This window comes from Cryptomeria japonica, chromosome 9, assembly GCF_030272615.1.
Source record: "Cryptomeria japonica chromosome 9, Sugi_1.0, whole genome shotgun sequence".
Classification (NCBI taxonomy): Eukaryota; Viridiplantae; Streptophyta; class Pinopsida; order Cupressales; family Cupressaceae; genus Cryptomeria; species Cryptomeria japonica.
Genome location: NC_081413.1, coordinates 446,636,574 through 446,708,662, shown reverse-complemented (window position 1 = coordinate 446,708,662; position 72,089 = coordinate 446,636,574).

Below are 72,089 nucleotides of genomic sequence, written 5' to 3'. Positions count from 1 at the left end.
ATCCAATATGGTATGAAGTTTTGGTAACCAAATGTCATGTACTTCTGGACTAAGACTGTCAGTGCAGCTTAGTATATAATTTTATGATTTTCGGTGAAGTAGTTTTGATTTTGATGATTAGTGATTAATTGGTTAGGTATATGAAGAAGATCATCATGCCAATCCACCCTTTGGTATTGATTTTTATGCCTATTTGAAGGTTTGGTATCTGGTAGAATAGTAGAATAGAGTACTCTTCAATTTTTATGATGTAACGTGTGACTCAATTCTTTATGTTAATCCTGTTCATTGAAAATGTGTTTGGAGTGATATGTGAGACCTATAGGAAGTGTGTGATAATTTTTTTTAGGTTTGGTATATGGTTTGGCAATAAATCTAAGCCAAATTATAGCTACACGTTTCATTTTGTATATTTGGTGAAGCTGACTTGTGGGTGATTAATTTTAGGTGTCCAGATATATAAGACCATTTGGGTTAATGGGTTAGTTGTTGGATATAATTAGTGTGGTGTTTTTTGAGTGATTGAGCATAGTTTCCCGTGCATACTCTTAATTGTGTTGATCTAGTAGAGTACAACATAGTAGTTTATTAGAACAGTGCAATGAATCATTTTGTGCCCAACTGGAACTGATATTTGGCATAGTCAGATGCTATTTTCCAGCTCTCTACTTATTGTAATCATTTTTTAATGTCTTGTAAGGCAGTGAGACTTCCTTTGGGGTTGTAGCCCTATTTTTGTAACTTGAGTAGTGAGCTCTAGGTAGTGTGCCTGAATGCAAGTGCATTCCCCTTATATATTATTGTTTTGCTACTGGCCATAGTGAATAATATTGTGGGTTCAAATCCCACTGTGGTTTTTCCCATTTGGGTTTCCTCGTAAAAATCTTGGTGTTATGGTTGCAAGGTAACTTGTTTTATATTTCTACACTTTGCTTTCTTTGTTGTTAATTTGGTGGTTAAAGAATCAGATTACTAAATTCAAAATTTGGAGAACACTGATTCACCCCCCTCTTAGTGTTCATTGATTCCAATAATCACCACATAGAAAACACACATAGCACACAAATTTTTGACATGGAAAACTTGACTAAGGGAAAAAAAAATAGTGGAAACCTACCCACAATAAGATGATACTCTATAGTAGTATGTGAAAATATTACAATGGGGAATGCACATGCATTCAAGCACACTACCTAGAGACCACTACTCAAAACAAGAAAGGGCTACAACCCTAGGAAGGCTCACTACCTTACAAAGATTGGACAACAATCTGGATTACATGAAATGAAAGAATAGTATGTTCAAATGCCTGAATACAGTTCTGGTTAAGCACACTGTCTACACAAGAACTATACTCTTCTCTTCCACACTTTTGAATGATAGATTCACTTATTCACACATACAATATGCTTTCAGATCATAGGCATAACCACAGACACCCAACTTACATGATTACATCACCTATTTATATAATTCATCAACCTTACCCTTAAGGTCGGCTCAACACATAAGACCTAATTACAAAATTACATCACACAATACATAAATCCATAACTAGACCAATACAATGTAAGAACAGACATAGCATGGAGCCAAATAAAATCCTCAAACACACAAAACCAACAAATAATTTGCCAAGATCATTCACAACATGCTACACCATTGAATATGTCGCATAACACAAATAATAACACCAAACCCATAAAATATTCATTAACAAACACCACAATTAATGCAGACCACTAAAATGCATAGGACATGGTCAAAGAAAATCAACAATTAACATGAATTCCACCATAATCATTGCAACAACTCAGATAATAAGAATCATCATTAACACCATCACCAGAGCTCAAGAACACCAATTGACAAATTGAAAGATATGCTTGTTAAGTTCTAAATCATGAACCATCTGATCAGAGGACACACATGAATGTCCCAAACACTCTTCAAAATATGCAACATGATATCATCATTCTAAAATAATATGAATCAAATACTACAATTCTACAACACGGAACACTAAAAAAACAATCACCATATCAAATCACATAACTCGACCGAATCTTCACATAGTGTCAATAAACTCAAACTAAATCAACTAGAGATAATCATCTCAAAACCCAATAAATTGCATCAACACATTTGCAATAGATCACCCAAAACCAACTCTCTACAACACACCAATTATCTACAACATAGGAATAGGTTGATATCAATGACAACAACATATCCAAAAAATTCTAATATCCAACAATCTCCCCCTTTGGCATTGATGGAAATATTGAATGTGAAAAACAATCAATACGAAGAAAGAAAACAACTCTAGCAATATCCCCTCGAGATCATACATACATATCTCAACTGCAATAGAAAGATAAGACAATTTTTCACATGCATCTCTCCCTGTTTGATAGGAATGCAAAAAACAAATATAAAACATTATTCTCTCATACATCTCTCCCCACAAAAATGCAAAAGACAAATTCACAAATCTTAATAACTAAACAACTCTTAAAAACATACTGACTACTCCCCTGGAGCAACATCCACTCATCAATCTAGATAATAGGATAAGACACTGAAGTCCACTAGATCAATGCAACACAATGCATCTAGTTTATAGCAAGAGGAGAAATCACCCCTAAATTCTCTCTTAGATATACAAATGTATCAATAGGTAAAGGCTTTGTAAATATATCTATAATCTGTTCCTTTGTAGATACATACTCCAATCTAACTTCTTTCTCATTCACCTTCTCCCTCAAGAAATCAAACTTGATAGATATATGCTTTGTCTTAGAATGTATCATTAGATTATTAGAAATATTGATAGCTCTATAATTGTCACAATATATAATGGTAGGCTCATTATAAATAACTCTAATATCCTTCATCATTTGTTTCATCCAAAGTACCTAAGTACAGTTGCTAGCAACAACAATGTATTCAACTTCTGTAGTAGATAAAGAAATAGAATCTTGCTTCTTACTTGTCCAAGCGACCAACTTCTTTACCAAAAATACTTTTCCATCGGTAGTAATCTTTCATTCATCAACATCACCTACCCAATCAACATCAGTATAAGCATTTAAAGTGAGAACATCATCCTTAGGATACCACAGACCATAATCAATTTTTCCCTTCATGTATTTGAATATCCTCTTGATATTAGTAATATGACTTTCCTTAGGATCAGCCTAAAATATACAAACAAGGAATACAACATTCATAATATCAGGCCTAATCTGAGTCAAATAAAGCAATCCACCAATCATAGCTATATATAAGGTTTGGTTAGCCTTCAGAGATTCATCATCTTTTATCATTTTTACATCTAGTCGCCATAGGATTTCCAACAGATTTGGAATCATCTAACCCAAACTTCTTCAACAATTCCTTCACATACTTAGATTGGAATATGAAAATACCTTTATCAGTCTATGTAATTTGCAATCCTAGAAAGAACTTCATCTCACCTATCATAGATATCTCAAACTCTTTTTGCATATCATCAACAAACTTCTTACTCAAATCATCATCTCCTCCAAAAATGATGTCATTAACAAAGAATTCAACAATTAAAATATTATCATTATAAATCTTGAAGTACAACTTACTTTCAATAGTACCTTTACAGAATCCCAACTTCATCAAGTACTTATCCAAACTAGCATACCAAGCTCTAGGGGCTTGTTTAAGTCCATACAATTCTTTCTCCAATCTGCAAACCATGTCTTCCTCATTGGTCAATGAACATGCATTTGTTTGCTCAATGCAGACTTCTTTTTCTTACTTACCATTCAAAAAGGCTAATTTCACATCCATTTGATATACCTTGAATTTCTTATGAGTAGCATATGCAAGAAATAGTCTAACAACTTCAATTCTAGATATCAGAGAAAAAGTCTCCTCAAAATCAATACCTTCCATTTGTGAACATCCATTACATACCAGTCTTGCTTTGTTTCTGATAACTTCTCCAACTTCATTTAGCTTATTCTGAAACACCCATTTAGTACCAATTTCATTCTTGTCCTTAGGTCTCGAAACAAGTTACCATGTTTTGTTATCTAACTTTTCTTCCATAGCTTTTACCCAATTCTCATCTTTACAAGCTTCAACAACATCTTTAGGCTCAATTTTAGGAATTAAACATGTCTCTTTAGAAACAATTCTTCTCCTAGTCATCACACTTTTATTTTTATCACAAATAATATGATTCTTTGAATGATTCAGTCTTACATACCTTGGGGTTTTCTGATTATTCTAATTTTTAGGCTCTTGAACTTCTTCACTGACATTAGCATCTGTTAGATACTTGATTAGTCCCAAAGACACTGAGAGGTGGGGGTGAATCAATATCTAACCAATTGACAAAATATTTAAACTTGTTTGCAACTTTATAACCCAAATTAATATACCAGTAAACAAGTAATAATGCAATAAAGAGAAACAAAAGTATAACCATCAATGCACACCATAACACAGATATTTTTGGCGAGGAAACCCAGTATGGATAAAACCTCAGTGGGACTTGTGACCCACAATATTTACTCACTGCCCAATATGAATAAATATTAGGTATGCAATAGGGGCCTACACATGCAGGAAGGCCAATAACCTAGAGCTCACTTCTCAACAAAAACTATGGAGCCCCACTGACTACAAAATTGGATGATTAAATCCAATGACAATGTATTGCTCAAAATAGCATCTGCACTGCTGGATTTAGTACCACTTTAAGTTCTGTCAGATACCTCTGCCATAAACCTTGCTTTGCTCTTCTCTTCTCTTATTCGCTCATAAAATAATTACATCATAATTCATGTACAATTATTCACTCTCATATACCCTTGCATTCATTACCTAATTACATTTTATTACTTACAAAATGACCTACAAGATCTCATACATATATGAGTCTTTACAATACATCATGTCGGCTAGGAGTGCTGGTAAGATCTTCTATCAGTGTAGATTGGATGTTGGTAGATGATACCTATTGTCGGTGTAACATGTGAACCATATTACCAGTCGGTTGCCATCAATGACAACATCAACTATTCTCATCTGAGTGTATCATACCAACAATCTCCCCCTTTGGCATTGATGACAACACTCATGAGAAAAATCCAAAAGCTAATATCCATAAATGAAGTCCAAAAATAAGAGTGCTCCCCCTGAGAAAATGATCCCTTCTGTACATTTTTCTCCCATACTAATAGTCCCCCTTTGACATCAATGGAAAAGGATGTCAAAAATAATCAAAGAGTTCAAAATTCTACCTTAAATCCTGTAACCAGTTATGTACAATCTAAAAGATATCTGCTAAAATCAGATTAAGACTTTGCATGAATTTAGTGCTATGAGAAATAATGATTTCAGTCTATCAAATCATACCAGTCAGATAATGCATTTGTTGCTCTGGTGATCTTTCTCCTTGAATGGTTTCTTCAGACCACTCAATTTGCTATGTTATAAGGTTGTCCGATTTAGGACCAAGTTTATTTTTCAGCTCTCGGGCCTTCATTCTTATCCTTGCTTTTTTCTTTTCTAATTTCTCAATCTTTTCTTCAAAAACTGTCATTTCTTGATCCAAAACTGAAGTAAGTTCTGAAGAACCTATCATGTTATCTGCTATATCATCAATCTCTTTTTGTGTTTTCCTTATCTCCTAATCATTATCCTCTATTAGGTGGTGAGGTTTGCATACTTTTTTGTACAATTCTTTATATTCTAAAATAGTGAAATTAAGTGGCAGTAATAAAGAATCAATATGCTCTATATAGTCCTTAATAGTTTTATCAAAGAATTCACCTTTCTCCTTATTCACCCTTTCCTTAACAGTCTCTTCATTAATTTTATCTATAGTTAGAATGTTTGAAGCAATGAATTTGGACAATGTATCCAATTTACCTAAAGATCCAAAAATATGATCTATCTTACAATCTGGTGCAATCAATTTTAAAATAGGTAATGTATTATCAATGGCCTTAAATGCTAAGGTGATGCATTCAATGATCTTCTTTATGGAATCTAAAAGTACATCTGTCACATTAGTAGGTCTATAATCCATATTGGAAGTGCTTGGTAGAGTGTGAGGTTCTACAGTTGGTTTCTTCCTTATGTTCGCTCTATTTTTCAATATTGTTTTCATCCTTACTATCTACCTTGCTGACTATCGTTTCAGCTACACTCTATTCATTTCCCTTTTTTGCTACTACTTCTGCTTGTGCTTTTGCCAGTTTTTTAGTATTAAGCTGAGTATCATCAGGGGTGGTAACTATTTTCTTAACTTTAGCTATTTCCTCAATATTCTATTGAGAGTCAACAATGTTGACCGGTGACTCAGAGACCTCAATATTTGTAGCTTCAACTTTCTTTACCTCTATAGATTCCTTATCCGTGACAATGTTAAAATCCTATGTGTGCACATTCATGGTAAAAAGAATCTCTGACTTCGGATTAGTGTCATCTTCTATCATTTCCTCTTCCTTCTCTTTCAGTTGACTATCAGTTTGTGTGGGTGCCTCTACAGTTATTGGTAGGGTGTCTTGTGTCAGTGGAGGAAGGTTATCCTTGACTGTGAGATCAGGTACACTACCAATTTTCCCTTTACCTTTATCTTTATGATATACCTAAGCAAAAAACTTATCTATTTTCTGTCTATCCTTCTGTTCTTTCTTCTCTCTTTCCACAAAAAATATATCCCACTTATCTGTTGTCTCATCTGCTATTTCCTCAACTCTACTTGCCATAAGGCTAACCTGTCGGTGACCACTCACAAAAATTGTTATGTTTGCCTCTGATATTAAATCATCAATTTCTTGCTTGGAATTAACAAGATGCACAACAAGTAGAGCTTATACCTTTAATTTCTTGTCTTACTTCATGATAGACATTCTCTTAGCCTCTAACCTTAAGTATAAATCATTTGGTAGATCATCTACAACCTCAATAAGAACTTTCTTGTATATGTCTAGGTATAAAATAATGAGCCACTTTCCTCTATAGTTTCCTTATCTGAATCCTTGAAAGAATGATAAAGTTTATTCACATTACTAAGTGTAATACCCTAAAATTGGTCATCTAAACCATGGGCCCCTCATCTTGACAACATCACCAAGGTCCTAACCAAAGGAAATTAAATCAATCTTGGGCACATTAATTAATTCTTCAATCATCAAATGTCACATGGCAAGTGAATTACTCAGTATTAATTAAATATTTATTTAATTAATTGAATCATTCCAAGAATATCATTTTGATCAAGTATCCTATTTAATTTATTAAATATCCTAGTATATTTAATTAATTAATAAATTTGCCATTTAATCATGCAAAAAAGGAATTAATTTATTACAAAAGAGGAATTAATCACAAAGCAAGAGTTAAATTGAAAATAGAATAAAAGGATTGAATTGAGAGATTAATCAAACTTGAGATACTATTTCTTCTTCTAAATTGAGAACTTGAAATTAGAAAAGCAATTAAAAGGAATTATTAATCATTCTCTAAAATTGGAACTTAAAGCTTTTGAGAAAAATAAGTTCAGTTGCATTGAAAAGACTCTTTTCTTGAATAAATCAAAGAATTACTTACTTTTATCACAAGTGCATTAAATTAATTAAATCTTATTTCCAATGCAAATTGAAATTCTTATTTGAATGCATTTCAATTAAACTATAATTGGAATCTATCTCAAGGTTAATTGAACCCGATTTCTCAATTATTTTAATTAATTCTAAATTGTGTTTTTTCTTGATCTCTCTTGTGAATTTTTATAAATTCAGCCTTTGACTCTCATTCAAATCACCCCAGAGATACTTGAGAAACACCTCGGTGATTATTACTATACACTTTTTACTTTGGAGTCATTGAAGATATTGTGCTTGTTTTTTGAGATTATTGCATCTTAGTTTAGCTTTTTGCATATTTAGTTTATTCATTATTGCCTGAATCCATATTGCTTGAATTATTCATCCATCTTGCATCCATTTAGCTTAATATCATGCTCATATAGATTAAATTATTTGTCTTGGTGTAGTCTAGTCACTAGTATTGCTTATAAAAATCTGAGAGCAATCTTATACACGTATCTTTTAGAAGGCAATTAGTCACTTTGTTATGGTTTATTATTTATTGATTAATGATTTACTAACCATGCATCTAATGACTTAATTGAAGTGTTGTGCCTGCAGCTATCAAACTCTTTTCACTTTTTCACACACATTTTTTGCACCCACCGTGGGCGGAAGACTACTTTTTTTGGCCTCCAAGACTAACTGTTTATTTTTTTTTTTTTTGGATTTTTGACTTTTGGGATTTTTGTCCGTACAGGTTCTATGAATTGTCGTATGACATTTCCCATACTCCTGAATGAAAAACTATAGGTGTCATATGATCTAGTATGATTTAGCATATGATCTGGTAAGAATTGTCATACGATTCTATAATTTCCTGGTTAAAAAGAAAATTTCATTCTTCTAGTTTTTTGTCCAAATTGATTATACTGACACTGACCCTGGTTGGTTATCTATTTATCTAAGAAATTTTCATAGCCTAATTAGTTTTTTGCCAAACGCTTATCGAAGAATATGCTTGTCGCACAAAGACAATATGACTATTGATTCCTTGTCTTTGTAGGTTGCTTGAGAAGAATTGACCAAACATCGTGTATTATTTAAATTCATTTTTAGGCACCTAACTTGTTATCTGGTTAGAGAAGAAATTTGTATTTCTTGTTTTAAGTAAATTCTGATAGGTAGGAGATTATGCTCTTGTCTACATAGACAATAAAAAATCTAGACCCTTGAGGCATTTTCAAGTTTGAGATTTGTACATCTATAGCGGGCTTGCCCTCCCGAGGAGCTAAGAACTCTTTAAGCCATTACGACCGGTGAGAGGGGAACGACCCAAGTGGGAATGGATAAATGCCAAGTACTCCAACCCACTAAAAAATAAACGTGATTTGATGAAAATCAAGTCAACGGTAGTTCTTAGGAATAGTTCTCCTTTGTACCTTTGGGTATATTAAACCTTGGTTTTCAAGGTTGGGAGACCTCTTGATTGAGTTTATACCTTGATGCGCCAAACAAACCCTTACTAGTTCCAATTCCAATTAGAAGCTACCTAGTTAACCTCTGAAAGGGGGGATAAACTTTGTGCAAGAGAGATAGTAACTCTCCCAAGATACTTTTCATTTCGTGCCCCCATTAGCATTTGGAGTCAGCTAATACAATGTTGAGAATCCATTGCATGAGACTCAGTGGCCATATTCTAATTAGCTATTGGGTGTGTAACTGTGTCTACAAGTAAAGGTTTTCTTCTCTCACCAGTTTCTGTAGGGTTTGCATTATGTGATTGGAGTTATTATTCATATTATGTGTTTTTTGTGTTTTTATCCCTGGAATTGAAACTAAAATTCCAAAACTGGAGAAAATAAGAAACAACTCAGTGATCAAAAACTCTATCCAAAACTAGTCTATCCCAGTCAAAACTCTGTCTAAAAACTAGTCCATCCTAAGTCAAAACTCTATCTATGTCCAAAACTAGTCCATCCTAGTAGAAACTCTGTCCAAAACTAGTCTATCCTAAGTCAAAACTCTGTCCGTGTCCAAAAATAGTCTATCCCAGTCGAAACTCTATCCAAAATTAGTCTATCCTAGTCAAAACTTTGTCCATGTCACAAACTAGTATACCTAATCTGTCAAAAACTCAATCCACCTCTAAACTGCTCATCGTCAGTCAGTGATCAAAACTCAGTCCATCTCAAATTTGGTCATACTCAGTCATTGAAAACTTAGAATTTTGCCTTTGTCCATTAAACAGTTGTATGAGTCTTCTTATTTATCGTCCTGATTCATATTCTATGTCGTACAATTTTCTATCAGTCCTAACAGTCTATCATTTAATATTCAATCATGTGTCGTATGAATCCTGATTGTCTATCGTCCACTTCTGAGAATTGTCATCTAAGCTTTACTCCTGTGTCATACAATAAAACATTACATTGAACAATTTGTCATTCTAGACATACCCATCTATCGTATGGTACTAGGCAGCAACTCGTACGAAACACTATTGTTGTCATCCTGAAAATATTTAATTGTCATCTAGTCCTATGGAACCTGTCGTATGAATCTCTGATTTTGTCAGTCTAGAATAGTCAAACTTGCCTAAAATAGTCTAAAATGAGCATAAAACTGGTTATCATCATCTTGAGCATAAATAGATCAAAATAGTGTACCTCTACCATTTTTGTTGCACAATTTTTGTCAATCATCTTTCAGCTAGTTCAATCAACTACATATCAAACCTAAGTCACTTAGATAAACGTCTTATACAAGATAGATCTTTCCTGAAACTAGATTGAGTCTTAGTCACTTCTCTCAAATCAACATAGATAAATTTCTTATACAAGATAGATCATTCCTGAAACCAGACTAAATCTTAGTTGCTCCTCTCAAATAATACGTTAATTGAACAACTAGCTCTAAATTTGATCTTGACTTTTGCATCACAAACAGCTTTAGGTCACACCAATCAATAAAAATGCCTATTCAAACTAGGAGTTATAGTAAGAAAGATGCCAAAAGCAAAGGGAAACCCTTTTCAAATAAAGATAATCCATTATACAAAGAGGATCCCCTAACTAATAAAATTTCACCATCAGAGATACTAATTTATGATGAACCTTTATCTCCCACTATACCTAGAACAAAATAAAATGACGAAGACAACCTCTGTATTCACGGAATCGATAATGATTCCTTATCAAGTGAAGCTGAAGATTTTGAACCTACAGAAAAAGATATTCATAAATTTCAAAAGGATAAATATTTTCAAAAAATGATGAAGGCTATCATGGCTAGATAAAAAGAAGACTATTTTCTAGAACTTGCAAAACAAGGTGCCAAACTTCCTATTGGATATGATGTTCAGAATCTCGTCACTAAAAAGGAAGAATCACCTATAATAATGGTCCATAGATAATTACAAGCTTTATGAACTGAGATCATAGAACTGAAAAACAAGGATAAATCCCCAAAACAATATTCTCTAGAGACAATATGCCCATTTCCATTTGACAAAAACATATACATGCCTCCATTCGTTTCATGAGTTGAGATTCCAAAATTTGACAAATATGATGGTACCTTAGATCCTCAAGATCATGTCAGAGAATTTTGTGCTACCTGCATGGAGTTCATGCACAATCAAATATATCTCATGCACCTTTTTCCAAGGAGTTTGGGAGGACAAGATATGGAATGGTTCTCAAGTCTACCTAAGGGGATAAAAAATTTTGAAGAACTAATCCAGCTATTTTTACAATAATACTCCTAAAATATTCGACATCCTATTACTATGATTGAACTTTGCAATACCAGACAGAAAATAGGGGATCCTTTTCTCACTTTCCTCCAACGTTGGAGAAAGATGTTCTCTAGGTATTCACAGGTCTATCCTAGATTCTGAGAAAATGGATATATTCATCAACAATTTGATCCCTAAATTGAAATATAGTATCCAAATGCAAGAGAACCCATCATTTAACAAAATGGTAGATAATGCTATCCAAATGGAAGATGTGTTTATAAAGAAAGGAGATATCTCACCTTGGAAAGAAACACAACCAGGATCTAGCTCTAAAGAGAAGAACAAGTATTGGAAGTATGGAAAAGACAACAACAAGAATGTTGTTAATGATGGAGTAGTAGACACTATTAAAAACAAGTCAAAGCCCATGATATTCAAATTGGCTAGTGGCACACAATCACTCAAAGCAGCTGAAACTGCAGCAAAAAATCCTCCAAAGAAAGCAAAAGAGTGGTTCAAAGAGAAACCTTGTCTTTCAAAACCTAGACGCGAATTCACTCCTCTAGAAGAATCATATGAATATGCTTTCAAAACTCTATTGGCAAACAACTTGATAATGTTACCAAATAATTCTAGGCCATATGATCTTGAAGTCAAACCAAAATGGTGGAGAGAAAATGAATACTGTGACTACCATCAGAATAAAGGTCATAACACAAACAACTGCATGAAGCTCAAGCATGAGATTCAAGATCTCATAGATGCTGGTAAAATTGTTGTCAGGAATCAACCAGAAAATGTTGATCATAAAGATTTTAAAGACCCCTTACCTATTTACAAACAAGGTGATTCCTCAAAGACCAAAAGAGGTGCCAAAGTAAATTATACTTATACCAGCAATGACAATGTCATCAACATGATTGAGCCTTCCCAATCTGAATATTGCAATGTGATCATAATCCAAGATAAAAAAAAATGAATCACGATATTCAAAGGCTATGACCCATTCTCAAAAGAAAGTAACTCTACAAGGAGCTAGTTCTTCAACTTCTATTGAAACAACGTCAAACCTACTAGCCTCATCAAACAAACAAAAAGAATCAACATTTGATAAATTAAAAAGGTTGACTTCATCATCATCCTCTTGATATAGCATTGTTGAATAGTTGAAAAAGACAAATGCTCAAATTTCCATCTTCGAATTACTAAATATCTCTTCTACTCACAAAGAAATCTTAGACAACACCTTGCTCACCAGTAATGTTCCAAAATATTTAGATATCGATCAGTTTCAATCTATGGTGGGTCATCTGACTTCACCTCACTATCTAACCTTCTCTGAAGAAGATGACAACTTGCTAAATCATCCACATAACCAACCATTGCACATTGAAGCCATGATCCATAAACACAGGGTTAAACAGGTTTTGATAGATGGAGGCACGGGGTTGAATATCTGTACTTACAATCTTCTTACACAACTAGGATTTTCTGAAAATGTCATTGATCTGGTCAAGAAAATAATAATTAAAGCCTATGATGAAGAGGAAAGGACTTCTAAAGGTCTGGTATCATTACCAATTGGGGTGGGACCTATAGAAAGAGATGTCATTTTCCAGGTACTTGATCTTCTTCTATCATACAATATCTTATTGGGAAGACCATGGATTCATGAAATGAAGGCAGTTACATCTACATACCATCAATGCCTAAAATTTACTTATAACAAAGTTGAGGTCAGTATTCCTACCAATACAAATGTCCCTTGCAATGCATTAACAAAAGGTGTTGATACCTTTGTGCCTCATAATAGGGCAGCCTGTACAAATGAAAGTCTAGAAGCTCTGATGAAAGACTTAGAAAAGAAATTGAAGATTACCAATACTAGCTAGCATGGATGGATACAAGATAGAACTAGTACTTTCATTAGTCTCTCTTCCTCCATCACCAAAATAGTTGGGCAAGCCATCAGAGGCTATGTAAACACAAACTTCAACTCCGAATATCATATATGATGGTCTTTTTGTACAATCTTCTACTTCCCTGGCATATGAAATAGAAGAGGATGTTGTTCGAAAATGGCTTTTAAGGAAGATAGTGAAAACAAAGAAGTACAACATTGTGAGATTTCCTCAAGACAATATGGTCTAGGCTACAAAATGACTCAACACATGGGATATTCAGGTACTGGTCCCCTGTGCAAACATCAAGAGGGTATTATTGAACTGATTCAGCTAAAAACAAAATCAACAAATGATAAGGCTGGATTGGGGTACAATCCAAAAAAGACATTAGACCAAAAACATGCTTCTAAGTCTAAGTGGCAAAAAAGGATACTACCTTCAACATTATAGAAAATAAACACTCAACAAACTCAAGCAGAGTGTGTAAAAGAAAAAGAGGAACCGACAATCAAGAAAGAAGAAACAGTCAACACTCAAGTTCCAATAGTGTTAGCTACAATAATACAAGGAGTTGAAGTCCTAGAGGATATAAGAGACGAAGTAAAAAGAATGAGAGAATTGTTTGCACCACTGAAAGTTCCAATCATATACACTGGTAGGCAGCAAGTAGATGATTCAGAGACTGACTCAAATGAGTATGAATGGGGTCCAGAACACCTCTCAGATACATCTAGTATAGAAACTCCAGAAGAGTCTAGTGGTATCACAGATGATACTCAAGAGCTAATGTGCTTAAAGTTAGAAAAGGAGATACAAAAAATTAGACTAAAAAGACAATCAGACTATGAAGAAGGGTTGGAGGAAGGAAGAATACCAGAAAGTTTTTCATCTATTATATACCCCTGTAAAAAGATAGAACAAATCAGGTATGGGATTACAGAAGAGGAATTGGAAGCTATAGAAGATGAACTAGTCATCAGTCCACATGGAGTTGAATGGAGTAGATGACAGGGAGTCATAGAACCATCAAGATCATGTCAACAGGTGTGTCAGATACAAATGCTAAATTAGCCAAATCTTGAAGGAACTTGCAACATTAAAGATGTTGGTGTTGATACCATACATACATTCACTCAACCACTTGAAGAAGACTCAGATACTTCATCCAATGACTATGAAGACTCTGACAATTGTCCTATTTATGATAATATCTACTCACCATCAAACTCTGAATCCTCTGATATAAATGGTGAGAATCTACCTACTGATCTTGTTATTGTCGAACCTCAATATGAAGTCTACTCTGGCGCAGAGAACAATGCTACAAGTAGGTCTATTGGCTTAGGTCAACTAAATATTAACATGCACTTTAATAATCATGTTCTGACTTTTCCTGGTTTCGAGACATTTACGCAAGGTGTCCTTCTAGAACGCGACTTTTCGATCTGTAGTTTTGATGACAATACTGTGAACTCCCTCAAACCTGTCCACACTCTATCCTTGGTACATCCTAAATTAATTAACTGTAGTCTACAAGACCAACCCATGAATGTACCTACTTTTTCCAATGACTACACACTAGCCTATTACCTAAATGCAGTCGAACCCATGTACTCTTCCACCAGCGAACAGAGTGAAAACATGACTGAAACAAATATCAAGTATCTTAGTCGCAAAAATCAAAAAAATAAAAATAAAAGATCTGATGGCAAAAACCATATTGTGGCGGTGTCAAAATCTAAAAAAGAGAAAATAAAGGACGTACCTAAGGGTGAAAACCTTTCTGAGGTGGATAAAGGTAAGATACTTGATATATTGCCAAGTCATTTTCAGGAAAGGTCTTCTATATTGATCAAGCCAACCTAGCCAGTGAATATTGTGTTAGCATTTGATGAACCGGTATGATGATATGATGATAATGTATGTTGTCATTGATCTCAATAAGTGTAAGTGAACCGGTGTGAAAAGTTGTAGTGAATTGGTGTCTTGGTTTCACTTAGTGTGACTACCGGTTGGTAGTTTCAGCTCTAGGGTTTCCGGTTTGGCGATCCAGCTTGTGCGATGCAACCGGTGACATTCTATGATGAGTTAGCTAAGAGATGAAGATGAGATCAAGATGCCATGTCAGATTTGTGCATGTGAAGATCGACTACATTAAATGTCTACCTCAGGAATGAACATTATTCCTACCGGTATGAGAAGAAAGCATGATGAGTTACTAATTTCTATGTGCAGTGAAGAATGGATGATGCCGAATGACTTATGATCTATTTGAGATTGCTTCACTCTATGGAAAGTGTTTGGATGGTCAGGATTTGACCGACTATAATAGTAAATCTAAAATCTTAGGGTTTAGGGTTTATGCTACCAACCTAATTGTTGTCTATAAGGTCGATGATGTTTGTTATTGTAAGTTGTTGGAAAAAGTCATGTGTGTATCTGAGTGATGAGATACTTTCCAGACTAGTGAGATAAAACTATAGAGTGTGATTACAGAGTAAAGGAACTGAAAAGGATCTATCTTACCATATAGTGTTGTAATCTGATTAGAGCTTTACTTGTTGTCTTCTAACCATTTCAACAGAAGGAAAATCCCTTTGTCGGGTAGCTTTAAAATGCTTACTATAAATCCTCTAACCAAGTGACATAAGTTCATTGAGTTCTTTTAATCTTGTAGCAAGGTAACCTTTAACAGGGTATATAGCCATCCCTTAACCGGGTGATCTTTAATAGGATCAGTTCCTAATAGAACCTTATTGTAAAGTCTTTAATCGGACTAGGCTCCTAATAGAGCGAGCTTCAAAAGAGTTTAAAACAAGCTTGTGGGTATTCATCCCCATTGTGGTTTTTCCGCTTTGGGTTTCCATGTGAAAAATCTACGTGTCATGAGTTGTGCATTTTTCATGTGATGATTAAGTATTCTTTGGTTAAGTGATTATGCATGCAGAGCTAATGGTTATGATACTATTGATACACCACATGCATATGTTTATGGGTGAAGTAGTTATCAAGTATTGAATGTATTTGAAGGGTTCAGTTTTACCGGTTTTATGTTATCTGAAGTCATATTGTGTTTAACCGGTATTGCCATGGTTAAGTTCAGTAATGAAGACAACCGGTTAGCATTGTTTTAACTTGATAAGTTGTGAAGAAGTTTTTGCATGTACTAATTCACCCACCCTCCCTCTCAGTACTAGTTAGGGTATCTGTTGTTCATCATTATTCTTCAATTGGTATTCGAGCAACTTCAAGTCCTTGGTGATATAAGCTTAACAGCTTGAGGTAAAAGATCCTGCCTTAATGATGAAGAGGGAAGGTCCTAAGTTCAATAGAGATAACTTCAAAATATGGAAGGACAAAATGAATATCTATATCAAGATTTTGGGTGCTGAACGCTAGAGCTATGTTGAGAATGTCTATGTAATTCCCACTATCACTTTAATTGATGATCATATAAGAGAGATTCAAAAAAATGGGCAAGTCATGGAAGCCCTTATTAGCAGTTTGTTTGATATTGAGTTCATTGATGTACAAGATAAGGACACTCCTAAAGATGTATGGGACACATTAGAAAATGCTCATGGTGGTGATGAGCATGTAAAGCAAGCTAAGGAAGAGAGCCTTAGAGGAAAATTTGAAGACATGAGGATGGTTGAAGGTGAGACCATTCAACAATATGGCATAAGGATAAAGACTGTTGTTGGAGATATCAAGAGCACTAGTGGAATAATTAATGATGCCACCATTGTCAGTAAAGTCTTGAGATCATTGTTACCAGTCTATGCAATCAGCATTGCTGCTATTCAGGAACTAAGGTCTATTGAGAAAACCAAGGTATCCTTAGACTCTATCATTGCAAAGTTAACTGGATATGAGTTGAATAGCTACGATCCCAGTTTTTAGAAGACTGAGTCAACTTTTAAAGCATCTGTTGCACCAACTAGGAAAGGAAAATAAGTAAGTACCCATTATGAATCCATGCAAAGTAGAGGTATGGATGATGAAGAGATTCTGATGGATTTTGAAGCTCTTCTTGCCAAGAGAATTCCAAAAGGTACTGAAAAATACAGAGGTAAGCTTACTTTAAAAAACTTTTCCTGCAATAAGATAGAACATATAGCCATTAACTGTCTTAACAATGACAATAAGGATAAACCGAAGAGGTTTAGAAAGTATAAAGGAGGAAATAGAAGAAATTGTCTTGTTGCAGTGGATGAAGGTGTTACTGATGAAGAATTTGAGGATGAAGAGAATGAGGACATAGTGTTTGTAGCTGTAAAAGAAGAAGTGTCTGACAAGAAAGCACTTGTCTCTCACATTGACAACTCTAATAAGTGGATAATTGATAGTGGTTATTCTCACCACATGATTGGTGATCGTAGAAAGTTTTTGTCTCTAGATGAATATGATGGAGGTGTTGTCAGATTTGGCAATGATGCACCATGCCTGGTAAAAGGAAAAGGTTCCATCTCATTGAATGGAAGGAGTAGTGTGGATGATGTCTACTGGGTAGAAGGTTTTAAGCATAACCTATTGAGTGTTTCTTAGCTAAATGATAAAGGACTTGTTCTGGATTTCAAAGGTGGAGTCTGCAGTATAATTAGAAAAAGTGGTGAACTTTTTGCCACCAATAAGTAGACCAGAGGTAACTTGTTTTAGTTGAATGCCAAGATAAGTCGCTGTCTGATAGTGAAGTTTGATGACAATTGGATATAGCATAGGATACTTTGTCATATGAACTTTGATAATATTCTAAAGGCTAGTAAGATCAAGGCAGGAAGAGGATTTCCTTTACTGAACATACTAGAGAATTCTTTGTGTAGAGAATGTCAACTTGGGAAGATATCTTCCTCAACTTTCAAAGGTAAGTCTTTTTCAGCAGAAAACTTACTTGATCTTGTGCATACTAATTTGTGTGGTCCTATGAAAACTAGAAGTATTCAGGGAGATAGGTATTTCATGATTCTTATTGATGACTACTCAATAATGATGTGGGTCGCATTCTTGAAAGACAAGTCTGAGGCATTTGGAAAGTTCAAAGCCTTTAGAGAATTAGTAGAGAAGGAAAGTGGTCAAAAGATAAAATTCCTAAGAACTGATCAAGGAGGTGAATTCACTTCTAATAAATTCAACAAGTACTGTGAAGATGGTGGTATCAAGAGGTAGTTGTCTACCCCAAGGACACCACAATAGAATGACATAGCAGAAAGGGATAATAGGACTGTAGTTGAAGCGGCCAAAACAATGCTGATCCAAGGAAAGATTGCTCACACTTTTTGGAGAGAAAGGGTGAGCACTGCAGTCTATACTATGAATCAGGTACTCATCAAGAAAGGTAGAGTTAAAACCCCTTATGAGTATTGGACTGGGAAAACTTCCACTGTGAGTTATTTTAAAGTATTTGGTAGTAAGTGTTACATCAAGAGAGGTGAGCATCAGTGAAAGTTTGATGCTAAATGTGATGAAGGAATATTTTTGGGATATTCCATTAAGAGAAAAGCTCTCAAATGCTACAACAATAGAACATAGAAAATTGTTGAGAGTATCAATCTTAGGGTTGATGAATCCCCTAAGGAACCTATGGCAAGGAAGTGGAAGATGAACTAGGTATAGCCTTCTAGGAACTGGTTAAGAAAGAAACAAGTAAAGATATCAGTGTTCTTGTACTAGTAGAAGCTGCAGTAGGTGAAGAAGAAGAGGAAAAGCTAGCAGAATTAGCTAGAGTCATTCCTAGGTATGTGAAACTACATCATGATCCAAAGAAAATCATAGGAGATAAAGATGCAGAGATACTCACAAGAAGAAAGATGAAAGAAAACTCTTGCATGATTTCTAAATTAGAGCCCAAGACATCCAGAGAAGCAATTACAGATGAAGACTGCATTAAGGAAATGGAAGAGGAGTTAGACTAGATAGAAAAGAATGCAACATGGTCCTTGGTACCCAGACCAAAACATAAGAATGTCATAGGTACCAAATGGGTTTTTAGGAATAAGCTAAATGAAGAAGGCACAGTTGTGAGGAACAAGGCAAGACTTGTATGCAAAGGATATGCTTAGAAAGAGGGAGAAGACTATGGAGAAACCTTTTCTCCTATGGCTAGACTGGAAGGTGTTCGAATGTTACTTGCATTTTTAGCATTCAAGAGATTTAAGGTTTACTAGATGGATGCGAAGTCCACGTTCTTGAATGGAATCCTAGAAGAGGAAGTGTATATTGAGCAACCAAATGGGTTTGCCTTATCAGAAGATATTAACATGGTGTGTAGATTACACAAAGCCCTATATGGATTGAAACAATCACCTAGGGCATGGTATAAATGGTTACACTCTCATCTTGTGAAGATAGGATTTCAAAGAACAAGTGAGGATAGCAACATCTACCTAAAATCTGAAGGTGATCAGATTCTGATCTATGAAGTATTTGTAGATGAAATAATCTTTAGAGGAGATGATAAAATGAGTCATGCTTTTGCAAATGAAATGAAGAAAGAGTTTGAAATGTCTCTGATTCGAGAGATAAATTTCTTCATTGGTTTATAGATTCAACAAATGAAAGAGGGTATCTTTATTACCTAGTCCAAGTATGTCAAAGAGGTATTAAAGACCTTTGGCATGGAGGAGAGAAAATCGGTTGCTACACCTATGGTGACCTATTATAAACTGACTAAGGAAGATGATTCAATGTTGGTGAATGAGAAGGAGTACTGGTCAATGATCAGTAAGATACACTATGTGGTGCACAATAGTCTAGGTATTGCTCATGTAGTGGGCATAGTAGCTCATTTTCAGAAGAGTCCAGGAGAATCTCACTTGGTAGGGGTAAAGAGGACTCTTAGATACCTGAAAGGGACTATTGACTATGGATTGTGTTATCCATACAATGGTGATTTTAATCTCAAAGTGTTTACCAATGTAGATTAAGCAGTTAATGTAGATGACCAGAAGAGCACAATCGTTGGAGCATTCTTTCTTGGTGGAAGATTAGTCTCCTAGACAAGCAAGAAGCAAAGTTGTACTTCTCCGTCTACAACTAAAGTAGAATATGTAGCAAAATTTATGAGATGGACTTAGGCAATCTAGATGAAACATGTATTGGATGGTTTCAAAGTAGCTATATTTGAACCGGTGAGTATATTTTGTGACAATACTAGTGCAATCAATATTTCCAAGAATCCGGTATTGCATGCTACAACTAAGCACATTGAGCTCAAGTATCATTTATTGAGAGAGAAGGTTCAAAACATAGAGGTTGTATTACAAAATGTTTCTAGTAAGGAGTAGCTAGCAGACATATTCACTAAGCCCTTATCGAAGACTACATTTACCTATTTGAGAGGTGTATTAGGGTTTTTTCCCCTTCATGAAGTAAACTAAAGATGTGTACTCCACATCAGTCAGGTATTATAGTATCAAAATTTTCAGGATTGATGTGTTGAAGGATGCTACTCCATAGGGGGAGCAACATAGTGGAGTAGGGAAGATTGTGCCTCCACTTTGGCATTGTTGTCAAAGGGGGAGAAGATATTTTAGATGCACTAGTCTATGATGTTTTAGTTGCAATTCTACATTGAGTATTGCCATCAATGCCAAAGGGGGAGATTGTTGGCATTTGATGAACTAGTATGATGATATTATGATATTGTATGTTTTCATTGATGTCAATAAGTGCAAGTGAACTAGTATGAAGAGTTGTAGTGAACCGGTGTCTGGGTTTCACTAAGTGTGACTACTGGTTGGTAGTTTCAGCTCTAGGGTTTCCGGTTTGGCAATCCAGCTTGTGTGATGTAACCAGTGACATTCTGCGATGAGTTAGCTAAGAGATGAAGATGAGATCAAGATGCCACCTCAGCTTTGTGCACGTGAAGGATTTCCTTCAGGATCTTGCATGTGAAGATCGACTACATTAAATGTTTACCTTGGGAATGAACATTCTTCTTAGCGATATGAGAATAAAGCATGATGAGTTACTGATTTCTATGTGCAGTGAAGAATGGATGATGCAGAATGACTTGCGATCTATTTAAGATTGCTTCACTCTATGGAAAGTGCTTGGATGATCAGGATTTGACCGACTCTAATAGTAAACCTAAAAGCTTAGGGTTTAGGGTTTATGCTACCGACATAATTGTTGTTTATAAGGTCTATGGTGTTTGTTATTGTAAGTTGTTGAAAAAAGTTGTGTGTGTATCTGAGTGATGAGATACTTGCCAGACCAGTGAGAGAAAACTACAGAGTGTGATTGCAGAGTAAAGGAACTGAAAAGGATTTTCCTTAGCATATAGTGCTCTTATCAGATCAGAGTTTTACCTGTTGTCTTCTAACCATTTCAACAGAAGGAAAATCCCTTTTTTGGGTAGCTTTAACAGGCCTACTGTAAATCCTCAAACTAGTTGACTCAAGTTCATGGAGTTCTTTAAATCCTCTAGCAAGGTAACCTTTAATAGGGTTTCAACCTTTAACAGGGTATATAACCATCCCTTAACCAGGTGATCTTTAACAGGATCAGTTCCTAACAGAACCTTATTGTAAAGTCTTTAACCAGACTAGGATCCTACTAGAGCGAGCTTCAAAAGAGTTCAAAACAAGCTTCTGGGTATTCATCCCCACCATGCTTTTTCCCATTTCGGTTTCCACGTGAAAAATTTGTGTGTCATGAGTTGTGCATTTTTCATGTGATGATTAAGTATTCTTTGTTTAAGTGATTATGCATGCAGAGCTAATGGTTATGGTATTGTTGATACACCACATGCATATGTTTATGGGTGAAGTAGTTACCATGTATTGAATGTATTTGAAGGGTTCAGTTTTACTGGTTTTATGTTGTCTAAAGTCTTACTATGTTTAACCGGTATTGCCATGGTTAAGTGTCATAATGAAGATAACCGGTTAGCATTATTTTAACTTGATAACTTGCAGAGAAGTTTTTGCATGTACTGATTCACCCCCCCTCTAAGTACCAGTTAGGGTATCTATTGTTCATCATTATTCATCACATTGGGAGTCAAGAGACACCACACATCATTCATGTAGCTCAATCATTATCAGAGGAAGAATTAAAAGATTTCACTCATCTCTTTTCATAAAAGAAGATCAATTTTGTATGGACATACTTTGATATATGAGACCTGGCTCCTTATCTTATCATGCATCATCTTTCTATCACACCAGGAGTTAAACCATTCAAGAAAAAACTCCATAAGATGCACCCTCACATGGCACTACTAGTCAAAGCTGAGCTAGAAAAACTACTAAAAGCTAGATTTATCAGAGCTATAGACTATGTGGAATGGATTTCAAACATAGTGCATGTGTCAAAGGCAGACAGATCTATTAGGGTTTGCACAGACTTCAGAGATCTCAACAAAGCTTGTCTGAAGGATGAATTTCCATTGCCAAACATTGATATGATAGTTGATATGACTACTGCTTATGAGATGTACTCACTAATGGATGGATTCTCTAGTTATAATCAGATCAAAATAGCTCTTAGAGATCAAGAAAAGAAAACTTTCACCTGTGCATGGGGAACCTTTTGCTGGAATTTCATGGCATTTGGGCTGAAGAACGCAGGAGAAACTTACCAAAGAGTGGTAACTACTATCTTTCATGACATGATGCATAAGAATATGAAAGATTATGTTGATGACACTTTAGTACAGACTATGAAGAGATCCACGCATATTCAAGAGCTAGGCCCTATACTAGATAGAATGGAAAAATTCAAACTCTGGCTAAATCCAAAAAAGTGTGCATTTAGAGTGACATCTAGTAAAGTACTTAGCTACATCATTTCAAAGAAGGGAATCAAGGTTGATCATGAGAAGGTCCAAGCTATAATGGAAATGTCACCTCTAAAGAACATCAGTCAAGTGAGAAGTTTACAGGGACGTCTCCAATTAATCAAACAATTCATTTCTCAGCTAGAAGACAAAGCTCAACCTTTCAAAAAAGTATTGAGGAAAGGAGTAATATACAATTGGGATCGAGAATGTGAACAACATATTCAATAGGTCAAAGAGTACCTATCCAATCCACCAATATTGATTCCACCAATTCAGGGTAAACCATTGATCTTATACATATCGGCTACTGATTCATCATTGGGGGCACTTCTAGCACAATAGGATGAAAATAAAAAAGAAAGAGCTATATATTACATCAGTAGAACATTGGTGTCTTATGAAATGAACTACACTATAATAGAAAAATAATTCATGGCATTAGTCTTTGCATCACAAAAATTGAGATACTACATATTGGCACATTCCATCATGCTAGTAGCTAAGATTGATCCACTTAAGTATCTTCTCAACAAAGAAACACTCCCCAGAAGATTGGCAAAATGGGTCATGGTACTTACAGAGTTTGATATTGAATATGTTGAATGCAAAGACATCAAAGGACAAGTAATTGCACATCAACTCATTGAAGCTCCACTTGAAGACACTCAACCGTTGCATATAGAATTTCGTGATGAATCAATAATGCACCTTACTCAACAATCATGGAAGATGTTCTTTGATGGATCTTTCACCCAAAATGGTTCTGATGCTAGAATACTATTTATTACTCCTCATAAATATTCAATCCCGAAGGCTTACAAGATTCTTTTCCCTTGCACAAACAATATTGCAGAGCATGAAGCTTTGGTAAACGAGATCAAGCTAACTATTGAATGGAAGGTTCTGGAGTTACATATCTATGGAGATGAGAAACTAATGCCTTATAAGGGAATGGTTGATGATCTCAAGAAGTATTTTACTTTTGTATCATTCCAGCAGATTCTTAGATCAATAGACAAAGTGGCAGATGCTATGGCCACCTTGGCGTCTATACCTAAGTTACAGGAATCTAATTTTTTCTTTGAATGCCTAGTGGAAGAGTTACATTACCCTACCTATGATTCTCTTGAGTCCCAGATAGTCTATTCTATTATTGGACATGACTCATCTTGATATAACCATATTTACTCTTATCTGCGTGACCAAACTATCCTAGAAAATTTTACTCGTAATGAGAAAAGGAATCTAACCCGAAACAATTCATACTATGTCATTATTGCTAGCGATTTGTTTAGGTGAGGTTTGGATGGTACATTGCTTACGTGTCTAAACATGCATTATCAAAAGTCCATGAAGGTATTTGTGGATCTCATTTGAATAGTCTTATTTTAGCTTGGAAACTAGTAAGGGATGGTTACTACTGGCCGGACATGGAGAAGGATGCTATAAAGTTTTCTAAAACTTGTTAGAAGTGTCAGCTACATGGAAATATCATATATTCTCTAGCAAAGGATCTCATACCCTTCATCACACATTGGCCTTTTTAGCAATGGGCCTTTGATCTGATTGGTCAGATCTATCCTGCATCATCCAACGGACACAAGTTTATCATAACTGTCACTGAGTACTTCACTAAGTGAGTAGAAGCAGTTCTGCTCATCAAAGCAACTGGTAAACAAGTAGCTCTGTTCATTCTAAACCATATCATTTGCTGGTATGGGATACCTTCATCCATTGTGACTGACAATGGAGGACTATTCAAGAATAAAGATCTAGATGAGCTCTATAAGAAATTCAAAATTAAACAATGCTGGTCATTTGTATATTACCCTCAAGGTAATGGACAAGCTGGGGCATCTAACAAAAACCTATTGACAATCTTACATAGAATAGTAAACAAATCCGGGAAGGATTGGCATCTGTAGCTCATTCCTGCATTATGGGCTTGTAGAACAAGTATCAAAACACCTACAAGGACTACACCTTTCTCTTTGGTATATGGGTCCAAAGCAGTATTACCTATTGAAGTAGAAATACCATCTCTAAGAGTTTATTTGCAAGGTCTTGTTACTGATGAATACTATAAGATATCTAGATTGCAAGAACTTGAATTGCTAGATGAACATTGGCAAGTGGCATTTGATCATTTCAGAGTGTATCAAAAGAGAATGTCCAAAGGATATAAAAAAAAGGTTCGACAATGAGAATTTCAAGTTGGTGACCTATTTTTGAGAGAAAATCCTAAAAATCAACAGCTTTGAGAGAACAAAGGGAAGTTTGAACCCAACTAGTTGGGTCCCTACATCGTTACTACAATATTTGGCTCTGGTGCCTATCATCTCTCAACATCGAAAGAAGAAAAACTTTGTGAACCAATCAACACCATCCATTTGAAGAAATTCTTCACTTAGCATTCTCTGCTCTAGCAACCTGTATAGCTGAAAAAAAGTCCTGAAAAAAAATCATAAAAAGTCCTGAAATTTTTTTTTTTAAAATGCCTTGGTGAAAACCTGGTAAACAGGCACCTTGGTAAAAAAAAAATGAATCTCTGCCAAGTAGGTGAAAACCTAGCAAACAAGCACCTCTTGTACTCAATGCTCCATCTATCAATGCAATGTTGGCATTTCCCACTTTCATGCATCTTTATTATCGCTTGTACATATATTTCAATCACTTTTGTCACATTCTAGTTTGTTAGAACCCTCATGGCTTGAAACTGATTAATGCCCTAGTCTTAGGGTAACCGATTGAACAATTTATGTGTCTTAAGCAATATCAACCAAGTCATCTTTTTGTCAGTGAAACTTGGTCGTCCATTCTGAGTTAGTCACCTATCTCCTAACTACCGAAGAGGTTTATCACTGAGTACACAAGCAAAACAACAAAACTGAAAACAATCACTAAACAGTTTGAGCTATGCATGAAAATTTTTCTTTGTATGTTGTCTTTTATATTGGTTTTTGATTATTATCCCTTTGAGTAACTCAAGGAAGTCTATCTTGACTAAGAGAAGCAAGGATTGGGGGCATTATATTTTATTTGTTTTTTGCTTGTAGGAATGATTCCAATGATCTAGAAACATCTAATAATTTGGGTTTCTATGCTAAGAGCCTTTACATCAAGGTGAAATTGCCACACATACCTCGACTCCGCTTATTTGTATGTTATAAGGAGGTTCACATCATTTTTTTTGTCTGTTTTGAGGGAATTATGTTATCATACAATCTGGTTCCCTGCGTAATTTCTCCAAGGATATGAATGAAAAAAGGGTCATTGCAAACAAGATAATTAATATTGCACATGAAAAGAAAGGAACTCTAATCTACCTGCTATGTGTGTTATGCTCAGTGATGAAACTTGAGCATTTTAAATCTAGTGACTGGGTTTAGGCTGCATTTCATTTTGCATCTCATTTTGCATTTCATTCTGCATTTTGTGAATTTAGAGTGATTTTGATATGGTAATAATCTCTTTATCTTCTAAATGAGAGTTGGATGCATCTTCATTTCTTAGCTAAGAGGTCTCTTTTTCATCATTTCTTCGATCGAGTACTTGTGTATTGAGATGTTAGCTGCATACATAAGCATCTTATATAGATTCATACATTTCATTATCACTCATTTGCATTCATCTTATTGCATATAGAAAAGAAAATATAAAAAATTGCATTACTCATTACTCATTTTCATCATTTATTTGCATATGAAAAGAAACAAAAATAAACATTCATATTCACTTGCATTTACATACATCCATACTAAAAAAAAAGAATATGCATACATATAGAATAGAGCATATAGAAGACATCTCATAATCGATCGACACAAGTACTATGAAGTCGAATTAGATCTTGTATATATATAATAATCAATGTCTCAAGGTACAAATAATGTCAACTGACATGTACAAACTCCCATCAGAGAAAGAATCATAAGGGCTACAAAAAAATGGGTGTCTACAAAAAATCTCAGAGCTACAAAAAGAATTTCTAGCTCTTGGCCTCTCCCTCGTCGCCTAGTGGAGGAGGTGGAGCTTGCTAGCCCAGATCCTGACGAGGTGCCCGAGCTCCCTTAGATGGAGCCATATACTAAGAATAAGGTACAACCTACTGTGCTAGTGGAACTACTATGATGTAAGCCACAATGTAATAGGATGCCTGACTCATCTGATGAATTACCTGCCATCGCAAAGTGTTTGTCTCTACCCTCTTCTCTGCTTTCATCTCTGAGACCTGAAAATCTCTCTTTTCTCTAAGTTGTGCTAGTTGTCAGTCTCACTCTGCCAACCATGTATATGCCACTATCAGTTGTGACTATAAACTTGCTAGGCGTGCTCTCATCAATCACACTGTGTCGAGCCCCTCATCTCTCACGGGCTCTTCATCTCCATCTCCACCTCCAACTCACCCTTTTCCTCTTGTCTCTACCTGACCTGTCTTGGAGTTACTCACTCCTCCTCACCTCCACCCTTAGGTACCCCAGCTCTACTTAGTCTAATGCTAACAACCCCTAGGGATCCACCCTCTCCTCTCTATTGTTTCCTACCACCAGCTGGCACCCTACTTCCACTAGCACCAGGATCATCACCTGCCCACCTTAGAGCCTCAACTCTATGTCCCTGTCTTTGTCCTTGTCCCTGTCCCTGCATAGGGGTATCATCCTCAACCTCCTCTATGCGAGGTGCTTGCTCTGCTGGATCTATAAATCTCAGGAATGGATGTTGCTAAAACCAATCCTTGTATTAGGGCAATACCCCCGCATCTACAACATCATCCATATAGTCCCATCTAAGTCACTGTAACCTAGTCAGCTCCTGCATGCCTAAGGCGTATGATAGCCTTGACCCCCATCCCCACCTCTCCTCATCTGCATAATGCACATATGTAGTAAAATCCTGCAAGATCCCTTGAGGTCTACCATATTGCCTCATCACTCAAGTAACAACAAACCGCTAGACATCTGTATGTGATTAGCCTATGAGAGGTCATGTAATGAAGAGATCTCTACGTACAACTCTCCAATCATCCCAAGGCTCCAGACCCCTATAATGTCTCCATATCATGGTTATCAAGTTTGTCTACCTGTCGTCTCCAATAATTTGTCTTGCCCAAATGGGGTTGAGTAACATAACCTAAATATCTATAAATAATGGGCTACTGTTGATCCCTGCCCTCATCAACAATTGGCATGCAAATTGGGAGATGCTCCCAAGCCCATACTTGTAAAATCAAAACTCCTGCAGCCATACTATTCCCCTCCCGGTAGACGATCTCATGCATCTCATGATACATGTGTGCCAGAATACACGAAACCCATCCTAATCTCTGGGGGTGTTGAATAAGTTTGTCCAACATCTTGCCCCATCCACACAAAAAACCCTGCTATCCCCTGTCCCACATCAGAAAGTAGCTGATAAAACTTGCCAAGATGTAGGCCAGTGGAAAGTCCTCACTGTACCTGGTCATCATCATGTCCCAACTGATAGAACGTGTCAGAATATTAGGATCCCTAAAAACCTGTCTAACAACTAGTAACCCAGGAAGATGCACTGCATCATAATCAACCTTCACTCTAGAAAAAGGGATATAGAGAATCCTATATATGTCCTCGGGAGTGATCATCATCTCCCCAACTAGAAAATGGAACATGTTATTCTTTGAATGAAACCTCTCAACTAATGTCATGAGCATATTGTGATTTATACAGATATCAAGCAACTGTAAAAGGTGAGTCAGTCCGCACAAATCAATATGTGCCCTATCTATATCAAATAACTCGTGAACTAATATCATGGTTGGTGGATATACACATTGAAATAACACATGGGGCAATCGAACCTGCAAAAAAATAAAACAACAGACCATCAGGAAACATTTCAAATTAGCCTATGAGAGAAGCAAAACATCATGCAAATCCAACTTCATCAACTGCAAAATCAAAATTTCAAGTTTGCACCTTTAAAAACGCTCAGTGTTTTTCAAATGACATAACACAGAATAAGCAGAAACTCATATGAGTCAGGAATAGGCTTAATACAACAAAAGAATCTGATACGACATAAGATTAGCTCTAGGATGACAAAATGGGCTATTTTGAAGGTTCTCGTATGACATAAGGATAGTCATAGTACGAAAAACTAGTGGACTTAAATGATAAAACAAACTTAATCAGTTTTTCGTATGAGATAGGATCCTATCTCGCATAACAAAACGAAAGCGTCCAACTTCTACATGCCCAAAAATAAAAAAATTCAATAGAAAATTTCAAAATTGAAATGATTAACAGACTTAAGATTGATCACTTACCACTGGCTCTTAGTTCCAAAGTTGACTATGTCATCTCTAGCCCTGGAATCGATGCTCTTGGATGGGAACAACCATTTTCTTTGCAGAAGGCTTTTTGAATTTTCAAACTTGGGAGGGTTAAAATGATTTGAAAATGACACTTTTACTCCTTATATAGTCAAAACCCTAATTTTTCAACTTGCTTCGATGGACATGAAAATTGTACCCTTAGCTAATTTTCACGTTATGATTCCATTTTTAGGATTGAAATCGAAATACAAGATCATTTTCCTAGTCAATTTCACAATTCTGACCACTTAGAACTTTTTCATAAGATGCTCATTCTCGCTTCAATTTGCACTCATCAATCAATGTTGAATCTCAATTCAATTCTACATATAAGCTTTGCGCTCAATTTCTCATCAATCAAAAGCCGAATTTTCAAAAATCTCTCTAAATCAATTTGTGCTCAAATAATTATCATCACTAAACAATTGCCTAATCATCATGTACCCTCGCTATCTTTCGATTTCGCTCCCGAGGAGGCATACTCATGACCTTATGACCTCACATCTTCAAAGTCGAGGAAATTTTCAAATCTTCATCAAAAGTTGAGCAACAAAAATCTTTTCAACTAAAGAAAATCAAATTCTTATTGCTAAAGGGAATCTCAGCTTCATCACTTCACATCAAGTTGAGATCTCTCGATCATTTGAATCGAATCAATCGCTAGGGGCATATCAGTTTCATCACTTCAAATCAAGTTGATATTGTCTTCATCTTAATCAGTCTCTTAATATTAATTAGTTTCATCGCTTTTCATCAAGATGATTATTCATTTAAACTCAATCAAGGGTTTAAAGAGTATCTTCGATCACACACTCAATCTAAGCAGGTGTTCAGTTTCATCACATCAAATCAAGCTAGACAGTTTATCTTCATTCATCGTATCTTGATCCATCAAGTTCAAGATCGATTTTATCTTCGCTCGCTATCTCTAGTTCCTAGACTAGTAAGATCCACTTCTTGATTAATCAAGTTCAAGTTTGGTATCTTTTCTCTCTATCATTCCTAGTTCAATCAAGTTCAGGATCGGTATCACTTTAATCAACTTTTTTCAGCTTCATCGCTTCAAATCAAGCTAAACACATTGCTCTTCATCTGGTTCGTGATCAAAGTTCAGAAATGGCATCTCCTAGACATCAACTATTCTTTAAACCAATGTGCTGCTCACACATTAATTCAAAGAGCGGCAAATGTAATACCCTAAAATTGGTCATCTAAACCATGGGCCCCTAATCTCGACAACATCACCAAGGTCCTAACCAAAGTGAATTAAATCAATCTTGGGCACATTAATTAATTCTTCAATCATCAAATGTCACATGGCAAGTGAATTACTCAATATTAATTAAATATTTATTTAATTAATTGAATCATTCCAAGAATATCATTTTGATCAATTATCCTATTTAATATATTAAATATACTAGCATATTTAATTAATGAATAAATTTGCAATTTAATCATGCAAAAAAGGAATTAATTTATTACAAAAGAGGAATTAATCACAAAGCAAGAGTTAAATTGAAAATAGAATAAAAGGATTGAATTGAGAGAGAAATCAAACTTGAGATATTATTTCTTCTTCTAAATTGAGAACTTGAAATCAGAAAAGCAATTAAAAGGAATCATTAATCATTCTCTAAAATTGGAACTTAAAGCTTTTGAGAAAAAGAAGTTCAGTTGCATTGAAAAGACTCTTTTCTTGAATAAATCAAAGAATTACCTATTTTTATCACAAGTGCATGGAATTAATGAAATATTATTTCCAATGCAAGTTGAACTTCTTATCTGAATGCATCTTAATTAAACTATAATTGGAATCTATCTCAAGGTTAATTGAACCTGATTTCTCAATTATTTCAATTAACTCCAAATTGTGCTTTTTCTTGATCTCTCTTGTGATTTTCTATATTCAGCCTTCAGGTCTCATTCAAATCACCCTAGAGATACTTGAGAAACACCTTGGAGATTATTATTATACACTTTTTTCTTTGGAGTCATTGAAGATATTGTACTTGCTTTTTGAGATTATTGCATCTTAGTTTAGCTTTTTGCATATTTAGTTTATTCATTATTGCCTGAATCCATATTGCTTGAATCATTATTGCTTTAATTATTCATCCATCTTGCATCCATTTAGCTTAATATCATGCTCATATAGATTAAATCCTTCATCTTGGTGTAGTCTAGTCACTGGTATTGCTTATAAATATCTAAGAGAAATCTTATACTCGCATCTTTTAGAAGGCAATTAGTCGCTTTGTTATGGTTTATTATTTATTGATTATTTATTTACTAACCATGCATCTAATGACTTAAGTGAAGTATTGTGTCTGCAGCTATCAGACTCTTTTCACTTTTTCACACACACACACACTAAGGTTACCTTCTTAGGTGATTTCACTAATCAACTCTTCTTGTGTAAGGGTGTTTGGTGCCTTAGGTTCAGATTTCTTCTTTGGAGTCACTTTCTTTTTCTGACCAATGGGCTCCATTATAGCCTGTTGTTTCTTTCTTTGTGTCCTTGGCTTCATGGGAGATGGAGTAGGTGTTGGTGAGGGTTTTCTTTTCTTTGTGTCCACTCTCTTGAATTCAGCTGCCCTGTCACTATCAAAATCAAAAGAGCCATAGGGGAAATGTGAGCTATCAGTTTCTACTTTGATTGACTTTCTGTCACACTAGCAGCAATACCACCAAGATTCATCAATCCTTCTATAACATCCTTTATCATCTTAGAAGCATCTTTCATAAATTTATCTCTTTTCTTCTTCTGCTTCATCATAGAAACACTACTTTCAATGGTTTCAGCATTACCAAATATTTCCTCTGTTGGTTCCGGTGAAGCATCTAGGAGTATTTTAATAACTCCACTAGTACTAAACCGGTACTGAGAGGGGGGGGTGAATCAGTACAAACACAAATATAGTCCAAAACCGGTTTGATAGCAAATACTCTAGATGACTGACAAACAGGGATACTGGTTAAAACAGAGTGCAACCGGTAACATCTAGTACATCTCAAATAGTCATTAATCGGTCACTCACTAAGCTTTCCTCTTAGCTCAATACTATAGTACCATTATGCTCTCATGCATGAACAGGTAAACTAACATCAGATTTTCATAACAGTGAGTTCAATATGTTTTATAGATAGGCATAAAACATAGAACCATCATATGCTCAATAGGTAAAAACAAAGCATCATAAGAAAAAAGCATTACACATGACACACATATTTTTCACGTGGAAACCCAACTGGCAAAAACCACAGTGGGGATGAATACCCACAAGTTGCTTTTGAACTCTTTTGAAGTCCGCTCTATTAGGAGCCTTGTCCGATTAAAGACATTACAATAGGATCTACTAGGAATCGATCCTGTTAGGGATCACCTAGTTAAGGGATGGCTATAATACCCGGTTAAGGGTTAAACCTAGTTAGGGTTACCTTGTTAGAGGATTTCAAGAACTCAATAGCTAAAGGATCTCCAGAGCTCTATAGCTTCTCAAAACTCATTAACCTCGAGTTACCCTATTAAGGGATTTGAATCAAGCTAGTTAAGACTACCTTGTTAAGGGATTTTGCATCAAGCCAAGTTAAGGCTACCCTGTTAAGGGATTTCACAACTATTGAAGTGTTTAAAGATCAACAGGAATTAGAATGATCTGATAACAACACTCAATGCTAATGCAAATCCGTTTTGGCTCCTCTTCTCCTTCTGCACATTCACTTTGCAGGTATCTCTTCTCTCCTTTGGTCTAGCAAGAATCACGTATCACTTCCCTTGGATACACACTCACAACTTTTACCAACAACCTTAGAAAGAAACACAACATCGACCTTATAGAAAACAGACAAGTCAATAGAAAAAACCCTAAACCCTAAACCTGTTAGGTTAAGCAATTCAAGCGGTTCAATCCTAAACATTGAATCATACTGCATTAAATGTAACAATCTTAAATCAATCTCAAGACATTCTCCATCATCCATTTTCCACCGATTTCATGGCAACTGATAACCCATCATGCGTTATCACCGTTTGATAGACTTCATACATTCTTGAGGTAGATAGGAATAGTCTTCTTCATGCAAGATCCTTCACGCACACAGAGCTTACGTGGCAACACGATTTGTTCTCCATTATACTGCTAACTCATCACACAAAGATCACCGATTGAGTCACACAAGCTTGAGGTACTCCAACCAGAAATCCTGAAGTGGAAACTACCTACCAACGGGTAGTAACACAATGCTTCCATGTGCCGGTTCCCATAACTGCATGCCAGTTCATCTTGAACAAATATGCCACTTCACTTTGGCATACAAACCGGTTCATACATATGTCGGTTCCTCTCTCTTTTCACCTATCTCATGTGCCAGTTCTCACCATGTCACATATTGACATCAATGACAACATACAATATCATTATGTCTTCATGCCGGTTCACATAATGCCAACATATTTTAGCATATGAATCTAAGATGTGTGAATCGACCTCATATTCCATTTTAGTAATCTAGATAGTTCTAGGTCTAACTGCTTCCATCCAAAGTTCATCTCTTTTCACTACAAAGCATATCCATTTATCATATTTATCCACAATGATTTGGGGAATCCTTTCTATTTGTCTCATTTTAGCTTGGAAATTCTTAAAGTAGTCTTTTACCAACTTATCACCATCAGATCCCATAGCGTTAATTGCCTCTTTTATCTATTTTCCAACTGAAGTATCGTAGGCAAAATCCTTATGTCCTATATCGGGGATCTCTTTTGAAAAGTAAATAATTTAACATATTAACAGACTTCCAAATTTAAAGGTTCCTTTCTTATCACCTTTGATCTTATGCAAATTCTCTAACAGATCATCCTTTAACCATTCACAAATATCAATCTCTGCATTGTTCAATATCATCTCATGTGCACTATGAATGCATGAACTTGACATAGAATTCAACCTATTTATATGACCAACTTTATAGCCAATGACCATGCTAGCAAATTTAACATTTTTATCCTTTATATCATTGACCCTAAGTAACCAGTTGTCAAATGTAGCTCCAGTTAAGCTCATAACCTCTTTGTTAGGGATTTTCTTCTTCTTGTCAGGTCTAGAACCGGTGGAGGGTAAACTAGTAACAACCCTAATAGCTTCCTTGGTAATCTTAAATACTGAGTCCAACCAAATAAATTCACCATGAACCCTACTAAGGACTTAGCGGATGGCTTCATCTGAGAATTCTGGCATATGGAGGATATCAATGAAACCTAAATCCTCGACTACCTTGTGTTCCGGTTTCACTACCCCATTCTTGGTAGTGATTACATTCATGTACATGTTCATCAAATCTTCGGACCCTAAACTTTCTATGTAACAATGTATGTATTCCATAGGGTCTTCAGCAAATGTGACTCCCTTCGGGATTCTAGAAAATGCACCAATAGAGTCATCCAGTTTTGCTATCTTAGGAATGATCTTGAAAATTGATCTAGGTCATTTTATGTTCTCCACAATGGTAGGTTTTTCTATGAATTTAGGAACAGAAGATGAAGATGCCATTGTGAAAGATAAATACCTTTTAACTAAGAAATCCTTGAATTCTCTAAAAAGACCTTCTGCTTTGCCTTTAGAATGCCTTTTCTCAATTTCACTCTATTCGAATGATTGGATGTTTGGTGAATTGAAATGAGAAGTTATCAAACCTTTATAACCAAAAATTAACTTACAACTATAATAAATGCTTCGCCGATGAAGTGAAAATTCCACATATCCACCGCTAAAGAATAAATATAACTTCTTACCACCAACCGAGGGTAAATGCATGATTTTCAATTTGTTGCCTTACCCCTAAGGATTATTCCTTAATTAGATGAAGAATATCCTGCCGGTGCAAGATTACCCTGTTCTACTGGTGTAGAGACAGATTCATCAATTCTCTAATCTATCTTCTTAATCCATTGTTTAGAAAATTCTTGCTTGATTTCAGTCACCTTTTCTTTTCCTTTGTTATTGGATCCTTTATTGTTCACCAGTACAATCTTACTTCTACAAAATTTTGCAATATGCCAAATCTTGTTACATGCATAACAAGTTACATTGTTTCTTTGAATAACGTTTCCATAACCTTGACCAGTTTGAGTTATGCATTGATTAGATAAATGTCCAAATCTACCACAAATATAGCATTTCACATTCATTCTGCAATAGTATAACTTATGACCATTTTTATTGCATTTGGAACATTGACCAGTGGGTAAGTTTGTATTCTGATTATTCCTAAATCTGCACTGATTTTCTCTATGACCAAATTTGTTGCAATTTAAACATTTCCCATTAAATTAATAAGCATTAGGTTGCCTTACCGTTTTGTTGTAATCATGATTGTTTGCAGTCCTAGAACTTTCTCCATGTTTAAATCCAAGTCCAATTGTTTCTCCATCAGGTTTCTAACTTTTCAGCATATCAAGGTTATCTGAACTTTTCTTGAATTTGTCTTTGTATTCATTTGTAGTGACCAACTCACTTTCCAAAGTGCTAACTTGTCTCAAAAGTTCCTCTTTGTCATGTTGCATGTGAATCAAATCAGTTTTGAGCATATAATTTTCATAACTAAGCCTTTGAGATTCATCTAATCTTTCATTAAGTCTTGTGGCCAAATCTTCCTCATTCCTCTTTCTATCTTCAATATCCTTGCATAGTCTCATGGTTAAATATTGCATCTCATTATTCATGTTACTGTTCTCTTATCTCAATTTCTCTGTAATATCTCTGAGAGTTTCTTTTTCTTCATCATCTTGATTTTGCAATTGCAAATGTAATTCTTTTCTCTTATTCTTTTCTATAACCACGTTATCTTGAAGTGCTTTGATAAATTCCTGAGCAGTTCTAAGTTCATCTTCCAGTTTGATATTCTTGAATTTTTCTACATCAAAATCTTCAAGAGCTCCTTTCAACTATTGTCTCAAACTTTCCATTGGTACCAGTTTCAGAATCTTCCTCAAGTTGTTAAGCTTCTGCAAATAGAGGACTAGGCTCTGCTACCAAATATTAGATACTTGATCAGTCCCAAAGACACTGATAGGGGGAGGTGAATAAGTGTCTAACCAGTTAACAAAAGATTTAAACTTGTTTGCAACTTTATAACCCAAATTAATATACCCGTAAACAAGTAATAATGCAATATAGAGAAACAAAATTATAGCCATCAATGCACACCATAACACAAATGTTTTTGGCGAGGAAACCCAGTAGGGAAAACACCTCGGTGGGACTTGTGACCCACAATATTTACTCAATGGCCAATATGAATAAATATTACTTATACAATAGGGGCCTGCACATGCAAGAAGGCCAACAATGTAGAGCTCACTACTCAACAACAAAAATGGAGTCCCACTGACTACAAAATTGGATGATTAAATCCAATGACAATGTATTGCTGAAAATAGCATCTGCAATGTTGGAAGTTCTATCATATACCTCTGCCATAAACATTGCTTCACTTTGCTTTGCTCTTATTTGCTCATAAAATAATTACATCATGATGCATATATAGTTATTCCCTCTCATATACAGCTTGCATTCATTACTTAATTACATTTTCTTACTTACAAAATGACCTACAAGATCTCCTACATATATGAGTCTTTACAATACATCATGTCGGCTATACAATATAATATTACATTACAAAACAATATAATTTCCATGTCGGCTAGGAATGCTAGTAAGACCTTCTGTCAATGTAGATTGGATGCTGGTGTGAATAACTTTTGTTGTGCCTATCGGTGCCGATAGATGATGCCTGTTGCCGGTGTAACCTATGAACCATGTTTCTAGTCAGTTGCCATCAATGACAACAACAAATATTCTCATCTGAGTGTATAATGCCAACAACATCTTGTTACCTATAAAAAACTTTAACTTTGAAAAGACACTCTCCTCTGATTTTCTCTTTAGCACTTATCGTGGTCTTTCCAAATTCCTTAACTTCTGTCATGGAGTTCTTAGCTTTTAGAACTGCCTGATAGTCTAACCAAGTTGGACAAGCTTGCATAATGTTGGCACCTTCAGGAAATTAGACTTATGGTCACTTTCTAAAGGAGTTTGATAGTTGTGAAGTTGTGCGACCTCGCGACTCTCCAATATCATGGGTGTTTGTGACTAATTCCCAGCTGTCTCAATAATTTAAAGGACACTATTGATTCTAAGTAAGGACATTTGGTGGAATAGTTTCAAATGGTTGTGGTACTTTGTGCTGGCAACATGAGTGATTATAGAGATTGTTCACAAATGCACACTCCAATGAGAAATTGTAGGTGATTGAAGGTATTGTATTGATGGCAACCTTACAATCCTATGGAACGGACACCGACAGACACTGACATAGGCATAGACACTGGCACCGACACCGACAAAGATGTTTACTGGCACCCTGGCCGACAAGATTTTGTTTATTGTATTTTGTATTTAATTATAAAATATTTTTGTAAGCCGACAAGTCGAACTACAATAAGGCTCATATATAAGTATGAGATCTTGTAGAACATATGAAATAGGAAATATGTAGAGATAGAGATTATGTGTGAATATTAAGGCAGATTGTGGAATAAGGTTTATGATTATTGCAAGAACTTAAACTGGTACTGAACCTGGCATAGCGGATGCTGATCTGAAGTAGTACATGACATTGGATTTATATAATCCACTTTTGTAAGTCAGTGAGACTTCCCTTTTTGTATTTAAGGAGTGAGCTTTAGGCAGTTGGCCTTCCTGCATGTGCAGGCCCCTATTGTATCAGTAATATTCACTTATTGGCCAGTGAGCGAATATTGTGGGTCAGAAATCCCACCGAGGTTTTTCCCACATTGGGTTTCCTCATTAAAAATATTGTGTTATGGTGTGCTTTCTATGTTGTGTTTATTGATTTTATTTATTGCATTAATTCTAGTTTACTAGTATACTGTTTTGGAATGCAATTCATTTAATAACTTTAAAAAATCTATTAACCGGTTAGATACTGATTTACCCCCCCCATCTCAGTATCTTTGGGAATCCTAACAATTGGTATCAAAGCTTGATCCTCTATTTTCAAAAGCCTAACAACTTGAGGAAGATTCTGACACCGGTAGAGATGGAAAATTTGAGAAAGCAATTGGAAACAACTCTTTCAGACTATGATGCAAAAAAGTTGAAGAATATGAAACTTAAAGATGATCTGATGGCTGCACAGGAAATGATTCAAGGACTTTAGGAGAATCTCACTATTGCTAAGAACAAAAGAAGAGAACTTCATGAGAAGATATAGAGTGATGATGATGAAAAAGAAACTTAATGATCTTGTAAGCAAGTTGAAGCAGGATAACATGGCCTTGAAGAATGAAATGCAAGATATGACTATGAGGTTTTGTAAAGACATTGAAGACTGAAAGAAGAATGAAGATGACTTGGCTAGGAGAATTAATGATGCTGGAAATGAAAATCTAAGACTCAGTCATGAAAATGATATGTTGAAGACATATATAATTCACTTGGAGCATGATAAAACTGAACTCATGAGACAGAAAAATTTCTTGGAAAATGAGTTGGCTACTATAAATGAACACAAGGAGAAATTCAAGAAAAGTTCAGAAGAACTTGATGACATGTTGAAAAATTAGAAACCTAATGGAGATACTAATGGCTTTGGATCTGTAGTTGGTGAAAGCTCTAGTACTGCAAACAATCATGATCACAGTAAACTGGTAAGACAACCTAATGCCTACAAATTCAATGGAAAATTCTTTAACTGTAACAAGTATGGTCATAGAGAAAATCAGTGTAGATCTAGAAACTATCAAAACTCCAATACACCCACCGGTCAATGTTCTAAATGCAACAAAGATGGTCACAACTCAGAAAATTGCAGAATGAATGTAAGATGTTATGTTTGTGGAAGATTTGGACACTTATCTAATCAATGCAGAACACATACTGGCATAGGATATGGAAAAGCTATTCAGAAAAATAATGTGACTTGTTATACTTGTAACAAGATTGGACATATTGCAAAAAAATTTAGAAGGCATCACCGACAAATAACAAAGGACCCAGTTTGAAGGGTAAAGAAAAGGTTGAAGAAGTAAAGCAAGAATTTTCTAAACAATGGATCAGAAAGTCAGATATGAATGTTAATGAAGCTATTCCTTCACCAATATAACAAAGTATCACTCCACGGAGAGGAGATTCTTCATCTAATTGAAAAGAAACCTTTTGGGGGTATGGAAACAAATTGAAAAACATTCTAATTTACCCTCGGTTGATGATGAAAAGTTGAAATACTTATTTACTGGCAGATGTGTTAAGTTTGACTTAACCAACAGGCGTTAAATGTGAGGAAATGACATTATAAAGAAAATGTTTTGGGTCTCTTTTCATTCACCAAGCATTCAAACTTCCTTAGAGCGCAAAAATCCCAAGCGAAGGCATCCACAGTGAGAAGTAAAGAAAATCATTCAAACACTCATACCTAAAGGCAGATTAAGGTATTTATAACAATGGCTTCCTCCTTTGCACCTGAATTCATTGCAAACCCTACTATAATTGAAGTTGTTAAGTGCCCTAGACCCATATTTAAGATTATTCTCAAAATTACGAAGAAAGATGATACCCTGGGAACTTTTTCAAAAATACCCAAAGGAGTTGCTTATGTTGAGGATCCTAGAATCTAAATACATTTTCATATAGAAGAACTAGGAGATGATGAAATTAAGAACATGTACAGGACTATTATATGTGATGTAAATGGAAATGTTAAACTAGAACATAAGATAGTTGAAACCCTAGGTTTTGTGGAAATTCTCAGTATTCCTGATTTTCCAAAGGATGTTATAAGGATTGTGTTAAGCAAAGTTCATGGAGAGTTCTTTTGGTTGGATTAAACTCACAAGATAACCAAAGAAGTAGTTAGGGAACTAACAGGCTTACCTTCCATTGGTAGTAGGCCTGACAAGACTAAAAAGGTTCCAAATGACACTATAATGACCCTAACCAGTGCAACCTTTGACAAGAGATACCTAAGAGTAAATGATGTAAAGGATACCAATGTAAGGTTCATTAGCATGATTCTTGGATACAAAGTTACACATGCCAGTAGATTATGTTGTTCTCAAATTCTGATTCCCTATTTATCCCCTATAAGAAATTAATAACTCTATCTGTGAACAAAGAGATCAAGGAAAAAGAACCTTAGAGCAACATATGACAAGGTTTTTTTACAAACCTTCTACACTTTGAACTTATCCAAAGTTCAGGTGGGTATACCTCTTGTGAATGAATTCACACTTTTAAAATAGATCCACAGTAAATCAGTCCAAAACCAATGAATCCTATCGCCTTAACACAAACTGAAATAATGAGGTAAAGTTTATGCTCATGTTCAGGATTGATCTACAAGAAATGTAGAAAGATAGCTACAACTGATACCAGTGCCTTGTCCAGGCCACAGAGTCATCTAAGTTAAATAAGGATTTCACAATTAAACATCTCCATACATCTAATCACCTCGAATTCTATCAAGCCCATACATGCCTGACATATATAAGAATTTTTCCTTATTGGACTAGACAATGTTCATCAAATTCAAAGCCTCCGACAAAGTAACTTACTGATAGAGGTATTTCTTGCATATTTAATTTCCCTCTTGAAGAGAAAAGCTAAGAAACACATCTATTAAAGACTGCATTACAATCCATGTTCAAATGAATAACCCTAGATTACCCAAGTTGAAACCAGTAAATTATTGAAAGAAAACTAGAAGACAACACAAATTCTAAGCTTGAAAGTTCATGGCCTGTATATTGATATTAAATTTTGAAAAGGATTACAAAACTCAGAATATTTTTTGTAAAACTAGAAAATCCTAGATATATTTCTGCAGAGTTTCTTTACAAATTCTTGCGATCCTCTTTTTACTAGTCCTTGTATCCATTTTTAATAGCATGGATACATACAAGCTTCAGACCTTTTCAAAAGGTTTGTTACAACAAACTTCTTGTTTGAAAAAGAAGTATAAAATATTTTCCACTTTCTAATGGCCCCTTTTCAGTGGTTGTCATTCTACGGCTTCTTCTTGAACCTCTGCATCTAGTATAGTATATTTTATCATCCACTCTTGGTACACTTCATCAGTAGGCCATGAGTGATTAAAAACTTTCCCTTTTGTCTTTGCTAATCTCTTCCAAGAGTGCCTCATTTTATTTACCTCTGTATTTAGGAAACCATAGTGTGACTTAATATTTTCTATCTCCTCAATTGTTCTGACAAATAGGGAGGTATCATCTGTGCTAATGATTCCTTTTATTCTTAATGATAGGATGGCTTCTAATTCATTAAGCCATATCTGTTTGTCCTTCAATTGAGTTGGACTGGCAAAACCCCCTAGAAATAATTCAAATACTTGCTCAGTGTACTCCTTTTTGTACAAGTTGATCTTCCTTTCTGCATTATCCACTCCTACTAACTTTCCCAGGTCCTTTGTCATGTCACAACTAGATTTGATAATGGGGTCAACCCCTGCCTCATAATCAGATACACAAATAAGTTCTAAGTCCTCCTCTCTAGGCTTCCACTTGTCCAAAATAGGCATTAGAATAGCCTTGTCTCCATTTAGCTCATTCCACATATCCAAAAATTTGCTCATATTGTTGTAAACTAGTGATGAACCTATAGTGTCAGCAAAATTCAAAATTGTGGCCCTCACTCTCTCTTCATATTTATTTGCAAACAGGGTTTGAGCCTGTTTTAGCTTCTCCAACTCATGAGGAGTGATCTCAACTGATTGGGAACTAGAAGGTGCAGGAGAAGGTGGAAATTCAATGATAGGGATAGTAGAGGGAGGATGTACAGGAGAAGAAGCAATCATCAATGTTGAGGACTCACCTCGATGGTATTGACTTGCCAATTGGCTTCTCAAATTAGCAATAATAGTGTCTTAGCTCATTACTTCTCCTTTGGCATCATTGTAGGCTTTCAGGATAGTCTCTAACTTAGTTTGGAGGACTACCTTTTCCATTTCTTCTTTCTCTGCCACTACAACACTGAACTATGTAGTCTCTAAGACTATGTTAGCAGCCTCCACCACTCCATTATTTTGCACTCTTTTCACTATCATACCTCCAAGGTAGCTAGACTCTAGGGCATCTTTTTTCCTTTTATTTTCATCTCTCTTCAGAGACCACATGACCAAGGAAGCATCATCTTTGCTAAAGGTTACACCTTCCATAGTCTTGGTTTCTTTCCTGACTGCCTCTAGAACCAAGACATCTACTATATCCCATTCAAGTAGGATGAGTACACCGGCCTTTGCTACCATTTCCCTTCCTTGCTCAGGAGTGATAGTCTTAAACTCAGTGACCATTTATTTCTTTATTTCCTCCTCCACCATAGATGCATCCTTGTGGGGCTGCTCACCCTTCCTCTTCTCACATCTGGCATTAAACTTATCAATATTCTACTTCCACACAAACTACATGAAAGCTCCTGAGGTGACAAATTTACTATCAGCTAAGAATTCCTCACTGGCCTATTTAATGGCAGGATCTAGTTCCTAGCCTTTGACCTCATTGGTGGTTATGTTCATCTTGGCATCTTCTAGCTCTTGAGGCATTCCATCCTCTATTTCATCAAAAGTATAAGCTATCTCTCCAAGACTCCCTCACCGTAATAATTGCTCAGCTATTGCTTGTTCATCTCCTATATGAATAGAGGATTGAGATGAGGAATACAATGGCTCATTAGATTGCACTTCCTTTCCCACCCTTTGCTTCTTTGGGGAATCCTGAATGTCAATGATATCTTGTATTTTTCTCTTTCCTATTGAAGTAGAAGGCTCCCTTGTTGTTAGCACTAGCATGCTGTACTTGGATTTCTTATGTAAAACATAATCAACCAGAGGGATTGCTTTAGCAGATGTAGACCTAGATAAAACTAGTCTTGCCTTCTTAGGGTTATTTTTAATCACTGCTTCCCTCTTCTCTTTCAATTTTTGCACTAAATCTTCAAAACAAAGAATTAAGAATTTTGTCTTTTCCTCAAAAGGGTGAAAACTAGTTAAAGGGTCATAACTGGTGTCAAATTGATGCACAAAGTCTAGAGCCTTCTTATAGGCTACCCATTTCTCTTTCCTCATCTCCTGCTCATCCAAATCAAACTCATTTCTGATGAGATCTTCAGGGAATTGGAATTGGTGAGGTCTGCCTTTGCATGCTGCCCTCTTCTCAAACATATTATTAAAGAATTCTTCAGGGCCCGAAAACCTTGACACTGCAGTGGACAAATGGTAGGGTTGAAAGAAATCCTCAAAGCACTTCCATCCTCCTTTGGTAATCACAAACTGGTGTGCTATTGTTACTATAGGGAAAATGGTCCTTTTCCTCTATTAGATAGCTCTGCCTCTTGCACACTCCAATCTACCTAAATATTTCTGCAATTCCTACTTTTAGTGGGACTTGATATCGCAACCAAAATGGAGTGCCTCTGAAACCATACAGTCTAAAAACTGTGGAAATAGGGAACAAGTACATGTTGTTATCACTGTTTTAAAAATGAATGTTCTCAGTCCATAATTGGCTAGGTTTTTGAAAATTTTGAGTCTGGTATGCCCTAGTTACTTCAAAATTGTTTTAAGTCCTAAGGAGTTCAAGGTTTTAGGTTTTAAGTCACTTCAATATTTGAGAAAAAGCCTTTGGTTTCTAATCCTGTGTTACTTTATTCACTTAAGTGATGGGTCCTTTTATCGTGCAAAGTGTTCCCCCCATTGCTATTTACCGAGGCGGTCCCTTTAAATGTTTTAAATTTTATTCGCCTTTAAATCTGCCTTTTCTAATGTTTGTCGGGCCTTGTAAAAGTCGATCAACTCATAGTCAATCGAACGGCCCACGTGGATTCGCGAACTCAACATGCTTGAAAGTTACCTATCACGAACTAGTGAAAAGGTTTGGTGGGACCTAGCAATGAGGACTTCTCCCTTGGCTAAAGGGTGATCAGTTTGCAAAGAGATCAATGACTTGCGTTGATTCACAGTTGGGAGGTGCCTGTAGTTTACAAGTTGCAAAATGGTGAAAAGATGGTGGGCCTGGGTGAAGTGGTTTGTAGAAAGAGTAACAATGGTGTTAGTCCCTAAGATCTAACGGCCCGCATTATTTCATGAGATAAAGATGGTCAAAGATTACCTATCATGAAGTAGCGAAAGGTTTTGGTGGGCCTGACATCCAAGCTTTGACTGAAGATTAAAGATTGATCATGTTCTATTTGATTGGATGGCCCTCGTTATTTTGTGAGATCAAAGTGCACATGTTTTAACTATTGTGAAATAGTGAAAAGTTGTGGTGAGTCCTAGAAGCTGACAAGTTTTCTAACGAGTAAAGAGTGAGCAGTTTTGAGAATAATCAATGGCCTGCATCGATTTGCAGCCCAAAGGTGCTCGAAAGTTAGCTTTTGCAAACTGGCAAAATGTCATGGCATTTCAATGAACAATCTAGGTGGTATGGATTGCAATTCAGAAAATTACACGTGGCTTCCAGATCACGTAAGTCAAAGAACAAACTCGGCGACAAGGTTGTGGGCATGACAAACAGAGTGATGTAAATTGAAGATAAAGAGGTGACCTGTGAGACACAAGTGGCAATGAAAGAAGTGGATCTTGCTAAAGTCTTTCAAGGAGTAAGAGGTTGACATGTCAGTCCAAAAGGGATCGAATGCCAAAGTGGAAAGTGTTGATTCAGAGGGCCCACATCTGCAGGTTCTAATAGTTTGATAAGGGATCAGCATCTCAAGAAAAATTTGACGGTGGGCATTACTTTACAACCCAAAGATGTGAGCTTGTTACCATTTGTGAAATGGAAAAAATGGTTAGCGGTAACCGATTTGAGCACGGTTAGTAATATAAACCACCAGGTTAAGACGGAGTAAAGACCAATCAAGTTTCAGTTGATCAAAAGGCTAGTGCAGTTTCGTGAGGACAAGATGCAAGATAGTTACCTAACGCGAAATAGCGAAAAAGGTTTTTTCAGTACATTGCCAAATGAGGAAAAGTCAAAAGCTAAAAGTTGATCAAGTTTCAGTTAATTGGACGGTCGGCATGATTTCATTAGATGAACTTGGAAGCGCTTTGCACTCTACAAAACAGCAAAAGAAGAAAAGGAAAAAATACCCAGTGCTGTTCTGAACCGTTGGAGCCAAATTTTTGAATTCTTGCATGAATTCAATTCTGAAGGGATGATCGAAACATGCAGTGTTAATGCTGCAGTTAAAGAGCCAAATTGTCGTATATGTTCCCGCATCAATTGAATGAGGGTTTCACAGAGCGCTAGTGCAGAGCAGAGTTGCTTCGAGCTAAAATCAGGTTCCCTTGTTCTTTGTTTACCCTTTTCTTAAAGATTGTTGAATTGTGGTCTTCTGCTATTAAAACATTGTTTTGATTGATAATTGGCTCAGTCACATACTTTTAAAATGGGACCTAGAACAGAATTAATAGGGAAGGTAAATTACTAGGAATAAAATATTTGTGATGATTTTCTTGAGCAGTTAACCATGTTGACCAATGTCAGCGCTAGAGCTAAAGAGTTAGTACCAAAGAACCCTCATCTGAAAATTGGGGATGGTTTATATGATAAAGGAAACTGGTTGAGGGACTCTGAAATAGGGATATCCAGTCTCAGTTTGTTTAAAGTGGGTTTTGAAAAGAGACATGCCTCTTCCCTTATGAATAGTATCTAGGATTTAGATGTGGGAAACCTTGTGGTCCTTGGTGTGTTCATGGACGTTGATTTGTTGACCTTAATCAGACAAAGTTATGACCCTGCTGCCAGATGCATCAAAAACATAAAGGGATCAACCCTTGCTAAAATCAAGGATGAAGAATTTAAAAATGTTTTCAAGCTTAGTGAAGCTTCGATCAATCTTGAGCCTATTGATTTTGAGGCATTAACCCAAGTTTACAATGCCCAAATAGATCATCTTAGGAGTGACCCATTGAGAGAATTCTTTGTCAAAATAGGGGGGTTAATAGATGTAGGCCCTAACACAATGGATCCATTTTCCTTGAATCTATTTACCTTGAGAGCTAAGGGTATGTACTGGACACTGTCAAATTTTTGGGGAAGATGATAAGAAAAACATGCCAGTCCAGTATATGTTAATGATTGCTCAAATTTTGAACCCTTCCCTGGCCATAACATTTGACTTTGCTCCTTTCCTCACTGATGCTATCCATGCAGGCCTAGTAGGAATTAAAAATGGTAAGGTAGACAAGCCATTTGGATGGTATTCCTTTTTGATGCATATATTTCTTTTCAAAGGGGCATATTATTTTGCAAAAGAGATGGACCTAGCTAAGGTCATGGATAAAGAGGAGATGCCAATGCAATTGTGGAGTATTGTTCTATCTTAGGATAGAGAGGATGCGAGTTATCTGAAGTTTGATAGATGCTTTGCATCTAAGATTAGAGTGTTGTTATGTGCAGAAAACCCTAGGATTCCCAAGGCTCTCTTGGAATTCCTTAGGCCCAGAGAGTTTGCAGAGGACATCAAGATTGTTTATAACTAGGGAGATATGTATTTGTATCCAGTCTCTATTATTCTCAGAGTATTTGGTTTCATAGGGACCCCTTATTTACTACCCTATCAAGTGCCATTAAAAATAGAAATTGCAAAAGTACTGAGGCAGATTAGTGGAGTGCAAGAAGCTGAGTTGACCAACATGCGTAAAGGGACAATTTTCCCAACTATCACAATGGCTCATCACTTTGTAATAACCAAAGGTGGATGGAATTTCTTTGAAGAATTCTTCAATCCATACATGTTATCAATTGCAGTATCCACGTCTGCAGACCATGAAGATTTTTTCAACGGCATGTTCAAGAAGAGGGCAGTTTGTAAGAATAGGCCTCACCAATTCCAATTCCCTGAAGATCTAATCAGGAATGAATTCAGTCTAGATGAGCAGGAGCTAAGGAAGGAGAAGTGGATTCTCTACAAGAGAGCCCGTGACTTCATCCACCAATTTGATTCTAGCTATGATCCTCTTTCCAGTTTTACCCCATTTGAGGAAAAGATTAAATTCTTAGATCTTAATTTTGAGGATTTAATGCAAACCCTGAAGGAGAAGAGAGAGGCCATAATGTAGAATGATCTTGATAGGGCTAAATTTGTCCTATCCAAGCTTGCCTTTGACAAGGCTATTCCACCAGGTAACTATATAATGCAGAAAAAATCTAAATAGATTGTGACGATGCCAGTGTCAGGTGAAACATCTACTTCCAAAGGGAAGAGGGCCATTGAAGATATTATAGAGATACAGGATTCACCAAAAAGGCAGAGCGTAGGAAAATAAATTGAAACCAATGACCCCTAGTACTCTCCCTCTCAGTCCCAAATTCATATAGGAGATGAGCAAGCTATGGTGGAGCAATTATTATAATTAAGGAGTCTAGGTGAAATTGCATACACCTACAATGAGACTCAAGAAGTAATGTCAGAGGAGTCACCCAATGCTGAAATGGACATAACTGATCATGAGCTACAAGAAAAAGAGTTGGACATCACTGTCAAGCAAGCTAGTGAAGAATTCCTAGCTGACAACAATTTTTTTGCATCAGGTGCTTTCATGTAGTTTCTATGGAAACATAATATTGATTAGTTCAAGAATAGATGTGCAAAAAGAATAAGTGAACAACCTCATAAAGATACAAACTCAATAGAAGAAGAGGTCAAACAAAAAATGATGACTGAATTTAAAGCCATCACTCCTAAGGCTAGAAGGAAAATGGTTTCAAAAGTCGGTGTGCTAATTCTCCCGTAATGGGATATAGCCGATGCATTGGTCCTAAAAGCGGTTAGAAAGGAAACCAAGCCAATGAAAGGAGTGGTATTTAGAAAAGATGATCCCTCTCTAGTAATGTGGTCCTTTAAAAGAAATGAGGGTAGAAGAAGGAAGGACACCTCAGAGTGTAGTCTCTTAGGAGGAATGATAGTCAGGAGATTCCAGGACACAGGGGTGGTGGAAGCAGCTAGTACTATTTTGGAGACTACTAAGTTCAATGTAGTAGTAGCAGAGAAGGAAGCAAAAGAAAGGGCTGATCTTCAAATCAAATTGGAGATAGTTCTAGAGGCTTATAATGAAGCCAAGAAAGAGGTAGCCAGTAGGGACAATACCATTGCCAAGCTTCAAAGTCAGCTGATGGGATGATACCAAGGAGGTGAGTCCTCTACCTTGGCAATCTCTTCATCTCCAGCAAGACCTCCTCCTACTAGTCCCATCATAGAATTCCCTCCTTCTCCTATGCTTTCTGGTTTTCAACCAGCTGAGACCTATCAACATGAATTGGAGAAGATGAAATAGGTTCAAGCCTTATTTGCAAACAAATATGAGGAGAAGATAAAGGCTACAATTTTGAGTTTTGCTGATAAAGTTGATGCTACCACAGTACACATAAATATGAAGAGGATCTTGGACACTCTTAGTGAGTTAAATGAGGATAAGGCTATTTTAGAGCAAATTCTAAATAAATGGTTGCCCAGAAAAGTGGACCTAGAACTGATGTGTGCATCATATGATGAAGCTGGGTCTAATGTTGTTATTAAGTCCACATGTGAGTTGACCAAGCATTTGACAAAGGTGGTAGAAAGAATAGCTAATGTGGAGAGGAAGGCCAGCTTGTATAGGAAAGAGTATACCGAGCATAAATTTGCATTGTTTCCTAGAGGTTTTATTAATCAAAATCAGTTGAAAGATAAACAAGTATGGTTGGATGAGTTAGGGGCTAATTTATCCTTAAGGGTAAATGAAATAATTAATAAAGATGACACCTCACTGTTTGTTAAAACAATTGAGGAAATAGAGAAGATCAAATCACATTATGGGTTTTTGGAGTCAGAGGTAAGGAAAGTGAGGAACGCTTGGAAAAAGTTATTAAAGTTGAATAAAAGGCTTATTGGTCACTCATGGCCTACTGGTGATCTTTTCCAAGAGTGGTCCAAAAAATATGGTGCAAGAAGAAGATGCTCTAGATCAGTTGGAAGATGTTCCAGGATAGTTAGAGAGTATTGCAGAAGAGTTACCAACTGAAAAGGCCGTTGAGTCAGAAAGAGACTTGTAACTATTTTTTGAACAAAGTATAGTTGTAACAAATTCTCTTAGGAAAGTCCAAAGCTTTGTATTCATCCATGTTATTATAAATGGATACGAGGACTGTAGAAAAAAAAAGATCACAAGAAATTGTAAGGAAATGCTACAGAAATTTATCTGAGCTTTTTCTAAGTCTTATGAAGAACATTCAAGTATTTTTGTAGTATTTTATGAATTAATATCAATACATAGACCATCAACTTTGAGCCTAGAATTTGTGTTGTCTTCAAGTGTGCTCGCAAATATTTACTGTTTTCAATTTGAGTAATCTAGGGTTATTCATTTGAGTATGGGTTTTTAAGGCAATCTTAAATAGATGTGTTTCTTAGATTTTCTCTTCAAGAGGGGAATTAATTATGCAGGAATCATTTCTATCAGTAAATTTCTTTTGGGAGACTTTGAATTTGATGAATGCTATCTAGTTTTGATGAGGGTAAATTCTTATGTATATCAGGCATATGTGGGGTTTATAAAAGTCGAGGTGGTGGGATGTATGGAGATGTTTAATTGTGAGATTATTGTTTAAACTTAGATGACTTTGTGGCCTGGATAAGGCACTGGTATCTATTGTGGTTATCTTTTACATATCTTGTAGGTCGATACTGAACATGAGCATAAACTTTCTTTCTTTCTTTCCATTAGTTTTGAGGTGATAAGATTCATTGGTTTTTAGACTGGTTTACCGTGGATCTGTTTTTAAAAAGTGTGAAGTCAATTCACATAAGGTATACCCGCTTGAACTTTGGATAAGTTCAAAGTGTACAAGGTTCATCAAACATTGTCATATGTTGCTCTGAAGTTTCCTTATCCTTGATTTCTCTTTTGCAAACAGAGTATTATTTTATTGTAAGGGATTTTAGGGGGAATCAGAATTTCGAAACAACAAAAGTGGCGACTCTGTTGGGGAGAGTCACTGTGTGAATCCAGATGCAGATTGGTGTTTAAATTAGTAGAGAATAATCATGGTGTTTCTATGGTATAGATTGGTGCTTCATTGAAATATCAGTGTTGTCTGGAAATCTCTATTTGGATTTCTTCTCTATTTTTGATATGTGATTTTGGTCTAATGGTTCACAATATTTTGTTGAAGCTTGTTTTCATATTTCCCATAGTTTTGTGGGTGGTGACTCTATTAGTCATAACTAGTCCTTGTGAAATAAATATGATTCTTAAAAGGAAACAAGCACAATGCAAGGAGGAAAAAACACCAGATCCTTCATGAAAAAGAATCCTTGTGAGACGTTGCAGGAGGGTTTACCTGAACAATCATGAAGAGGTCAGAAGAGATCAGTATTACATGAGCCATCAAATGCTACCTAGGTGCAGAAAAGTAACAATACTGGTAAGATATCTGATAGACCTATCTATACAAAATCAAATTCTTCTTCTAGAGAATCTGAACATGATGTATTAGGTTTCCATTCTAGATTATTTGGAAATATAGATGATTTTCATGCTTTAAATCAAGATATATCTCATGTTAGCTGATGAAGATAAAGTATCCCAAGAAATAGAGGACCTAAATAGGAAGGTTCATCACTTAATCTCCTTAAGAGCCCAAAAGGAAGCAAATAGGGGAAAAGAGGTCAAAGAAAAAATAATGGAAATAGATAGGCTTCTTAGATAGATTGTTGATCTTGAATTGTTTTGAGCCAAGACACCCTTGATCCCTTAAAAGGAAAAAATGTTCACAACATAGAGAACACTCCTCAGTGTATTGCTTGTGATGAGCCACATTCTCCTCATCAGTGTGCAGTTGTTTAGGCCCAAGAAGAGTCCATGAGACAAGAGGTCGAGCCTGATATTAATATGTTTGAAACCATTGTAGAAAGTGATGAGGAATCTGTACAAAGTGAATTTAGTGATGTGTTGGACACTAAAAGGTCTTTTCAAGGACAACTAACACTTTATTGGCATCCTACTCTGAATGTGGTAACCATTGAAGATGAAGAAGTTCATCTTAGAAGGCCTAGTGAGGAAGAAGTGAAAAATCTCACTAAGGCTGCTATAGCTAAGGCAAAGCACAATTATAACCTAAGGAGAACCAAAAAGGATAGGGATCAGGGTGAACCTAGTTCTATGTTTATAAAAGAGGTTTTTCAGAAAAGGGCAACAAGTAGTGCTACTACCCCTCAAATGGGTCAAGAAAAGAAAGATCAAATTAAAGATGTACCCAAGAGTACAGATGATAAAATTGCCAATGGTACACAAGGAGTTGCCACAACAAAGAAGGTGAGTCAGCCTAAGGCAGAAAGAGTTGAAGCTAATGTTGAGTTGAGTAGCAATTCCACATTTGACATGGATCAAGCTCTTACACAAATGAAAGTTACTATCCCATTAATAGAGTTACTAAAAATAAAAGAACATAGAGAAGTTGCCTTGTCTTTGTTTTCTAATATATCTGATAGTAACACGGTCCTACCCACTAGTTCAGTTAAAAATGGAAAGGATCGGGAGTTCCAAACCCCAGAGGTTTATGTTGGAACAACTATTACTCAAGAGCCTTCACAGGTAGGTCCTTTTTATGTCACTTTGTTAGTGAATAACCAGCTGATAAAAAATTGTATGATAGATTCAGGTGTAGCTGCTAATGTAATGCCTTATGGTGTTATGAAAGAATTAGGATTATAAGTGACTATAGTATATTAGAAATGCTATGCTATGGATAATAGAGAAGTGCTTGTGATAGGTACAATGAGAGATGTTGAAGTGAAGATAGCAACATTCCCTGAAGCGACCTATAAGATGGATGTTATTGTCACTAGCACTAAGCCTCATTATGACATGTTATTATCTAGGCAGTGGGTAGTAGCAGTAGTTGGAAATGTCCAATTGTATTTATCTTATGCTACCATCCCAATAAATGGGAATCAAGTCAAGTTATACAGAGAAACACATGCTCCTAGAGTAATTGAAAATGTGGATCCTAGCATGCTCAATTGTATGATTGATGTGGATCTTGACAACTTTAGAGTACAACCAATTTTACCTCAGTTAAAGAATACTAACTCCATTGTGATTGAATTAGAATCACAACAGCATGGTCTATGGAAAATGTATTTTGATGGAGCTTGCTCCAAAGAAGGGTCTGGAGCAGGAGTTCTTTTTGTATCTCCATCAGGTATAACTTTTAAATATTCTTTTTTATTAGCCTTTCAGTGCACAAACAACACTACAAAATATGAAGCTCTGTTATTGGGGCTTGAAGTTGCAAAGAGGCATGGGATACAACTGTTGAAAGTTTTAGGAGATTGAAAATTGGTTGTCTCTCAGGTAAGATCCAAATATGCATCAAAAAATGATAGATTGAAAAGATATAAGCATGCAGTTTGGGATGCCATTGAGCATTTTAGTGCTTTTTCTATTAATAGGATAGAGAGATCAAAGAATATCATGGTAGACTTTTTAGCCAATGTTGCATTGAAAAATGATGATGCAAAACTAACTGGCATATCCACTGTGGAAATAAAATCTAGGCCTGCCATCCCTGATAATGTGTATAATTGGCAAGTTTTTTCCGATGATGAAGATATTCTTAGGTTCATACAATGCATTGATGATTATGATGGAAAAAAAATTGACTGAAATGCATTAGTAGAGGTGACTGACAACAGAGAGACAATATTCGGCAATGACTTGGTTCAGTTGGAAACAAATGAGATACCAAAAGGGTTGGTAGAGCTTGAAGGCATGTTCAGCTATAATGATAGTCACCTCTACCAGCAATCTACTACCAAGTTAGAAGAATTAGAGGAAGTAAACTTGGGGACAAAATTATCCCCTAAGTTGGTATACATTGGAAAAAACTTGCCTCCTCATGTTAGAACTAATCTTGTTAATTTATTGAAAGGATATAAGCATGTGTTTGCTTGGTCTTATGAAGACCTAAAGGCATATAGACAAGACCTATTTCAGCATGAAGTTCCTTTACTTCCAGATGCTAAGCCTTTCAGACAAAAGCAAAGACCTATTAATCCCCTGCTAGAAACCAAGATGCAACAAGAATTAACTAAGCTAAGAGAAGGGGGGATTATTAAACCTATAAGACATTCTTCATGGGTCTCCAATTTGGTCCCAATTAGAAATAAAAATGGGGACATAAGATTGTGTGTTGATTTTAGAAATTTAAATGTTGCTTCCCTAAAGGATAATTATTCTTCTCCCAATATGGAAGCCATGCTATAGAGAGTAACTAGCTGTGATCTTTTGTCAATGATGGATGGTTTCTTAGGGTATAATCAGGTGCTAGTGAAGGAATCCGAGCAATTCAAAATTGCTTTCACCACCCCTTGGGGAACATATGTTTATGTAAGAATGCCATTTGGATTAAAAAATGTTGGAGCTACATTTCAGAGAGAAATGGATGTAGCCTTCAAAGAATTCATCAACATCATCATGGTTGTGTACCAAGATGATTTAACATGTTTCTCCAAAAGGGCTGATGACCATTGTGGACATTTGGAACAAGTGTTCAGTAAGGCTTTGGAATTTGGTGTGTCATTAAACCCCAAGAAGTGTCATTTTGTTGTTACTGAAGGGAAGTTGCTGGGGCATATTGTCTCCAAGGAAGGGATAAGGATAGACCCTGAAAGAATTGAAGCAATAAAGAATGTGCCTGAACCAAAGAGTGTTAAAGGTATTCAGTCTTTTTTAGGCAAAGTTAATTTTGTTAGAAGATTCATTGCAAACTTTGCAGAGGTGGTAAAGCCCATTGTTAGACTACTCAAGAAGGATACAAAATTTTGCTGGGATCAAGAAGCTTCAAAAGCTTTTGCTGAGATTAAAAGAGCCATTCAGGAAGCACCTATGTTGAAATACCCAAATTATAGTAAGCCCTTTTCTTTGTTCTCTTTTGCTTCATATCATATAGTAGTTGCAGTGTTGTTGCAAAAGGATAATGAGGGATTTGAACATCCCAAAGATTTCTATAGCAAGTCTTTACAAGCAGCAGAATTAAGGTATGAGACCATGGAAAAATAGGCATATGCTTTGGTTAAAGTTGTCAAGGCTTTTAGGCCATATCTTGTAAATGCACAAGTAGTTGCTTATGTTTCACATGCTGCAGTCAAGGACATTTTATCCCAATGAGGTCACAAGCAAAAGGTGTAGATGGATTAACAAAATCCAAGAATTTGATTTGGAAATAAAGATCACCAAATTGGTGAGAGGCTTAGGCCTGGCCAAGCTTATGGCTGAATCCAATCTTCTTGATGTTGAAATAAGCAATGTTGAAGTCAAAAACATTGTAGTCACCAGCATTGAAAAGCAACCCTGGTATTCAAAAGTAGTACATTTCATGAGAGATGCTACATTTTCAGAAGGGATGACCCAAAATCAGAAAAGGACACTAAAGCTTAAGTCTCAAAAATATGTTCTCATTCAGGGTGACCTTTTTTAGAGAAATAGAGATTGGGCATTACTAATGTGTTTGGATGAATTCCAAGCCAAGAAAGTACTGATTCAAATACATGATAGAGTATGCAGAGGTCATTACTCTACTAAGATAGCTACTCGAAAGATAGTCCGGGCTGGGTATTATTGGCCTACCTTATTTAAAGATGCTCATGAACATGTTAGCAAATGTGACCCATGCCAAAGGTTTTCATCCAAGCTAAAATATGAAGGAGCTTTACATTTAAATCCAGTCATAGTGGAAGCCTGTTTTGTCCAGTGGGGCATTGATTTTGTTGGAAAAATTGTTGAAAGATCAGGAAGAGGCCATAGGTGGATTATAGTAGCAACTGACTATTTTACTAAATGGATCGAAGCCATACCCACTAGGAGAGCTACAGGTAAAGTTGTCATTGATTTCCTAATAGATAATGTTATAACTAGATTTGGAGTCCCTACAAAATTAGTAATGGATAATGCTATGAGTTTTAGGTCTGAAGAGTTTGTTATATTTTGCACTAGTCATGGGATAATTATGTCCTACTCTTCACCCTATCATCCTCAAGGGAATGGACAAGCTGAATCTAGTAATAAAAGCCTCTTGAACATTATTAAGAAAATCTTAGAAGAGAACAAGAGGTCATGCGATCAAAAGTTGAAATTAGCTTTGTGGGCTTACAAAATTACTGTCAAGAAAGCCATTGGAATGTCACCTTTTGAATTGGTTTATGGTACACAAGCTAGAGTGCCAGTAAACAATCTTCTTCTAGTATATAAATTCCTCCTAGCTAAAGACATGGAGTTGTCTGAGCCTATGGAGGACCAAATGATTCAGATGGTGGAAGTGGAAGAAATCAAAACTTTAGCCCATAAGAGAAATTTGAAGATCCAATTGCAATCTAAGTATCTGTTTGACAAAAGGACATCATTGAGAAAGTTTCAAATCGGTGATGTTGTTCTTTAGTGGAATGCAAAAGGACAGGACAAGGGAAAGCATAAGAAGTTTGAGTCATTATGGATTGGCCCTTCTGTGGTTTGTGATGTGAATGGAAAAGACTCATACTTTCTAAAGAATATGAATGATGAAGTATAGGAATTTCTAGTGCATGGACAATTCTTGAGGCATTACTTTTCTTGATGTCCATGCACAATAGGTCCTTTGTTTGTATATATTTGGGTTTGCTTTGGTTGTTTTCTATTCGGCTTGTTTTTGGTTTGTTTCTCTAGAGTTTCTGAGTTTCTTGTGTTGATCTTGCAATCAACTATTCCCAGTCAGAGCCACCGTTATCACTATTTTAAAATGGATGTTCTCAGTCCATAATTAGCTAGGTTTTTGAAAATTTTGAGTCTGGAATGACCTAGTTGCTTCAAAATTGTTTTAATTCCTAAGGAGTTTAGGGTTTTAGGTTTTAAGTCGCTTCAATATTTGAGAAAAAACCTTTGGTTTCTAATCTTGCGTTATTTTATTCACTTAAGTGATGGGTCCTTTTGTCGTGCAAAGTGTTCCCCCCATTGCTATTTACCTAGGCGGTCCCTTTAAATGTTTTAAATTTTATTCGCCTTTAAATCTGCCTTTTCTAATGTTCGTCGGGCCTTGTAAAAGTTGATCAACTCTCAGTCAATCAGACGGCCCACATGGATTCACAAACTCAACATGCCCGAAAGTTACCTATCATGAAATAGCGAAAAGGTTTGGCAGGACCCAGCAATGAGGACTTCTCCCTTAGCTAAAGGGTGATCAGTTTGCAAAGATATCAACGACTTGTGTTGATTTGTAGCTGGGAGGTGCCCATGGTTTACAAGTTGCAAAATAGTGAAAAGATGGTGGGCCTAGGTGAAGTAGTTCATAGAAAGAGTAACATCAGTGTGAGTCCCTGAGATCTAACGGCTCGCGTTATTTTGTGAGATAAAGATGATCAAATATTACCTATCACGAAGTAGTAAAAGAATTTGGTGGGCCCAACATCCAAGCTTTGACTGAGGATTAAAGACCGATCATGTTCTATCTGATTAGATGGCCCTCATTGTTTCATGAGATCAAAGTGCACATGTTTTAACTATTGCGAAATAGCAAAAAGTTGTGGCGGGTCCCAGAAGCTGGCAAGTTTTATAATGAGTAAAGAGTGAGTTGTTCTCAGAATAATCAACGACCTGCATTGATTCATGGCCCAAAGGTGCTTGAAAGTTAGCTTTCACGAAATAGAAAAATGACATGGCATTCCAATGAATAGTACAGGTGGTATGGATTGCAAATCAGAAAGTTACATGTGGCTTCCAGATCACGTAAGTCAAAGAACAAACTTGGCGACAAGGTGGTGGTCCTGGCAAACAAAGTGATGTAAACTGAAGATAAAGAGGTGACCTGTCAGACACAAGTGGCAATGAAAGAAGTGGATCCCACTGAAGTCTTTCAGCGAGTAAAAGGTTGACATGTCAGTCCAAAAGGGATCGAATGCCAAATTGGAAAGTGTTGATTTAGAGGGCCCACGTTTATAGGTTCTAATAGTTTGATATGGGACGAGCATCTCAAGAAAGATCTGATGGTGGGCATTATTATGCAACCCAAAGATGTGAGCTTGTTACCATTTGTGAAATGGCGAAAATAGTGAGTGGTAAACAATTTGAGCATGGTTAGTAATATAAACCGCCAAGTTAAGACAGAGTAAAGACCGATCAAGTTTTAGTTGATTGGATGGCTAGCGTAGTTTTGTGATGATAAGATGCAAGATGGTTACATATCGTGAAATAGAGAAAAGGTTTTTTCAGTTCATTGCCAAATGAGGAAAAGTCAAAAGCTAAAAGTCAATCAAGTTTCAGTTGATCGAACAGTCGACGTGATTTCGTTAGATGAACCTGCAAGCACTTTACGCTATGCGAAACAATGAAAAAAGAAAAGGAAAAAATACTCAGAGCTGTTATGACCCGTTGGAGCCAAATTTTCAAATTCTTGCATGAATTCAATTCTAAAGGGACAGCCAAAGCATGCATTGTTAATGCTGTAGTTAAGGAGCCAAATTGCCGTATATGTTCCCACATCAATTGAATGAGGGTATCATTCCATGGAAGTAGTTGCAGAGAGTGCTGGTGCAGAGTAGAGTTGCTTCGAGCTAAAATCAGGTTCCCTTGTTCTTTGTTTACCCTTTGCTTAAAGATTGTTGAATTGTGGTCTTGTGCTGTTAGAACATTCTTTTGATTGATAATTGGCTCAGTTGCATACTTTTAAAATGGGATTGAGAAGAGAATTAATAGGGAAGGTAAATTACAAGGATCGAAATATTTGTGATGATTTTCTTGTGTAGTTAACCATGTCGACCAATATTGGGGTTGGAGATGAGGAGTTAGTACCAAAGAACCCCCTTCTAAAAATTGGGGATGGTTTATATGATAAAGGAAATTGGTTGAGGGACCCTGAAATAGGGATATCCAGTCTCAGTTTGTTTAAAGTGGGTTTTGGTCAGAGACATGCCTTTTCTCCTATGAATAGTATTTGGGTTTTAGATGTGGGAAAACTTGTGGTCCCTGGTGTGTTCATGGACATTGATTTGTTTACCTTAATCGCACAAAGTTATAACCCTGCTGCCAGATGCATCAGAAACATAAAGGGATTAGCCCTTGTTGAAATCAAGGATGAAGAATTTAGAAATGTTTTCAAGCTTAGTGAAGCTTTGATCAATCTTGAGACTATTGATTTTGAGGCATTAACCCAAGTTTACAATGCAAAAAGAGAATCATCTTAGGAGTGGCCGATTGAGAGAATTCTTTGTCAAAATAGGGGGGTTAATAGTTGTAGGCCCTAGCACAATGGAGCCATTTTCCTTAAATATGTTTACCTTGAGAGCTAAGGGTATGTACTGGACACTATGTCAAATTTTTGGGGAAGATGCCGAGAAAAACATGCCAGTCCTTTATATGTTAATGATTGCCCAAATGTTGAACCCTTCCCTAGCCATAACATTTGACTTTGCTCCTTTCCTCATTGATGCTATCCATGTAGGCCTAGTAGGAATTAAAAATGGTAAGGTAGATAAGCCATTTGGATGGTATTCCTTGTTGATGCATATGTTTCTTTTCAAAGGGGTAGATTATTTTACAAAAGAGATGGACCTAGTGTTGTTCACCAAAAGTGATAACCCAAGACACTTGTAAATCTATCTATGAGATAGCCAATCTCAATCAATGAAACACCTCAGGGCTTGGACAACATAACATAGGATCCTAATGATCCTCCTGCACTTCAGGTTCTGCTAGACCTAGGGAGGGACACCCTTTTGATGCATTGAATACAACAATCACAAACATAAGACTGCATCAACAATGAGCAGACAATCCATTCCACAAGCTCACCAAATTAGGTAACATGTACAGATGGGCTGGATCTCATACAAATAATAGGAGAAATAGAGCTTTGGAAGGATAGAACATTAACCACTAAACATAAAGGAAAATAGATTTATCTTTTAAATGCATATCTGAAACCATCCCCAAACCTGCAAGACCAGTGCCTTGTTCATTGGGCAACAGAGTCACAGACAGAACTACAAATATGAATCATAAATGCAAATTTGTTTTCCTTAAACAAGATATTCATGCACTAATATCTGATATTAATGCACTATTTGATTCATTCACAAATTTATCAGATCTGGAAATACATTTCATCATTTATGACTGACTATAGAATTTAAAACCTTCATTGAAGGATACCTACAAACAGTCACACAATTTCCTTAAAATTGACAAATCTTCATCCTCCTTGAGGATTCAATTTATGATAATGAAATGCATACCTAAAGACAATATTGTGAGGAATTTACTCATGCTTGACACAAGCAAGACCTGCAACTAAAATCATATTTACAATAATGCACTGAAATCTCTCTACCCTGAAACCAAACAGAAGCATTCACAAATCTGGGTTATGATATTCAGAAAGTGGAAGCCATCAAATCTAGAGCATTTTCCAAATTTTTGGAACCCTTAAAATTGAGAAGAATTGGGAATAAAAGGGAGAGGGAACCAAATCAAATCTGCAACTGAATTGCCAAGTGTCTCCTTTCTAACTGAATTTTGTTCCCATGGAAGCTACCTCCATAATATCCCACATTTGTCAAAATTAACCTAATACTCAAATTCCTCACTCCGAGAGCTTTCCGTCGATATATAATACTTTATATTTTGGCCAAAATTTAGACGTTGGGCGAATTAATTCCCATTTGTGCTCAGTCATTTAAATATTTCGAATTTTAATATAGTCAGAACTATATCATTTATTATTTTAATTTTGATTTTTTGCCTCCATTTGTGCTTTGACGCCTTGCCACGTGGCAGCCTTTGATTGGTTGATGGGGTTGACCGGATGCCACCTGGGATGACACCTCATCTTTTGCCACCTGTCGGCCACGTCACCACCACTAGGCTGCTTGCTTGTACGCCACTTCATCGCCACGTCATCGCCACTGGACTACCACCTATCACGACATGTGGACAGCTCTCGTTCACTTTCGCTATTTCGCAAGGTGTAACTCACGTGCATCTTCCCTTCGCGAAATAGCGCGCATCGTCAATCCATCTCGAACTTGCTCACTCGTTAACCCGACCTTTCTCTGCAAAATTTTGCCTGTCTAAATCAAGAAGCGTGCCTATGTGGGGTCCACCTGGTCATCGCCCAGTCACCTCCTCTATCACCTCGAGAAGCATGCTCATGCATGGGCCCACCTTGGGCACCCATAGGCACCATCCGTCAAAAGCCTTTATGGCTTAGACATATTACTATAGTAAGGATTTGCTTATAAACATTAAAATATCCCACTTCCCAGCTAATGTGGGATATATGCATCTTCCTGTAGCTGCATTTTTTGAGCTCTTTTCTTGAGTTTTAATGGTGATTTCCAGATTTGATTGAAAATGTTGGTCTTCAAACAACACGTGAGGGAGGGAAAATGCTGGCAAAGTCACGGACATTGGCTTTACACCTCCACATGCACTTGCTACATGTTAAAAAATGGCCTCCAAACAACCACATAGAGGGGTTTCTATTACAGTTTGCATTATTGGTTTTGATTGCTGCTATTGTCTCATGCCATTTGTATTTGTTTTAAAATTTAAATAGCTTCCTTTTAAAAAACCACCATGCAAAGGATGATTCACGTTTTTATTTGCCCTTGCTATTGGAGGTTTCATTATGCTCCCCAAAACCATGCAGAGGATGAGCTGCTAATGCACTTGGTTAATGCTTTATATTGTCTGCTGTTAATGTTATGTGAGAGGGGGGAGGACTTGCTGTTTTCATTGCCTTTCACAACACTACACTTCATCCTCAACGTAGCCCCAGAAAACATCATTTATTGGCTGCTAAGTTTGATTTAATGGTTGTCAATTGCATTGCTGAAAGTTCAATTACCTCCACACTCCACACATAGCAGGGAGGAGGCATAAGGCGTGGAGATGTTGCTGAAGGAGGGAAGCAGACCCTACCACCATTCCATGGAAAATGTAGGTTTATGGCTTTTAGCAGCCAATTGCATTTGCTTATGTTTTTTAATGTAGCTTCTAAACAGCCACGTGAGCATGCTTTAGCTGTCATTACACTTGCTGCAGTTAAAATTAATAACCATTGCCCATGTCTCTCCTACTACTGTCATTTGCCCAAACTTCAATGTCTTTGCTCAGCCATGGCCACGTGAAGGAGAATTGGCTGGGCATTTGGTTGGAAATTTCTGAGTTTTAAATTCAAAGAGGCTGCTGGTTAAACATCACGTGGAGTGAGGGGGAATTACACCAATTCCATTTGCTGTTTACATTTGCTTTGAATGTTAGAAAAAATTTATTCATTGCCAGACACTTGCCAATATGAATGTTATTGAAGTTTTTTTGAAAAAAAAACTTTACCATGCTCCACTCCACGGCTGCCAAGTGCATTTGCATCAAAACATGCCAGCTCTATTTAATTTAAAAACCTTTCAATTTTCCACATACCAATTTGCATTTAGTATTGGAGTTTCTCTTCTCTCTCACTATCTGACTGGTGAATTCAAATTGATCCAATATGGATACACATATATTGCCAAGAGAAAAGAACATTTCACCATTAAAATTAAAGCACAGGCATGAGCCAGGTCGGGCCCCAAAGTGGGTCCGACTAAAAAAAATTTTGTTTTCAAGCTACTGGCCTCTAGAATATCTTCACAGACCTCAAACATACCTCTGGTAACGATCGGCATCGTTTTCGGATCATTAATCCGCATTTTACAACCTTCAGGCAATTACCCCACAATTTTCGCATTAATCGTGAAGACATAATTTTCAAAGTGGTCAAAACATGTTTCTGGAGCTCGCCATCTGACAGGCGTGTACTCTGATATACAAGGATGACTTCTACCAAATGGTTTCTCAGGATGAGTCCCGAGCGAAGAGATATTAATTTCCGAAAATGCCCAACTGGCTTTGTCAACACTGCGGACCTGATGAAGTCAATGTCGAGGCAACACATGATGCCTTTCTCAAAAATATCAAACGACTTCCGTAGGTCCTCAAATTTGGAACATAGGTACCTTAAAGTACATATTAAATCTTTGAATTCTCAATTCGATCACCAGATTGATAGGATGCAAATGGCGCGCTCACCAAAACGGCTACATTAACTGATATAACACTGGAGTGTGGATAACTGAATTTGATGGCAAAATGAGCTCTTTTGAAAACCGGTCAAATAGATTGGTAGAGCCTTGAAATTTTAAATGTAGCTCACCATTTATACCAACATTAGCCCGGAACAAACGTTCCGACATGACGCTCACCAAGACATTTTTACACTTGTGCAAACATCACAAACTACAAACGGATTGAGCTTTGAAAACTGAGCAAACGAATTCATAAGGACTTGAAATTTTTCATGTTGACTCACATTTATGCATACAATTGAATCCATTTTTAATTTCTCCATGATGATCAACAGGGAAAAAGATGTAATCGCTCAAAGTAGGCTACTCCATAAAATCTGCATTTGTGCCTAAAATGAACTTCCAGCTCACCCCTCAAACTGGGTACCTCATAAACTTATCAAAAATGAATTCTGAAAGTTACACATCACTGAATAGGCCAAATGAAAGGTGTGGGACATGAATCCCGAGCCTTACCCTCTGAAAATCAACTGGTCCCATTTTACCCTCTCGCAAACTGGGCCCTTCAAATTTACTCGTTTAGGTATGCAGAGCAAATTTTTGGATTGGGCCCCTAAAATTGACTCAATTTTAATCAATCCCAATAGTGGCTCTGACTGGGGATGGTTGATTACAAGATCAACACAAGAATCCAGATATCTTTGGTTAAGCAGACCTCCCGAAAATGGATCATTCTTCTCTTCTCGTCTCATTTCAAAAACAAGGCTTCCTTATCCTACCCAAATAGCAGGGCACTTTATTAAAAACCACACAACTGAAGCAAAGCGACTATACAATAGATACAAACATGCTTAAAACTGAATACAAGTTGCTCAATCAATCTTAGCATTTACCTCTGTCAAAAATCTTATTTTCATCACTTGATACCATGATCCAAACAAAGGCACCTTCCAGTAACAACTGAGCATAGCTTTTAAAATCTGCCTCTTTTGTCTCATTACTGAAACAGCTAGTGTGCTTACCTCTTATCTGATTCTGAACTTTGTAATCACACATTACTTCAACACAAGTAAAACCATGAGACAAATCACCATAGAGGCATTCCCACAAGCTGACATACCTTTCACTGTCCCACTCAACTCTATCATTTGCAAGGACATCACCATGCTGAACTTGAAAAATAAAACACTCTTTTTCAACATTGCAGTTCCTATCAACACATGTCTTATTACCATTTAAATCAATAGAACAAGGGACACTACTAACCAGCTGATGCAAACAAGGAACATGAATATTACAATCCGGATGTGATACTTCACTATGCAGATCACACCTCATACTATCCTTGCTTATCAAACTGAAAACCTCTACATTCTCAACATCCCATTCATGGAAAAGAATGCATACCTCTGGCTGAAGCAAATCCTCAGCTGAATCTTTTTCATCCAAACTTATATCCACCTGAAACACTTTCATTTGTGGTTTTAAATGATCATCACATAATCCATGTCTCTTACTTTCATCATGAAATATTTTTTTACAACCCACACTATTGTTGTTCGGATTTCCATTAGTATTATGGACTGGTTCATCATTTACAACATCTAGCTAATCAATTAACTCTTCATACAAAGGGTTAGAAACAAAATGAAGAATCCCCTTATGAACATTATGACACTGAGGTGGCTGGTCCATATCTATATCAGCATTGAATAGAACATTAGCAAAATTGCTAAAGACACCATCCATTCGATCATCACAATCATCTTCATCAGACAAAGAAGAAATTGAAATGTGGCTGGAACAATCATCAATTTTCCATGTTTCACATCCATCAGATTTCATCCTATTACTATCATTATGAAAATCAAGATAGTCAAACTTATCTTGCCACAACTGATCTTCTTCACCAATTGAACACTCGTCATCAGCCAAAGAATGAAAATGAACATCACTGCAATTTACTTCATCTGATGAGTTTTCAGCATGTTCACTAAATCTTTCTATCATAAAACCATCTGTTAGATCAACATGTTCATCAAGTATACAAACATTCAATTCACAGTCCTTTTCTGAAGAATCCTCTTCACTATATTTCAGAAGGTCTTCATCAACAACTCGAAGGCTCTCCAATATTTGAACCTTCTTGTCCACAACTTCAAGAGCTTTCTTAAGTTCTACAATCTTCTGGATTTGCATTGCACTTTGCTGTTCCATTTGAGATTCCGTAAAATTTTCTCCATCCATGTGTGCTATATCTTCATTGCAATCATGCATACCATCACAATTTTCTGAATTTACTTTGTGCATAACTTTCAAAATAGAAAGATCATCATCATGATTACAAGAAGTGAAATTTGAAGTGAAATCTGAAAATAGATTTACTTCATCCTCAACACAATTAAGATTATCAATCTCTAAGTGAGGATCAACTATTGTTTGCACTAAGCAATTCTGATTTTCATCATATGACACATTTTTGCTTGCACAAACATCAACACTTAGTAATCCTTTTGTATTTGGAATTTCAACATCAAATACATTAGCAGGATGTAAAGATTGATGGTCATCACCATCATTATTTTCATTAATATTATCCTGGAGAGATGCATGATTCACTTGGTAATTGGCAGTCACATAATCAGCATAACCGGCATACAAATCAAATGGTACATATCCTTTGTATATATTTGTCTCTGTATCAACATTTTCACAATGCTTCCCATTAATCATTCCATCACTACTACAAGAGACAACTGACATTAATGGCAAAGGTTCTTGACTCTCATTTAACTCTGAAACACATGCATTGACAAAACCATTCGGAACTGCAGAGCTTGATGCACCTAGACACGGAATGATTTGTTGAGACTCACATGGTATTTTACCATTGAAGGTGCTTTGACAAGAAACAATAGGAGACATGAATCTCTTCGAGATTCCAAACTTCAAGTTATTTTCCATATCCCTAGTTGTGTTAAAGGCTTCATACAAGGTTTTGGGTTCTTTGTTTCTCAATAGGAAACCCATCTTCTCATCAAATGCACTCATGTAAACATCCAAACATACTTTATCATCAAGTTTATACTTTCTAGAAATTTTGGACAAAGCTTGTGAAAATCTGATGTTAAATGTGGGTACCAATTCATCTTCCCTGATTTGTATATAAGTGAACTCTTTCAGTAAGTCAGAATCACTCACCTTCTCATCGAATTGATCCATGAAATCTGAAATCAATTCTTCCCATGAGGTAATAGAATTCACTGGTAAAAAAGAGAACCAATCTCTTGCATCCTCTTTCAATGACTGAATAAACAATTTCATGCATACATCTTCTTGGCAAATTTCAAACTCTCCTATCAAATCTGAAAATCTTTTAACATGTTGACATGCTGATTCTAATTTCTTCCCACTGAAAATTGGAAAATACTTTCTAATTTCTGTGGGTATGGGATTTGGGTAACCTGGAATATCTCTAAAATTTAGAGAAGAATAATGGTTCATGATGAAACTTCTCCTATTATATGGTTGTTTTGGTTTACTAGGCATGGCTCTATGTGGAAATACACAAGACTGAAAAACTTCACTATTCATTTTTCTTACTTCCACAAATGATTATAAAATCTTGGATAGAAAACTTCAAGCAAGTATCCTTATACTGATCTATTCATAACACTACTTGACATAAAGTTCTTCCACATTTGCATACTACAGAGGATAACATACACTGAATATTTTAGTAGCATAGATATGCAAATCAATTTTGAGATCCTCTCTTTCCCTCTAAACTAGTGTTGTTCACTAAATGGGAAAATGACATTACACATTCAAACTTTCAGAAGAGATCTCTTGCATTTGAAACCTCTGAAAAATACCTGGAGATTTGCAGCTGTAAGACTTGTAGATCTGGGGATTTACTTCACACTTTAGCACTGTCTTTTATATCAGAATCGCCACCTCTTGCATAGAGGATATTTTGAACAGCAGAACGCCACTCAACGCTTATTCAATTCTCTGTTACTCCTTTGATCTCATTGCAATCAATACTCTTCCAGGATTCTTAATACTGGTATGAACCATAGAGTCACCACCCAATAAGAAATTGGGGAAAAATTTGCATACAGCTGAAAGAACTTCTTACAACTTTCAACCATGCATTCATTGTTACTCCTTCATAAAATATGATATGAAACACATATCATTCTGCAGATCCAGAACAAGGAACACTTTCTAACTCATAAATTCACTTTCACACTCTGTGCATACACAATGGACAAACTGGCTGGATATGAAATTGATAGAACAAAGGATACACACAACTTCTGACCTCATCAATCAAACATTCAGATCCATGAACTCCCCAGCAGAGTCGCCATTTTTGTTGTTCACCAAAAGTGATAACCCAAGACACTTGTAAATCTATCTATGAGATAGCCAATCTCAATCAATGAAACACCTCAGGGCTTGGACAACATAACATAGGATCCTAATGATCCTCCTGCACTTCAGGTTCTGCTAGACCTAGGGGGGGACACCCTTTTGATGCATTAAATACAACAATCACAAACATAAGACTGCATCAACAATGAGCAGACAATCCATTCCACAAGCTCACCAAATTAGGTAACATGTACAGATGGGTTGCATCTCATACAAATAATAGGTGAAATAGAGCTTTGGAAGGATAGAACATTAACCCCTAAACATAAAGGGAAATAGATTTATCTTTTAAATGCATAACTGAAACCATCCCCAAACCTGCAAGACCAGTGCCTTGTTCATTGGGCAATAGAGTCACAGACAGAACTACAAATATGAATCATAAATGCAATTTTTTTTCCTTAAACAAGATATTCATGCACCAATACTTGATATTAATGCACTATTTGCTTCATTCACAAATTTATCAGATCTGGAAATACATTTCATCATTTATGACTGACTATAGAATTTAAAATCTTCCTTGAAGGATACCTACAAACAGTCACACAATTTCCTTAAAATTGACAAATCTTCATCCTCCTTGAGGATTCAATTTATGATAATGAAATGCATACCTAAAGACAATATTGTGAGGAATTTACTCATGCTTGACACAAGCAAGACCTACAACTAAAATCATATCTACAATAATGCACTGCAATCTCTCTACCCTGAAACCAAATAGAAGCATTCACAAATCTAGGTTATGATATTCAGAAAGTGGAAGCCATCAAATCTAGAGCATTTTCCAAATTTCTGGAACCCTTACAACTGAGAAGATTTGGGAATAAAAGGGAGAGGGAACCAAATCAAATCTACAACTGAATTGCCAAGTGTCTCATTTCTAACTGAATTTTGTTCCTGTGGAAGCTACCTCCAAAATATCCCACATTTGTCAAAATTAACCTCATAATCAGATTCCTCACTCCGAGAGCTTTCCGGCGATATATAATACTTTATATTTTGGCCAAAATTTAGACCCTGGGCGAATTAATTCCCATTTGTGCTCAGTCATTTAAATATTTCGAATTTTAATATAGTCAGAACTATATCATTTATTAATTTTAATTTTGATTTTTTGCCTCCATTTGTGCTCTGATGCCTTGCCACGTGGTGGCCTCTGATTGGTCGATGGGGTTGACCGGATGCCACCTGGGATGACACCTCATCTTTTGCCACCTATCGGTCACATCACCGCCACTGGGCTGCTTGCTTGTATGCCACTTCATCACCACGTCATCGCCACTGGACTGCCACCTATCACAACACGTGGATAGCTCTCGTTCACTTTTGCTATTTCGCAGGGTGTAACTCACGTGCATCTTCCCTTCGCGAAATAGCATGCACCATCGATCCATCTTGAACTTGCTCACTCGTTAACCCGACCTTTCTCTGCAAAATTTTGCAAGTCTGCCTCGGGAAGCATGCCCATGTGGGGTCCACCTGGTTGTCACCCAGCCACCTCCTTTGTCACCTCGGGAAGCATGCTCGCGCATGGGCCCACCTTGGGCGCCCATAGGCACCATCCGTCAAAAGCCTTTATGGCTTAGACATATTACTACAGTAAGGATTTGCTTATAAACATTAAAATATCCCACTTCCCAGCCAATGTGGGATATATGCATCTTCCTGTAGCTGCATTTTTTGAGCTCTTTTCTTGAGTTTTAATAGCAATTTCCAGATTTGATCGAAAATGTTGGTCTTCAAACAACACGTGAGGGAGGGAAAATGCTGGCAAAGTTACGGACATTGGCTTTACACCTCCACATGCACGTGATACATGTTAAAAAATGGCCTCCAAACAACCACACAGAGGGGTTTCTATTACATTTTGCATTATTGGTTTTGATTGCTACTATTGTCTCATGCCATTTGTATTTGTTTTAAAATTTAAATGGCTTCCTTTTAAAAAACCACCACGCAGAGGATGATTCACGTTTTTATTTGCCCTTGCTGTTGGAGGTTTCATTATGCTCCCCAAAACCATGCAGAGGATGAGCTGCTAATGCACTTGGTTAATGCTTTATATTGTCTGCTGTTAATGTTATGTGAGAGGGGGGAGGACTTGCTGTTTTCATTGCCTTTCACAACACTACACTTCATCCTCAACGTAGCCCCAGAAAACATCAGTTATTGGCTGCTAAGTTTGATTTAATGGCTGTCAATTGCATTGCTGAAAGTTCAATTACGTCCACACTCCACACACAATAGGGAGGAGGCATAAGGCGTGGAGATGTTGTTGAAGGAGGGAAACAGACCCTACCACCATTCCATGCAAAATGGAGGTTTATGGCTTTTAGCAGCCAATTGCATTTGCTTATGTTTTTTAATGTAGCTTCTAAACAGCCATGTGAGCATGCTTTGGCTGTCATTACACTTGCTGCAGTTAAAATTAATAACCATTGTCCATGTCTCTCCTGCTACTGTCATTTGCCCAAACTTCAATGTCTTTGCTCAGCCACAGCCACGTGAAGGAGAATTGGCTGGGCATTTGGTTGGAAATTTCTGAGTTTTAAATTCAAAGAGGCTACTGGTTAAACATCATGTGGAGTGAGGGGGAATTACACCAATTCCATTTGCTATTTACATTTGCTTTGAATGTTAGAAAAAATTTATTCATTGCCAGACACTTGCCAATATGAATGTTATTGAAGTTTTTAAAAAAAACAAACTTTACCATGCTCCACTCCACGGCTGCCAAGTGCATTTGCATCAAAACATGCCAGCTCTATTTAATTTAAAAACCTTTCAATTTTCCACATACCAATTTGCATTTGGTATTGGAGTTTCTCTTCTCTCTCATTGTCTGACTGGCGAATTCAAATTGATCCAATATGGATACACATATATTGCCAGGAGAAAAGAACATTTCACCATTAAAATTAAAGCACAGGCATGAGCCAGGTCGGGCCCCAAAGTGGGTCCGACTAAAAAAAATTTTGGTTTCAATCTACTGGCTTCCAGAATATCTTCACAGACCTCAAACATACCTCTGGAAACGATCGGCATCATTTTCAGATCATTAATCCGCATTTTACAACCTTCAGGCAATTACGCCACAATTTTTGCATTTAATCGCGAAGACGTAATTTTCAAAGTGGTCAAAACACCGTTCTGGAGCTCGCCATCTAACAAGCGTGTACTCTGATATACAAGGATGACTTCTACCAAATGGTTTCTCAAGACGAGTCTCGAGCGAAGAGATATTAATTTCCGAAAATGTCCAACTGGCTTTGTCGACACTGCGGACCTGATGAAGTCAATGTCCAGGAAACACATGATGCCTTTCTCAAAAATATCAAATGACCTCCGTAGGTCCTCAAATTTGGAACATAGGTACCTTAAAGTACATATTAAATCTTTGAATTCTCAATTCGATCACCAGACTGACAGGATGCAAACAACGCGCTCACCAAAACGGCTACATTAACTGATATAACACTAGAGTGCGGATAACTGAATTTGATGGCAAAATGAGCTCTTTTGAAAACCGGTCAAACGGATTGGTAGAGCCTTGAAATTTGAAATGTAGCTCACCATTTATACCAACATTAGCCCGGAACAAACATTCTGACATGACGCTCACCAGGACATTTTTACACTTGTGCAAACATCACAATCTACAAATGGATTGAGCTTTGAAAACTGAGCAAACGGATTCATAAGGACTTGAAATTTTTCATGTTGACTCACATTTATGCATACAATTGAATCCATTTTTAATTTATCCATGATGATCAATAGGGAAAAATATGTAATCGCTCAAAGTAGGCTACTCCATAAAATCTGCATTTGTGCCTAAAATGCACTTCCAGCTCACCCCTCAAACTGGGTACCTCATAAACTTATCCAAAATGAATTCTGAAAGTTGCACATCACTGAATAGGCCAAATGAAAGGTGTGGGACATGAATCCCGAGCCTTACCCTCTGAAAATCAACTGGTTCCATTTTACCCTCTCGCAAATTAGGCCCTTCAAATTGACTCGTTTAGGTATGCAGAGCACATTTTTGGATTGGGCCTCTAAACTTGACTCAATTTTAATCAGTCCCAACACCTGGTTAAGGTCATGGATAAAGAGGAGATTCCATTGCAATTGTGGAGTATTGTTCTATCTTGGGATAGAGAGGATGCAAGTTATCTGAAGTTTGCTAGATGCTTTGAATCTAAGATTAGACTGATGTTATGTGCAAAAAACCCTAGGATTCCCAAGGCTCTCTTGGAATTCCTTAGGCCCAAAGAGTTTGTAGAGGACATCAAGATTGTTCATAACTAGGGAGATATGTATTTGTATCTAGTCTCTACTGTTCTCAGAGTATTTGGTTTCAGAGGGACCCCTTATTTACTGCCCTATCAAGTGCCACTAAAAATAGGAATTACAGAAGTACTAAGGCAGATTGGTGGAGTGCAGGAAGCCAAGTTGACCAACAGGGGTAAAGGGACAATTTTCCCAATCATCACAGTGGCTCATCACTTTGTAATAACCAAAGGTGGATGGAAGTGCTTTGAAGAATTGTTCAAGCCATACATGTTATCAACTGCAGTATCCAGGTGTGCAAACCCTGAAGATTTTTTCAATGGCATGTTCAGGAAGAGGGAAGTTTGTAAGATCAGGCCTCACCAATTCCAATTCCTCGAAGATCTAATCAAGAATGAATTCAGTCTAGATGAGTAGGAGCTAAGGAAGGAGAAGTGGATTGCATAAAAGAGAGTCCTTGATTTCATCCACCAATTTGATTCTAGTTATTATCCTCTTTCCAATTTTACCCCATTTGAGGAAAAGATTAAATTCTTGATTCTTTATTTTGAGGATTTAATGCAAACCCTAAAGGAGAAGAGAGAGACCATAATGCAGAATGATCCTGATAGGGCTAAATTGGTCCTATCCAAGCCTGCCTTTGCGAAGGCTATTCCACCAGGTAACTATATAATGCAGAAAAAATCTAAATACACTAGGATGATGCCAGTGTCAGGTGAACTTTCTACTTCCAAAGGGAAGAGGGCCATTGAAGATATTATAGAGATTGAGGATTCACCAAAAAGGCAAAGGGTAGGAAAATAAATTGAAACCGATGA